Below are 72,089 nucleotides of genomic sequence, written 5' to 3' on the forward strand. Positions count from 1 at the left end.
TATTTTAAAATTTTTATTTTATCTTATCTTAGTTTTAAAATTTCAAAATTCAAATCTTTTTCAAAAAATCATATCTTTTTCAAAATCTTATCTTATCTTATTTCAAATTTCAAATTTCAACTTCCAAAATTCAAAATTCAAATTTCAAAATTCAAATTTTAAAATTTAAAATTTAAAATTTAATTTTCAAATTTCAATTTTCAAATTTCAAATTTCAAATTTCAAATTTCAAATTTCAAAATTAATTTTCAAATTTAAAATTTAAATTTCAACACTTTTTAATTTAAATTCCTTATCTTATCTTCTTTTTGCCTGCATGCCAATAAACCTCTTGCATTTAATTATCCTCATATGCACTTGCTATATTTCCATTGATGACCTTTTCACATGTAGTCATGACCATGTGTTAACGACATCCTCTTTACCGTGCATTGATTATCACTCCTACAACCCTCTTCCTTGCTCTTTCTCTTTGAACTTAATTTCCTTCCTCTTCCCTTTTTCAGGATGGCCACCAAGAAAGGAAAGGAGAAGGCTACTCCCAAACAACCAGCAAGAAGAGGAACAAAGAGAGCATTAGTGGCAGAACCCTCTTCAACTGCAGTAAAGCCCTCAACAAAGAGACTTAAGAGGATTATAAAGGTTGATGATAAAGAAAAAGCCTTCCCAGCAAAGGACACTGCGCGATTTCCCAATCGCTACTGTGAGCAGATGTTCCCCATCCTGGCAAAAAGGAGCTACAACAACGAATACCTTCTTCTCCTCCCACACCATATTGCTACCTTTGTTGAGCCGCAAATTGCACAAAGACAATGGGGTTTTCTACAGAGACAGTCGAGGCAGGTCAATCTTTCTTGGGTAGTCGAGTTCTACTCTAACTTCCACCTGCCAACCCTGCAGTCTGTCTTTGTCCATCAGAAGCAAGTCCCTATTACAGAAGAGGCCATTCAAAGAGCTCTAGGTCTTCCCCCTGTTCCAGAAGGATTGGACGCCTTTCAAGAAGCCGCACTCAAGCACCAGATGTACCAATTTGACTGGGACGCCATTCTCAGAGTTATCGCACTACATGGCGGCCGTTGGATCTATGAATACCATCGTACCCGCCCTAAGGGAATATCAGCTTCAGCACTTACCTTGGAGGCTCGCGTATGGGCACAGATCATGTCCCATTACATCTTTCCGAGCACTCACGAGTCCTCCTTCACTGCGGACATTGCCGTTCTACTATGGTGCATCCTTACAAACCAACCTCTGAACCTACCAAGACACATCCGGAATGCCATGGGACACGTACAAATTGCGGGCAACTTACCTTTTCCCACCCTGGTCTCAGATCTTGTCTCAGAAGCTAGAGTCTCCTACAGAGCTGGGGACACCAAAGCCATGCTTCCACGAGATGATCAATACGTCCCTAACGGGAAATATATCAGACCTCCAGCAGCCACTACTAGCCATCCTACTGAACAGGTTAAAGATATTCCTTCTTCAACACCACAAGCACCTACAACAGACCAATTGCTCCATCAGATACTTGCAAAGTTCGATCGATAGGAACACAAAGCTAAGATGAGAGAGCGCCGTAACAAGCGCCGATTCACATACCTCAAGGAGCTAATTATGGGAAAATTCAAGGACTCAGACACCCCGGATTCCACTTCCTTTACCAGCACAGGAAGACATGATGGCCTAGACTGTGGAGATACTGCTACCAGCCCACCTTTGTTTCTGACAGATGGCACCGAGGACGGTGCAAAGCCTTAAGTGTGGGGAGGTCGGTCAGTACCTGACTTCCGGAGGTAATTTCTCTTCCCTAAACACCAATAAATTAGGATATTTAGTTAGTTTTTCTTTTGTAGAATAGGATAAATTGCATAGTAATAGATTAGTTGCATGCATGTTCTACTTGATTGAAAAGACAATAAGTTTCTTCTAAGACTTTATTTTTGGAACAAAATTTCACTAATTTTAATTAAAACTTTTATGTTAAATTTACTTGAAGTTGTATTTGGAACATAATTTTTGAGCTACAGAATACACAACCTGCGAGATTCGAGCCTTTATGCATGGTTACATTATTTAACCATAATTATTTTATTCTTGTGTGTTTACTTCTCTATAATTGTAATCTATATTTTGTTTCATCCAATATGTCCAATGTTTATTATATTTATATGTTTGCATATGATTGAGGCCATTAATTGTTTAGCTCACTTATCCAAATTAAGCCTACCCTTTCAATTACCTTTGTTAGCCACTTTGAGCCTTTAAATCCCATTTGTTCTATATTTTACCACATTACTAGTCTTAAGTGGAAAAACAATTATATATCCCAGACTGGATCTTTGGTTAGCTTAAGATAGAATTGTGTGTGCTAATTAAGTATGGGAAATTGTGGGAACAAAAGATAATAAGGGAATGTGTCATGATAATATAATAGGAATTTGGATACCTACTCATGTGGAACTATAAGAATTAAATATCTATGTGCATTGATAAGCTATGTTTATTTTTATGTTTATGTTGAAAAAAAAAACCCAAAAATATTCAATAAATAAATAAAGGGACAAAATTATCCCAATGTTAAGATAAGAATTCAAAGATCAATGCATGTATGATAAAATTAAAAATAAAAAGTTGATACATGAGTATGGAATGTGAAAGGAAAATTCTGGGTAGCTAGGTATGAATTCTAAAGTTATATAGAATATATATATAGGTTATGTTAAAGCTTGGGTTAATTAAAGATTCAGTTTATAAGCTTACTTAGCCATATATGTATCCTTACCATTACCTTAGCCCCATTACAACCTTGAAAAGACCTCATGATGTTTGCATTGATATATTAAATGTTGTTGATTGGTTAGGAGAAGAACAAAAATTAGAGAGCATGATTAGAGAAGAATAGAGTGATTGCCCTATACACTAGAGAGATTAGAGCGTACACACATCATCAGTGAGGGTTCAATGCTTAAATTTCTGTGTTCCCTGCTTTCATGAGCTACCTTCTTGCATTTTTATCTGTCATTACTGTACAAGAATTGAATTAGTGGAATTTGATTTGTAATCGTTTTGAAAAGCTTATTTACTATTGATCAAGTGGACAAGGACCATATAGTTGCATTCACATATATAGTTTGCATTGCATTGCATGAGTTTTACATGTTCCTACTCATTTATTTTATCTCCTTCAACTAAGCATGAGGACATGCTAATGTTTAAGTGTGGGGAGGTTGATAAACCACTATTTTATGGTTTATAATGTGTTTAATTGTGTGTTTTTATCATGATCTTTACCCACTTATTCATGTAATTAGCATGCATTTATATTTCCTTCCTAAAATTATTACATGATTGAAAACTTGCTTCCTAAAGACTTTTAATTATGTATTTTAATTCTCCTTTATTCCATTCAATGCCGTGTTCTGTGTGTTAAGTGTTTCAGGCTTTATAGGGCATGAATGAATTGGAGATTGGAAAGGAAGCTTGCAAAAATAGAAGGAACACAAGAAATTGAGGAGATGACCAGCGAGAAGTGACGCGGCCGCATGGCTCACGCGACCGCGCGAAAGAGAGGAAATCGTAGTGACGCGACCGCATGGCTCACGCAACCGCGCGGATTGGAATAGCACAAGTGACGCGGAGGCGTGGACGACGCGCCCGTGTGGCAAGAAAACGCGATCGCGTGACGTGCACGATCTGCATAATTTGCAGAATTCACTGGGGGTGATTTTGGGCACTACTTTGACCCAGTTCTCGGCCCGGAAAAGCAGACTAGAGCCAGAGAACATGTAGAAACCAAAGACAACATTCATTCTACACAATTTTGGTTTTTAGATCTAGTTTTACTCATCCTCTAGGTTTTCTCTCTACACATTCATAGTTCTTAGGATTTTATTTTCTATTGCTCTTTGCATTGGGATATTGAGAAAAGTTATTACCTCATCAAGACTTCGTCATTCTAGTTCGTTTTTCTTTACTTGTCTTTACTCTTCCATGTCCTTTAATTTACTCAATTTTATTATTGGATTATTTTAGAATTTATTAATACAAGAGTTACCTTTATTTTCAATTGATTCCTTTGAGTTTTATTTATCATGTCTTTCTTTAATTCCCTTTCCCATGTTATGAGTTCTACATTCACAATGAGCGAGTAGTTCCCTAACTTGATGGGGAGTTGATTGAAAGGAACCCTTGATTTGGGGTGCTTAAAGGAAAAATTATAATTGGGTTTATTGTTGGGATGCTCTTTAGTCACTGACACTAATCCTTTTTAATTGAGCGGATTGGAACTTGTGAATAGAAATAGCATTCTAACTTGTTTGACCTTCCCTTACCTAGTAAGGGATAACTAAACAGAATAACCTTCAATTATCAATTAATCCTGAGAGTACTGCAACAAGAATAGGGCTTCCAACTAATCTACTCCCAGTGAAGGCTTTTATTTAAATTACTTAATTTCTCCAATTTAATTTCCTGTTTATTCAACTCAAACTCTTTTTGAAAACATCTGATTAATAAAATAGCACACCTTTCTACAACTCGTTGGGAGACGACCTGGGATTCATACTCCCAGTATTTTGATTTTGATTTTTGTGACACCCTTCTAAATTGATAAGTGGATTTCTGGTTGGTTAAGAACTATACTTACAACGCATATTTTATAACAATTCTTGATTTGCCAATTTCTGCCACGTCAACGATCCCATGGTCATCACTATCATATTGGCCAATGCTAATCTCCACCGCACACTGATAGACTAGGGAAGCTCGGCTGACATCTTGTTCAAAACGGCCTTCGACATACTCGGCCTGGAAGAAAAAGAACTCAGAGCATATCCAAACAACCAATATCGGCACAATCCTAAAAGGAGACGTAAAAGAGTCACTCATACAGTTCTTAAGAAATAATATCAACCTCTTCACATGGAAGGCCGCAGACATGTCGGGTATAGACCCCAAGTTAATGTGCCACAAGTTGGCAGTTTACCCAGGATCTCGGCCAGTACAGCAGAGACGTAGAAAACTCGGACCAGAACGATCCCAAGCTGTGGAAGAGCAGGTACAAGCTCTACTGGAGGCAGGATTCATAAGACAAGTCAAGTACCCACTATGGCTAGCTAACGTCGTCTTGGTGAAAAAATCAAACAGAAAGTGGCAAATGTGCACCCAATACACTGATCTTAACAAAGCTTGCCCAAAAGATCCTTGTCCACTCCCAAGTATCGACGTTCTAGTGGATGCCTCCTCCAGATACAAGTACCTCTCATTTATGGACGCCAATTCAGGATACAACCAAATCCCGATCAAGAAAAAACCTCATTCTTAACCCCAAAGGCAAACTACTGCTACATCGTCATGCCATTCGGACTCAAAAACGCAGGAGCCACTTATCAAAGATTAATGAATAAGGTCTTCAAAGACCACATCAGAAAAGTCATGGAAGTTTACGTGGACGACATGTTAATAAAGACACAAAGTGAGGAGTCGTTACTATCCAACCTCACCCAAGTATTCAATACTATAAGAAGGCATGGCATGCGGCTTAACCCTGCGAAATGCACGTTCACAGTAGAAGCTGGCAAATTCTTGGGTTTTATGCTCACACAAAGGGAAATTGAAGCCAACCCGGACAAATGCAAGGCTATACTCGACATGAAGAGTCCGACCAGCGTTAACGAGGTACAACAACTCAATGGAAGATTGGCAGCCTTGTCCAGATTTCTAGCTGGATCGGTAATAAGATCTCTCCCCTTCTATGCCACTATAAGGAAGGGAAAGAGGTTTGAATGGACAACTGAGTGCGAGCAGGCCTTCTAGGATTTCAAAAGGTTCCTGGGATGACCACCCATTCTAACTCGGCGACGGGAAGGAGAACCACTTGTATTGTACCTCGCAGTAGGAAATCGGGCAATAGCCTTAGCACTGGTCCGAGAAGATGACAGTGGAAAACAACCTATATACTTCATCAGTAAAGCATTACAAGGGTCCGAATTGAACTATCAAAAGATAAAAAAATTCGCTTATGCTCTCATACTAACATCTCGATGACTCCACCCATATTTCCAAGCCCACGTCATCAGGGTTCGGACCAACCAGCCCATAAAAGCCAGTTTGCAGAAAACAAATTTAGCAGGAAGAATCTTGCAATGGGCAGTCGAGTTGTCTGAATTTGACCTTCAATACGAAGCTCAGACAGCCATCAAATCACAGTATTTGGTCGACTTCATCGTAGAGTTTACGGACACCCCAGAAATTCCTACAGAATGGAATCTCTATGTAGATGGTTCCTCAAACAAAACAGGAAGTGGCGCAGGCGTGATAATAGAAAGCGACCAGGGAACCCAAATCGAACTTTCCCTCAAATTTGGGTTCCCCGCCTCAAACAACCAAGCCGAATATGAGGCACTACTAGCTGGTTTGAAGCTGGCTAAGGAAGTTAGAGCTCAAAAGCTTATCATTTTCAGTGACTCACAGGTAGTCACCTCACAAATAGCAGGGAGCTACCAAGCCAAAGATCCCACCATGGAAAAATACTTGGACAAAACCAAGAAACAGCTCGGACAACTCGGGGAATATGAGGTCCACCACATCCCGTGGGAACAGAACGCTCAAGCTAATGCACTCTCAAAACTAGCCAGCACCAAACCAGGGGGCAACAATAGAAGCCTCATCCAAGAGATGCTGCAAAACCCGTCAATCTCGGAAAAAGAAAAGGTCCTAGCCATAACAAGTCTGGATCAAGGATGGATGACTCCCATAATTAATTACCTCAAAACAGAAACAATCCCTACAGATAAGAAGGAAGCAAAGAGCTTAAAACGGGAAGCGCAATACTACACCATCATAAACAATACTCTATAGAAGAGAGGAATTTCAACACCATTGTTAAAATGTGTGCCGACGTCCAACACAAGAGAAGTTTTAGAAGAAGTACAGAATGGCATCTGTGGCAACCATCTTGGAGCACAAGCCCTCACCAATAAAGTACTCCTGGCCGGATTCTATTGGCCAACTTTACAAAAAGAAGCAATGAAATTCGTAAAGACATGTTCACCATGTCAGAAGCATGCCAATTTTCATATCGCCCCACCAGAGGAGCTCATCAGCGTAACCTCACCCTAACCATTTGCAAAATGGGGACTCGATCTCCTTGGGCCGTTCCCTCAGGGATCAGGACAGGTCAAGTTCCTCATCGTCGGGGTAGATTATTTTACAAAATGTATTGAGGCAGAAAGGTAGTACAGCGAGGTTTTACCGAGAACGACCTCGTCCTAATCCAAAATGATATCGGAACAAGTCGACCTGGAGAAAGAAAGCTGGTAGCAAACTGGAAAAGACCTTACCGAGTCATAGGAGTACTCGAAAAAGGGTACTACAGGCTGACCGAACTCGAAGGGCGAGAGCTTCCAAGGTCATGGCACGCCTGCAACTTAAGAAGACGCATTAATCTGAAACGCAAAAAATTCATCGCTCGATTATAAAGCTACAGATCGGCAGAAAGTTAAAATCAAATTCACTGCTCGATCTCGATAAAGACCAACGAAGATAAAAACCAAATTCATCGAAAGGTCGACCAAACGAGGATCAAACCCAATTTCTACAAAATCGGCAAAGATAAAAAGGTGACAAAACAGAATAATGCAAGAAGTTATCGAAAATGATCCATAGAAAGGACCTGACGAGGTCTTAATAAAAATGGGTTGCTAAAAATAACTTAAAGACAGGCCGACATAAAGAAGTCGGACCAGTCGACCAAAATAACCAAAGTTATAAAAAGTAAATCCCTGGAAAGAGGTCTGGCCAGCCCTAGAAAAGAGGATTACTAGAAATAACTTAGAAGGGACCGACATGATGAAGTCAGTCCAAACCAAAAGTTATGAAAAAGTAATCCATAAAAGAGACCTGACCAAGGTCCAAGAAAAATGGATTACTAGAAATAACTTAGAAGGGACCGACATGATGAAGTCGGCCCAAACCAAAAGTTATGAAAAAGTAATCCATAAAAGAGACCTGACCAAGGTCCAAGAAAAAATGGATTACTAGAAAAAACTTAGAAGGGACCGACATAATGAAGTCGGCCCAAACTAAAAGTTATAATCCATAGGAAGAGACCTGCCAAGGTCCAAGCAAAAGGGATTACTAGGAATAGCTTCAAAACATGACCAAGTTTAAGAAGTCGGACAATAGAAGGCAGGCGCTATAAGGGACCCAAGTCGGACCCAGAAAGCCATGACTTCAAAAAAATTAAATTACAGGCACCATATCAAGAGAAGGCAAAAAAAAGACTAGTTGCACGAAGCTAGCCTCAACTAAAATAGAAAATAAAACACAAAAGGCAATCAAAAGAGATTGGACAACAAGGCTCCAATACTCCCAAGATTCGAGAAGGTGTCAGAAAGGTGCAGACAAGCATATCACAAAAGTAAACAAGGTTGTTATAATAATAAGACTCAAGAGGCCACCTGAACTCGAACCCAAGAGCCTGAAAAACTACATTGTTTTTTCTAAAAATAAAGTTGCTAACAGAAAAGCAACTAAAATATCCAGAAGTCAAGACTACAAATTACAAAAAGAGTTCAAAGCCCACAGGTCGGGCTATACACAAACGCACCAAAAAAAATTAGAGATGATCCAAGGACTTCCCAGTAGCTGCATCCCAAGGTGAAGGAGGACGAGTCTGAAGAGGTACCGCATCTACCGTCCCGTCATCCAGGTTCAGGATCTGGACATCAGAATCAGACTCAGGTTGACTGATAAACCACTATTTTATGGTTTATATTGTGTTTAATTGTGTGGTTTTATCATGATCCTTACCCACTTATTCATTAATTTAGCATGCATTTATATTTCCTTCCTGAAATTATTACATGATTGAAAACTACTTCCTAGAGACTTTTAATTATGCATTTTAATTCTCCTTTATTCCATTCGATGCTGTGATCTGTGTTTTAAGCATTTCAGGCTTTATAGGGCATGAATGAGTTGGAGATTAGAAAGGAAGCTAGTAAAATGGAAGGAACACAAGAAATTGAGGAGATAACCAGCGAGAAGTGACGCGGCCACATGGCTCACGCGACCGCGCGAAAGAGGAGAAACCGCAGTGACGCGGCCGCATGACTCATGCCACCACGCGGAATGGAAAAGCACAAGCGACGCGGATGCGTGGACGACGCGAACGCGTGGCAGGGAAAAACGCGAATGACGCGTCCGCATGGATTACGCAATCGCGTGACATGCGCGATCTACATAATCTGCAAAATTCGCTGGGGGCGATTTTGGACCCTATTTTGACCCAGTTTTCGACCCAGAACAGCAGACTAGAGCCAGAGAACATGCAGAAACCAAGGATATCATTCATTCTACACAGTTTTAGTTTTAGATCTAGTTTTTTTTACTCCTGATGAGCGGATATTTTATACGCTTTTTGGGGTTAATTTCATATAGTTTTTAGTATATTTTAGTTAGTTTTTAGTTTATTTCCATTAGTTTTTAGGAAAAATTCATATTTCTAGACTTTTCTATGAGTTGTGTGTTTTTCTGTAATTTCAGGTATTTTTCTGGCTGAAATTGAAGGAGCTGAGCAAAAATCTGATTCAGGCTGAAAAAGGACTGCTGATGCTGTTGGATTCTGACCTTCCTACACTCAAAGTGGATTTTCTGGAGTTACAGAACTCGAAATGGCATGCTTCCAATTGCGTTGGAAATTAGACATCCAGGGCTTTCCAGCAATATATAATAGTCCATACTTTGCACAAGGATAAACGACGTAAACTGGCGTTCAACGCCAGTTCTCTGCCCAATTCTGGCGTCCAGCGCTAGAAAAGGATCAAAAGCTGGAGTTGAACGCCCAAACTGGCACAAAAACTGGCGTTCAACTCCACAAATGGCCTCTGCACGTGGATTGCTTAATTCTCAGCCCCAGCACACACCAAGTGGGCCCCAGAAGTGGGCCTCTGCATCATCCATCATAGTTTACTCATTTGTTGTAAACCTAGGCTACTAGTTTAGTATTTAAACAACTTTTAGAGACTTATTTTGTATCTCATGACATTTTAGATCAAAACTTTATATTCTCTGACGGCATGAGTCTCTAAACCCCATTGTTGGGGGTGAGGAGCTCTGCTGTGTCTCGATGAATTAATGCAAGTATTTCTGTTTTCCATTCAAACACGCTTGTTCCTCTCTAAGATGTTCATTCGCGCTTAACTGTGATGAAGGTGATGATCTATGACATTCATCACCTTCCTCAAACCATGAACGTGTGCCTGACAACCACCTCCGTTCTATATCCGATTGAATGAGTATCTCTTAGATTCCTTAATCAGAATCTCCGTGGTATAAGCTAGAACTGATGGCGGCATTCATGAGAATCCGGAAAGTCTAAACCTTGTCTGTGGTATTCCGAGTAGGATTCAAGGATTGAATGACTGTGACGAGCTTCAAACTCCTGAAGGCTGGGCGTTAGTGACAGACGCAAAAGGATAGTAAATCCTATTCCAACTGGATCGAGAACCAACCGGTGATTAGCCGTGCTGTGACAGAGCGCGTGAGCGTAGTTTTCACTGGAAGGAAGGAAGGTAGCCATTGACAACGGTGATCCACCAACACACAGCTTGCCATAGGAGGACGTGCGTGCGTGAACAAGAAGACAGAGGAAAGCAGAGATTCAAAAGACAAAGCATCTCCAAAACTCCAACATATTCTCCATTACTGCATAACAAGTAACCTTTGATCCATGCTCTATTGTTTATTTGCAATTCAACTGATAAACATAATTGACTTTCTGACTAAGATTTACAAGATAACCATAGATTGCTTCAAACCAACAATCTCCGTGGGATTCGACCCTTACTCACGTGAGGTATTACTTGGACGACCCAGTGCACTTGCTGGTCAGTGGTACGAGTTGTGAAAAGTGTGATTCAACTCCTCCTCTAGGTTTTTCTCTCTACACATTCATAGTTCTTAGAATTTTAATTTTCTCTTGTTTTTCTTTGTGCATTGGGATATTGAGAAGAGCTATTACCTCATCAAGACTTCGTCATTCTAGTTCGTTTTCTTTACTTGGCTTTACTCTTCCATGTTCTTTGCTTTGTTTAATTTTACCATTGGAATATCTTTTTGGATTATTTAATATAAGGATTATCTTTATTTTTAATTAATTATTTTAAGTTTTATTTACAATGTCTTTCTTTAATTCCTTTTCATATGCTATGAATTTTACATTCACAATGAGCGAGTAGTTCCCTAACTTGATGGGGAGTTGATTGAAGGGAACCCTTGAGTTAGAAAACTTAAAAGAAAGATTGTAATTGGGTTTATAGTTGGATTGCCTTCTAGTCACTAACACCAATCTCTTTTAATTAAGTGGATTGCAACTTGTGAACAGACGTAGCATTCCAACTTGTTTGACTTTCCCTTACCTAGTAAAGGATAACTAAACAGGACAACTTTTAATTGTCAATTAATCTTGAGAGTATTCCAACAATAATAGGGATTCCAACTAATCAACTCCCAATCAAGGCTTTTATTTACATTATTCAAATTCTCCAATTTAATTTCCTGCTTACTCAATTCAAATCTTTTTGAAAACCTCTGATTAATAAAATAGCACACTTTTCTGCAACTCGTTGGGAGACGACCTGGGATTCATACTCCCAGTATTTTAATTTTAAATTTCTGTGACACCTTTCTAAATTGATAAGTTAATTTTTGGCGAGTTAAGAACTATACTTACAACGTATCTATTTTAACAATTTTAATTCGCCAATTTCTGCCTGCATCAATTTTTGGCGCCGTTGCCGGGGAGTTGCAATAGAGTGCTAAAGTTATTAATTAGAATTTATTTATTTGCATTTTATTTTATTTTGCTACTATGAGCTGCATGTTTCCTTCGTCAAATGACACGTTCACTTCCTGATCCAAGCTTGCCAATATTCGATCCTGAAATTGAAAGGACTATTTCACGAATAAGGCGAGCTCAGCGTCGGTTAGTCCTCTCTGAGGGCGGATTTGAAACGCCATTTGAGGAAGAAACCAGCTCCCGTTCTACTGATTCGGTTGATTTACGTACAGGTAACATGGCGGCAGCCAGAAGAGTTACTATCCAGGAGGAAGGAGCCCCTGATTTTACAATGCAACCGTTTCAAGCGCATCACCTAGCAGTGGCTACAGATTTTGAAATAAAGACCGCACTGCTTAATTTGATGCCCAAGTTTCATGGCTTACCTGCTCAAGAGCCTATCAAGCACCTGAGAGATTTCCAAGTAGCCTATTCTACTGTCAGGCGTGATGGTGCAGATGAAACTTCAATTTTGCTGAAAGCTTTCCCGTTTTCTCTTGAGGAAAAAGCAAGAGAGTGGTACTACACTCAACCCCTAGCAAATGTATCCAACTGGGATACACTCAAAAAAAAATTTTTGGAAAAATTCTTCCTATCTGAAGTTACTGATAAACTGAGGAAAGACATTTCCACGATTGTTCAAGATGACAACGAAACTCTCTTTGAATTCTGGGAGCGCTTCAATAATTTTCTGGAAGCATGCCCCACCACAGGATTGACAAGATAGTGTTACTCAGCTATATCACACAGGGCATGAGGCCCCAAGATAAGACCACATTGGAAAGTGCTAGCAATGGGTCTATGAAGAAGTACAAGACCACTGATGAGGCATGGCAATTGATCAGCGACTTAGCTGAATCTACTAGGAACCACAGGTAGAAACAAGGCCGTTCAAAAGCCGTTGCAGAAGTATCCTCTAGCAGAGAGACTGCTGCTCTAGCTCAGAGCATCTGTGAAATGACCAACTTGCTGAAGCAGATGCAATTGAATCAACAACAAGTTCAGCAAGCTCAACCTTCTCCAGCATAGCATAGCCAACAGTTAGTCCCACAGAGAGTCTGCGGAATTTGTGCTGATTATAGCCATTATACTGATGAATGCCCGCAGCTCCAGCAAGAAGACAACATGGTGGCATCCACTCATAACTTCTATGACCGCACCAACTAAGGGTACAATCAAGGTGGAAATCATAACCATGGATGGCAGGATAATTCTAACCAGAATTGGAGGGACAACAGTAACAGAGGAGGCAGAGATAATCAGGGAAATCAGAGGTGGAATAATAACAACAACAGGTAGCAGAATCAACCTTACAGAGCACCTCACTTGAGGCAATCCCAAGGACCATAGAATACCCAACAGTAGACCTCTCAATTTACTCATCTTTCTTCATCTCCTAATGAAGAGTTACTACAATCTTTTGAGCGAAGACAACAGACCATGGAAAATAACATTATGAATAACATTAATGCCAGTCTGAATGGTCTGGCCTCTACTTTGCAAGCTCTTGTCTCACAGATTGGATCAATGCGAAATTCCAGTAACCAACCTTCGAGCTCCACTAGAATCCCCTCTCAACCATTACCCAATCCAAAGGGAGGCATTAATGCCATCACCCTAAGGTCCGGAACCACACTGCAGGAGAGGAATCAGGAGGAGCCAAGCTCACCAGAACACGCCTCAACTGAAGAGGTAGTAGAGATAGAAGATGTTGAAGAGGAAGAGGACATACAGGACATAGCTGAAAAAGAAGAAGCTCAACCACAGGAGGAAGCACCAAAAGGTGCAGACACTGCAAAAAACACCACTCCCATTCCATTTTCACAACTTGCAAGGAAACCCAGGAAGCAGCTGGAACCCGATTCCAAGATGGTAGAAATATTCAAAAAGGTTGAGGTAACTGTTCCTCTTTTTGATGTTATTCAACAGGTACCTAAATATGCAAAGTTTCTAAAAGATTTATGTATACATAAAGACAAAATTAATGAATTAAAAACTATTCCTTTAGGTAGTTCCATATCTGCTTTAATGGGAGGACTACCTGAAAAGTGTAGTGATCCAGGTCCTTGTATAGTTAGTTGTACTATTGGTGGTGTAGTAATTTATGACTGCATGTGTGATTTAGGAGCATGTGTTAGTATAATGCCTTTGTCTATATATGATATTTTGAGGCTCCCTCCCTTAAAAAGGTCGGCAGCTCGTTTTGTGTAGCAGATAAAAGCATTATTACAGTGGCTGGAGTTGTTGAAGATGTTTTAGTGAACATTAAAGGGCTTACACTCCCCATTGATTTTTATATCTTGGAGATGCCCCATAATGACTCGGATAAGCCATCAGCAATCCTACTTGGAAGACCATTCCTGAAGACATCAAAATTCAAATTGGATGCTTTTTCAGGAACATACTCTTTTGAAATAGATGGCCGAATAGTAATCTTCAATCTGAATGGAGTCATAAACAACCCTCCAAAAGATCATTCTATCTTCCAGTGTGATGTCATAGATGAAACTGTAGCTGAAGTTCACAAGGAAGAGTTAGAAGAGAGGCACACTGGACAAGGTCCAAGTGTGGGGACCCTCTTGACTGACAATGAGGGCACTTTGGCATTTCCACAAGCTCTAGACAATCCAGAATCTGCCCATGATTAGAAGTTGGAATTGAAACCCCTCCCTCCACATCTCAAATATGCTTATCTTGAAGACGAGCAGAAGTTTCCAGTTATCATTGTAAGGAAACTCACTTCTCAACAAGAAGAGCAGTTACTTGATGTGCTGAGAAGGCACAAGAAGGCAATTGGGTGGAGTTTGGCAGACATAGTAGGCATCAACCATCAAGTATGTGAGCACAGAATATTTTTAGAAGAGGGAGCAAGACCAGTCCGTCAACCCCAAAGAAGATTGAATCCCACTATCTTGGAAGTTGTCAAAAAGGAAGTGACCAGACTGTTGGAAGCAGGTATCATCTATCCCATTTCAGACAGTGAATGGGTTAGCCCAGTACAAGTGGTGCCCAAGAAGTCTGGAGTCACTACAGTGAAGAATGAGCATGGAGAGCTCATAGCAACTAGAGTTCAGAACGCTTGGAGAGTCTGCATTGATTACAGGCGTCTCAACCAAGCCACCCGTAAGGATCACTACCCACTTCCATTCATTGATCAAATACTGGATCGCCTGTCAGGTAAATCACATTATTACTTTTTAGATGGTTATACAGGTTATTTCTAGATTCATATAGCTCCTGAGGATCAAGAAAAGACCACTTTTACATGTCCTTTTGGGACTTATGCTTACAAGAGAATGCCCTTTGGCTTGTGCAATACACCAGCTACTTTCCAACGGTGCATGATAAGTCTTTTCTCTGATCTTATTGAAGACTGTATGGAGGTTTTTATGCACGATTTTAGCGTTTATGGTGATTCTTTTAGCCTTTGCTTAGATGGATTATCTAGAGTATTAGATAGATGTGTTAATACAAATCTTGTATTAAATTTTGAAAAATGTCACTTTATGGTAAAATAAGGGATTGTACTAGGACATGTGGTATCTAATAATGGCATTTCTATAGACCCAGCAAAGGTGAATGTTATTTCTAGTTTACCTTACCCCTCCTCTGTGAGGGAGGTCTGTTCGTTCCTTGGCCATGCAGGATTTTACAGGGGATTCATAAAGGACTTCAGTAAGGTAGCACTTCCCTTGTCCAGATTACTGCAAAAAGATATTGAGTTCGAGTTCAGTGAGGATTGCAAACAAGCGTTTGATAAGCTGAAGACCACACTAACTCAAGCTCCAATTGTGAGAGGACCAGACTGGAGCCAGCCGTTTGAAATCATGTGCGATGCTTCCAATCACGCCGTAGGAGCAGCGCTGGCTCAGCGTAAAGGTAAGGATCCTTTTGTTATCGCTTATGCGTCTAAGACTTTAGACGCTGCCCAGTCCAATTATACTACTACTGAGAAAGAGCTTCTTGCTATTGTTTTTGCTCTGGATAAATTTCGAGCTTATTTACTTGGTACTAGAGTAGTAGTATATTCGGACCATGCAGCTTTAAATTATCTATTAGCTAAAAAGGAGTCCAAACCAAGGCTTATACGTTGGATACTGCTATTACAAGAATTTGATTTAGAAATAAAGGATAGGAGTGTTAACCAGAATTTAGTGGCAGACCACTTGAGTTGCCTTGAGCACATTAAGGATGATTCTACTCCTATAGATGATAATTTTCCATTTGATAACCTGCAAGCAGTATCTAAGGTAGTCCCTTGGTATGCACCTGTAGCTAATTATCTAGTTAGCCGCACATTTCCTCCAAACTTTTCTAAGCATCAAAGAGACAAGCTGAAAAGCGAGTCTAAATATTATATATGGGATGACCCGTATTTATAGAGATGTGGCGCTGATTAGGTAATTAGACGGTGTGTGCCTCAATCAGAATTCTAGTCTATTTTAGAGGCCTGTCACTCATCTGAGAGTGGAGGACATTTTGGCCCTCAAAGAACAGCTAGAAAGATCTTAGACTGTGGATTCTGGTGGCCTACTCTTTTTAGAGATGCTGCTGAGTTTTGTAAATCTTGTCTCCCATGCCAAAATATTGGTCATATATCCAGGAGGGATGAAATGCCGCAACAAATTATGATTTTCTATGAAATTTTTTATGTTTGGGCATTGACTTCATGGGTCCATTTCCAAATTCTAATGGTTATTTTTATATATTGTTAGTAGTGGATTACCTTTCCAAATGGGTGGAAGCAATTCCTACCCACACTGATGATACTAACACTGTTGTTTCCTTTGTGAGAAACCATATTATTTGTCGCTTTGGATCACCACGGGCAATCGTGAGCGATCAAGGCACCCATTTTTGTAACAGGAGACTAACAGGATTAATGAAGAAGCATGGGATAATTCATAAGGTTGCGACAGCATACCATCCTCAGACCAATGGGCAAGCCGAGGTGTCAAACAGAGAGATAAAGTGTATCTTGCAGAAGATAGTCAAACCTCATAGAAAAGACTGGAGCACTAGGCTACAAGATGTACTCTAGGCATATAGAACAGCATACAAAACACCCATTGGGATGAGTCCTTTCTGTTTAGTTTATGGGAAAGCTTGCCATCTCCCAGTTGAAGTAGAGCACAGAGCCTTTTGGGCAGTCAAGGAGTGCAACATGGGAATTGAGAAAGCCGGAGCTGAAAGGAAGTTGCAACTGCAAGAACTGGAGAGCCTTCGCCTAGAAGCTTATGAGAACTCAAGACTATACAAGGAAAAGATGAAGGCTGTACATGATCAGCACATCAAGAAAAAAGAGTTCCAACCTGGGGATTTAGTCCTCCTTCACAAATCTCGACTGAGGCTCATGCCAGGTAAGTTGCGATCAAGATGGGAAGGTCCATACAGAGTAGAGAATGCCGAACCGTACGGAGTTTATCACCTAAGTCATCCTTCAAGTTCTGAACTTATCAAAGTTAATGGACAACGCCTGAAGCTATACCATGGCGAGAAGATGCAGAAAAATAAGGAGCTTGAGATCTTCCTCTTAGAAGATCCCCACATAGCAGAAGATTGAGCTAGTGGAGCGTCCAACTTACGGACGTTAAAGTAAAGTGCTAGGTGGGAGACAACCCACCATGGTATGATCGTTCTTTTCTTTATTTTTAGTTTTTCTATTCTATACTCTTCTCTTTATCAGTACATTTCGTGCATCTGCATTTACATATTCTTATTAATTAAAAAAAAAAGTGCCACGCGACGCGACCGCACCAGCGACGCGTCGGGGTCGCAAGGAGAGGGGAGAAAATAAAAACGAACAGAGAGTCACGTTGGAGCGTGGCTGGAGGCGTGCCAGTGGCACAAATCGTCGCACGCGACCATGTCGCCGACGCATCCGCGTCACATGGGAATAATGGCATCCCTCGCGACCGCGTGCCCTGATTTTTTACGTAAAAAGGGTGCACAACGAATTATTGTGCGCGAGTGGTGCTGCATTGGTGCTGAACGCACAAATTCTATCCACGCAGACGCATGGCTCACGCGTCTGCGTCGTTCCCTTCTGAAGCCCACTCACCTAATCGCATGCCCCACGCGATCGCGTCACCCCAAATTTGGCAAATATATCAATTCGAATAGAGAGTTGTGCAGGCGCGAAGCTGCACTCGCGCCAGAAGCACAACATGGGTCACGGGACCGCGTGACCGACGCGACCGCGTCACCTTACTTGAAATGCAATCGCGCGAACGCGTGCCCCACGCGGCCGCGTCGCTTGCGCCGCACAGCTCAAACTTAATTGCCAAAATATCCTATCTTCCTCTTCTCCAAATCCTAATTTCTCTTTCCCCTCCTTATTTCTTCCTTCTCCCTTCTTCCTTCTATCTCCCCTTTCTCTCTCTCTCTTTCACCTCCATTAACAAGGTTTTATTTTCTTCTTCCCTCTTTCCTTTTCTATCATTCTTCTTATTTTATATGTTATTTTCTTTTCTTTCCTTTTTCTTTTCATTATCCATATTTTCTCTCTTCTTCTTTCCTTTTTACATGGTGTTAGAATTTTATTCGCGTCATTATTCCTCATTATATGCTTGTGGATTGTTGCACTTGTTTGACAATTATATATTAATTTTTAAAGGATTGCTTGCATGTTCACTTTAATACTTTCTATACCTTATCTACCATGCATGCTATGTGTTTGTGAAAAAGCCCATATGGCATTATACACTTCTCTATGTTATTCTACTATTCAATGCTGCTTTTCATAAGCTCCCTTTACTATTGTATTAATTGAAAATAATTGTCAATACAAACGTGAGGGTTTGTTATGAGTGATGCTTGATCTATGCTACTCATGCCCTTTTTCCGGCATGCCAATAAACACCTTGCATTCACTTGTCATTATATGCACTAGCTATTTTCCATTGATGACTTTTCACATGTACACATGAGAATGTGTTAATGTCAGTTACCTCCTAATGTACATCCATCACCACCTTTTCCATTCTCTTCCTTGCTATATATCTCTTTGAATTTAATTTAATTTCTCTTCCCTTTTCAAGATGGCCACCAAGAAAGGAAAAGAGAAAGTTACTCCCAAACCACCAGCAAGCAGAGGAACTAAAAGAGCACTAGTGACAGAGCCTTCTTCAACTGCAGTCAAGCCCTCAACAAAAAGTGTTAAGAGGATCATAAAGGTTGATGAAAAGGAGAAAGCCTTCCAAGCAAAGGACACTGTGCGATTTCCCAATCGCTACTGTGAGCAGATGTTCCCCATCCTGGCTGAAAGGAGCTACAACAACGAACACCTTCTTATCCTCCCGCCCAATATTGCTACTTTTGTTGAGCCACAAATTGAACGAAGACAATGGGGTTTCCTATAGAGACAACCAAAAAGCTTTGTCCCCATTACAGTCTGTCTTTGTCCGTCAGAAGCAAGTCCCCATTACAGAAGAGGCCATTCAAAAAGCTTTAGGTCTTCCCCCTATTCCAGAAGGATTGGACGCCTTTAAAGAAGCTGCACTCAAGCGCCAGATGTTCCAATTTGACTGGGAAGCTGTTCTCAGAGTTATCGCACTACCTGGCAGCCGTTGGATCTACGGATACCATCGTACCTGCCCTAAGGGAATATCGGCTTCAGCACTTACCTTGGAGGCTCGCGTATGGGCACAGATCATGTCCCATTACGTCTTTTCTAGTACTCACGAGTCCTCCTTCACTGCGGACATGGCCATTCTACTATGGTGCATCCTTACAGACCAACCTCTAAATCTACCAAGACATATCTGGAATGCCATGGGACACGTACAAATTGCGGGCAACCTACCTTTTCCTGCTTTAGTCTCAGATCTTGTCTCAGCCACTGGAGTTTCCTGCAGAGCTGGAGACACCAAAGCCATGCTTCCACGGGATGATCAGTATGTCCCTAATGGGAAATACCTCAGACCTCCAGCAGCCACTACAAGCCTTCCTACTACACCGGTTGAAGATATTCCTTCTTCAACACCACAAGCACCTACAACAGACGAACTGCTCCAGCAGATAATCGAAAGGTTAGATCGGCAAGAACAGAAAGTGAAGTTAAGAGAGCGCCGTAACGAGCGCCGATTCAAACACCTCAAGGAGCTACTCAAGGGACACTTCAAGGACTCAGACACCCCGGACTCCACTTCCTTTACCAGCACAGGGAGCCATGATGGTCCCGACTGTGGAGATACTGCTACCAGCCCACCCCTGTTCCTAACAGATAACACCGCGGACGGTGCAAAGCCTTAAGTGTGGGGAGGTCGGTCAGTACCTGACTTCTGGAGGTAATTTCTCTTCCCTAGCACCAATAAATTAGGATATCTTAGTTAGATTTTCTTGCTCTTATAGAATAGGATAAATTGCATAGTAATAGGTTAGTTGCATATATGCTCTACTTGATTATAAAGACAATAAGTTTCTTCTAAGACTCTATCTTTGGAACAAAATTTCACTAATTTTTAAAATTTTTTTATGATAAATCTGCTTGAAGATGTATTTGGAACATGATTTTTGAGCTAAAAAACACACAACCTGTGAAGATTTGAGCCTTTATGCATGGTTACATTATTTAACCATAAATATTTTATTCTTGTGTGTTTACTTCTCTATGATTGTAATATATATTTTGTTTCATCCTATATGTCCAATATTTATTATATTTGTATGCTTGCATATGATTGAGGCCGTTATTTGTTTAAACTCACTTATCCAAATTAAGCCTACCCTTTTCAATTACCTTTGTTAACCACTTTGAGCCTTTAAATCCCGTTTGTTCTATATTTCACCACATTACTAGCCTTAAGCAGAAAAATAATTGTATATCCCAAATTGAATCTTTGGTTAGCTTAAGATAGAATTGTGTGTGCTAGTTAAGTATGGAAAATTGTGGGAACAAAAGTTATTAAGGGAATGTGTCATGATAATACAATGGGAATTTAGATACCTACTCATGTGAAACTATAAGAATTAAAAATCTATGTGCATTGATAAGCTATGTTTATTTTTATGTCTAAAAAAAATCAATAAATAAATAAGGGGACAAAATTACCCCAATGCTGAATTAAGAATTCAAAGATCAATGCACATATGATAAAATTAAAATAAAAAGTTGATACATGAGTATGGAATGTAAAAGGGAATTCTAGGTAGCTAGGTATGAATTCTAAGGTTACACTAAATATATATAGGTTGGGTTAAAGCTTGGGTTAATTAAAGATTCAATTTATAAGCTCACTTAACCATATATGTATCCCTACCCCTACCTTGGCCCCGTTACAACCTTGAAAAGACCTCATGATGTTTGCATTAGTATATTAACTGTTGTTGATTGGTTAGGAGAAGAACAAAAGTTAGAGAACATGATTAGAGAAGGATAGAGTGATTACCCTATACACTAGAGAGATTAGAGCCTACATACATTATCAGTGAGGGTTCAATGCTTGAATTTCCATGTTCCCTGCTTTCATGAGCTATCTTCTTACACTTTTATCTGTCTTACTATATAATGATAGAATTAGTGGAATTTGATTTGCAATTGTTTTGAAGAGCTTATTTACTTTTGATCAAGTGGGCAAGAATCATATAGTTGCATTCATGTATATAGGATTGCATTGCATTGCATGAGTTTCTACATGTTCATACTTATTTATTTTATCTCCTTTAATTAAGCATGAGGACATGCTAGTGTTTAAGTGTGGGGAGGTTGATAAACCACTATTTTATGGTTTATATTGTGTTTAATTGTGTGGTTTTATCATGATCCTTACCCACTTATTCATTAATTTAGCATGCATTTATATTTCCTTCTTGAAATTATTACATGATTGAAAACTGTTTCCTAGAGACTTTTAACTATGCATTTTAATTCTCCTTTATTCCATTCGATGCCGTGATCTGTGTGTTAAGCGTTTCAGGCTTTATAGGGCATGAATGAGTTGGAGATTAGAAAGGAAGCTAGTAAAATGGAAGGAACACAAGAAATTGAGGAGATAACCAGCGAGAAGTGACGCGGCCGCATGGCTCACGCGACCGCGTGAAAGAGGAGAAACCGCAGTGACGTGGCCGCATGACTCATACGACCGCGCAGAATGGAAAAGCACAAGTGGTAGCACGAATCACGAATCACACTTTTCACAACGCGTGCCACTGACCAGCAAGTGCACTGGGTCGTCCAAGTAATACCTTACGTGAGTAAGGGTCGAATCCCACGGAGATTGTTGGTATGAAGCAAGCTATGGTCACCTTGCAAATCTCAGTCAGGCGGATTTAAACATGATATTTTATTAGATTCAAATAAACAATAAAAGGGATAGAGATACTTATGTAAATCATTGGTGGGAATTTCAGATAAGCGAATGGAGATACTTTTCGTTCCTCTGAACCTCTGCTTTCCTGCTATCTTCATCCAATCAGTCTTACTCCTTTCCATGGCTGGCTTTATGTGATACATCACCACTGTCAATGGCTACTTTCGGTCATCTCACGGGAAAATGATCCAATGCCCTGTCACGGCACGGCTAATCGTCTGGAGGCATCACCCTTGTCAATGGCTTCATCTTATCCTTTCAGTGAATAATATGCTCACGCACCCTGTCACGGCACGGCTATTCATCTGTCGGTTCTCGATCATGCTGGAATAGGATTTACTATCCTTTTGCGTCTGTCACTAACGCCCTGCAATCGCGAGTTAGGAGCTCGTCACAGTCATTCAATCATTGAATCCTACTCGGAATACCACAGACAAGGTTTAGACCTTCCGGATTCTCTTGAATGCCGCCATCATTCTAGCTTACGCCACGAAGATTCTGGTTAGGAGATCTAAGAGATACTCATTCTAGCTTAATTCATGTAGAACAGAAGTGTTTGTCAGGCACGCGTTCATAAGGGAGAAGGATGATGAGCGTCACACATAATCATCACCTTCATCACGTTCTTGGGTGCGAATGGATATCTTAGAAGCGAAATAAGAAGAATTGAATAGAAAACAGTAGTACTTTGCATTAATCTTTGAGGAACAGCAGAGCTCCACACCTTAATCTATGGAGTGTAGAAACTCTACCGTTAAAAATACATAAGTGAAGGTCCAGGCATGGCCGAGATGGCCAGCCCCCTAAAACGTGATCAAAGGATCATAAGGTAATCCAAAGATGCCTAATACAATAGTAAGAGGTCCTATTTATAATAAACTAGTCACTAGGGTTTACATGAGTAAGTAATTGATGCATAAGTCCACTTCCTGGGCCCACTTGGTGTGTGTTTGGGCTGAGCCTGAGTGTAGCACATGCAGAGGCCATTTGTGGAGTTGAACGCCAGTTTCTGTGCCAGTTTGGGCGTTCAACTCTGGTTTTGGATCCTTTTCTGGCGCTGGACGCCAGATTTGGGCAGAAGGCTGGCGTTGAACGCCAGTTTACGTCATCAATTCTTGGCCAAAGTATGGACTATTATATATTTCTGGAAAGCCCTGGATGTCTACTTTCCAACGCAATTGGACGCGCGCCATTTCGAGTTCTGTAGCTCCAGAAAATCCACTTTGAGTGCAGGGAGGTCAGAATCCAACAGCATCAGCAGTCCTTTTTCAACCTCTGAATTTGATTTCTGCTCAAGTCCCTCAATTTCAGCCAGAAAATACCTGAAATTACAGAAAAACACACAAACTCATAGTAAAGTCCAGAAATGTGAATTTAACATAAAAACTAATGAAAACATCCCTAAAAGTAACTAGATTCTACTAAAAACATACTAAAAACAATGCCAAAAAGCGTATAAATTATCCGCTCATCACAACACCAAACTTAAATTGTTGCTTGTCCCCAAGCAACTGAAAATCAAATAGGATAAAAAGAAGAGAATATACTATAAATTCCAAACTATCAATGAAACATAGCTTCAATCAAATGAGCGGGACTTATAGCTTTTTGCCTTTTGAATAGTTTTGGCATCTCACTTTATCCATTGAGGTTTAGAATGATTGGCATCTATAGGAACTTCAGACTTCGAATAGTGTTATTGACTCTCCTAGTTCAGTATGATGATTCTTGAACACAGCTTCTTTATGAGTCTTGGCCGTGGCCCCAAGCACTTTGTTTTCCAGTATTACCACCGGATACATAAATGCCACAGACACATAATTGGGTGAACCTTTTCAGATTGTGACTCAGCTTTGCTAAAGTCCCCAATTAGAGGTGTCCAGGGTTCTTAAGCACACTCTTTGTTTTTGCTTTGGACCTTGACTTTAACCGCTCAGTCTCAAGTTTTCACTTGACACCTACATGCCACAAGCACATGGTTAGGGACAGCTTGGTTTAGCCGCTTAGACCGGGATTTTATTCCTTTAGGCCCTCCTATCCACTGATGCTCAAAGTCTTGGGATCCTTTTTAATTGCCCTTGCCTTTTGGTTTTAAGGGTTATTGGCTTTTTCTGCTTGCTTTTTCTTTTTCTTTCTATTTTTTTTCGCCTATTTTTTTTTCTATTTTTTTTTCTGCAAGCTTTGTTCTTTGCTGCTTTTTCTTGCTTCAAGAATCATTTTTATGATTTTTCAGATTATCAAATAACATGTCTCCTAGTCATCATTCTTTCAAGAGCCAACATATTTAACATTCTTAAACAACAACTTCAAAAGACATATGCACTGTTCAATCATACATTCAGAAAATAAGAAGCACTGTCACCACATCAATATAATTAAACTAAGTTCAAGGATAAATTCGAAACTCATGTACTTCTTGTTCTTTTAAATTAAAACAGTTTTTATTTAAGAGAGGTGATGGATTCATAGGACATTCATATCTTTAAGACATAGTTACTAACTACTAATGATCATGTAATGAAGACACAAACATATATAAGCACATAACATATAAAAACGAAAAACAGAGAAAGTAAGAACAAGGAATGAGTCCACCTTAGTGATGTCCTTGAGCTCTTCTATGTCTCTTCCTTGTCTTTGCTGCTCCTTCTTCATTGCTTTTAGATCTTCTCTGATTTCATGAAGGATGATGGAGTGCTCTTGATGTTCCACCCTTAGTTGCTTCCAATAATTGTGTGGAAGAAAATGTATCCCCTGAGGTATCTCAGGGATCTCTTGATTTGCAGTCAAATGTTCTACCACTGAGCTATAGACCCTTGATGGAAGCTTTTGTCTTCCCTTTCCTCTTTCTAGAGGCTTCTCTGGCCTTAGGTGCCATCAATGGTTATAGAAAAAACAAAAAAAGCTATGCTTTTACCACACCAAACTTAGAATGTTGCTCGCCCTCGAGCAAAAGAAGAAAGAATAGAAGAATAAGAAGAAGATATGGAGGAGATGGATGGGAGTGTGTATTCGGCCATATGGGTGGGATTGGGTGGGAGAGAGATGTTGCTGAATTTTGAAGGTAGTGGGTGTATGGATGTGAGTGGTAAATGGAAAACAGAAGGGATGATCATGAATGGAAAGGGAGATGATGAGGTAGGTGGGGATCCTGTGGGGTTCACAGATCCTGAGATGATCCTGTGGGGTCCACAGATCCTGAGGTGTCAAGGCATTTACATCCCTGCACCAATTTAGGCATGTAAAATGCCCTTGCACACAACTCTGGGCGTTCAGCGCCAGGTTGGTGCCTATTTTGGGCGTTCAACGCCCCTTTGCTGCCATTTCTGGCGTTGAACGCCAGAACCATGCTTGTTCTGGGCGTTCAGCGCCAGGATGCTCCCATTCTGGGCGTTCAGCGCCAGAACTATGCTCTGTTCTGGCGTTTGAACGCCAGACAGATGCTCCTCCAGGGTGTGATTTTTCTTCTGCTGTTTTTGATTCCGTTTTCAATTTTTCTATTTATTTTGTGACTCCACATGATCATGAACCTAAGAAAACATGAAAAATAAGAATTAGATAAACATTGGGTTGCCTCCCAACAAGCGCTTCTTTAATGTCAATAGCTTGACAGTGGGCTCTCATGGAGCCTCACAGATGTGCAGAGCTTTGTTGAAACTCTCCAACACCAAACTTAGAGTTTGACTGTGGGGGCTCTGGTTGACTCTGCTTTGAGAGAAGCTTTTCAAGCTTCCTCTCCATGGTTGCAGAGGGAGATCCTTGAGTTTTGAATACAAGGGAGTTCTTATTCCATTGAAGGAATATTTCACCTCTGTCAACATCAATCACAGCTCTTGCTGTGGCCAGGAAAGGTCTTCCTAGGATGATGGATTCATCCTCTTCCTTTCCAGTATCCAGGACTATGAAATCAGTAGGTATGTAAAGGCCCTCAACCTTTACTAATACATCTTCTACTTGTCCATAAGCCTGTCTTCTTGAGCTGTCTGCCATCTCTAGTGAGATTTTAGCAGCTTGCACCCCATAGATTCCCAGTTTCTCTATTACAGAGAGGGGCATGAGGTTTATACCTGAACCAAGGTCACACAGAGCCTTAAAGATCATGGTGCCTATGGTACAAGGTAATATGAACTTTCCAGGATCCTGTCTCTTCTGAGGCAATGTCAGTTGATCCAGATCACTTAGTTCATTGATGAACAAGGGAGGTTCAACTTCCCAAGCATCAATGCCAAACAATTTGGCATTCAGCTTCATGATTGCACCAAGAAACTTGGCAGTTTGCTCTTCAGTGACATCCTCATTCTCTTCAGAAGAGGAATACTCATCAGAGCTCATGAAGGGCATAAGGAGGTTCAATGGAATCTCTATGGTCTCTAGATGAGCCTCAGAGTCCTTTGATTCCCCAGAGGGAAGCTCCTTATTGATCACTGGACGTCCCAGGAGGTCTTCCTCCTTGGGATTCACGTCCTCTCCTTTCCTTACAGGTTCGGCCATGGCACTTATGTCAATGGCCTTGCACTCTCCTTTTGGGTTCTCTTCTGTATTGCTTGGGAGAGTACTAGGAGGGATTTCAGTGATCCTTTTACTCAGCTGGCCCACTTGTGCTTCCAGATTTCTAATGGAAGACCTTGTTTCATTCATGAAACTTACAGTGGCCTTAGATAGATCAGAGACTAGATTTGCTAAATTAGAAGCATTTTGTTCAGAGTTCTCTGTCTGTTGCTGAGTTGATGATGGAAAAGGTTTGCTATTGCTAAACCTGTTTCTTCCACCATTATTAAAGCCTTGTTGAGGCTTTTGATCCTTCCATGAGAAATTTGGATGATTTCTCCATGTTGAGTTATAGGTGTTTCCATAAGGTTCACCTAAGTAGTTTACCTATGCTATTGCAGGGTTCTCAGGATCATAGGCTTCTTCTTCAGAAGATGCCTCTTGAGTACTGTTGGATGCAGCTTGCATTCCATGCAGACTCTGAGAAATCATATTGACTTGCTGAGTCAATATTTTATTCTGAGCCAATATGGCATTCAGAGTATCAACCTCAAGAACTCCCTTCTTCATAGGCGTCCCATTGCTCACAGGATTCCTTTCAGAAGTGTACATGAACTGGTTATTAGCAACCATGTCAATGAGTTCTTGAGCTTCTGCAGGCGTTTTCTTTAGGTGAATGGATCCACCTGCAGAAGTGTCCAGTGACATCTTTGATAGCTCAGATAAACCATCATAGAATATATCCAGGATGGTCCATTCTGAAAGCATGTCAGAAGGACACTTTTTGGTCAACTGTTTGTATCTTTCCCAAGCTTCATAGAGAGATTCACCTTCTTTCTGTCTGAAGGTTTGAACATCAGCTCTAAGCTTGCTCAGCTTTTGAGGAGGAAAGTACTTGGCTAAGAAAGCCGTGACCAGCTTATCCCAAGAGTTCAGGCTGTCTTTGGGTTGAGAATCCAACCATAATCTAGCTCTGTCTCTTACAGCAAAAGGGAAAAGTATGAGCCTGTAGACTTCAGGATCTACTCCATTAGTCTTAACAGTATCACATATCTGCAAGAATTCAGTTAAGAACTGAAAAGGATCTTCAGATGGAAGTCCATGAAACTTGCAGTTCTACTGCATCAGAGAAACTAATTGAGGTTTCAGCTCAAAGTTGTTTGCTCCAATGGCAGGAATGGAGATGCTTCTTCCATGTAAATTGGAATTAGGTGCAGTAAAGTCACCAAGCATCCTCCTTTCATTATTATTATTTTCGCCTGCCATCTCCTCTGCCTGTTCGAAAATTTCTGAAAGGTTTTCTTTGGATTGTTGTATTTTAGCTTCTCTTTAATTTTCTCTTCAGAGTCCTTTCAGGTTCTGGATCTGCTTCCACAAGAATGTTCTTATCCTTGCTCCTGCTCATAATACAAGGAAGAATGGACAGAAAAATGATAATAATAATAATAGAGATCCTTTATACCACAGTATAGGGATCCCTTATGTGAGTAGAAGAAAAGAGGAAGAAATTCGAACACAGATAGAAGAGGGGGTTCGAATTTGGTGATGATGTGAGGAAGAGATGTTAGTTAATGAATGAATAAATAGAATAGGATGAGAGAGAAGGAGGGAATTTTCGAAAATCATTTTTGAAAAGGGGTTAGTGATTTTTGAAAATAGTTTTTGAAAAAGTATAGTATTTTTTTAAATTTTTTTTTTTTGAAATTAAAAATAAAAATAAGATTAATTAGTTAATAAAAAAGAAATTTTTGAAAAAGGGGAAGATATTTTCGAAAATTGAGAGGGAGAATTAGTTAGGTGGTTTTGAAAAAGTTAAGAAACAAACAAAAAGTTTGTTAGTTAGTTGAAACAAATTTTGAAAAGATAAGAAGTTAGGAGGTTAGAGAAAATATTTTGAAAAGATATTTTTGAAAAAGATAAGATAAGAAGATATTTTTGAAAAGATATGATAAAATTAGTTTTGAAAAAGATTTGATTTTTAAAATCACAATTAATGACTTGATTCATAAGAAATCACAAGATATGATTCTAGAACTTAAAGTTTGAATCTTTCTTAACAAGCAAGTAACAAACTTCAAATTTTTGAATCAAAACATTAATTGTTTATGTTATTTTCGAAAATTTGATGGAAAAATAAGAAAAAGATTTTTGAAAAATATTTTTGGAATTTTCGAAAATAACTAAGAATTTTGAAAAGGATTTGATTTTCAAATTGAAAATTTGATTTGACTCATTGGCAACAACTTGATTTTAAAATTTTTTTGAAAAAGTTAACTCAAATTTTCGAATTTGATGAGAGAAAAAGGGAAAAATATTTTTTTTTTGATTTTTGAATTTTTATGATGCAAGAGAAAAACATGAAAATTATGCAATGCATGAAATTTTTAGATCAAAACATGTGATGAATGCAAGAATGCTATGAATGTCAAGATGAACACCAAGAACACTTTGAATGTCATGATGAACATCAAGACACAATTTTGAAAAATCTTTAATGCAAAGAAAACATGCAAGACACCAAACTTAGAATTCTTTAATGCTTAGACACTAAGAATTCAAGAATGCATATGAAAAACATGATAAGACACAAAACAAAAAATCATCAAGATCAAACAAGAAGACTTACCAAGAACAACTTGAAGATCATGAAGAACACTATGAATGCATGATATTTTCGAAAAATGCAAGATGCATATGCAAGTGACACCAAACTTATAATGTGACTCAAGACTCAAACAAGAAACAGAAAATATTTTTTATTTTTATGATTTTCTAATTTTTTTGGATTTTTATTTATATTTTTCGAAAATTATATGAAAAAAGAAAAAATAAGGATTCCAAAATTTTTAATATGAATTCCAGGAATCTTATGCTCTAAAGCTCCAATCAAAGGGTCAGGCATGGCTTAATAGCCAGCCAAGCTTTAGTATGTAACTCAGACATGACACGCCTGACATTCCTTACATTCAACAGCCAATTGGCTAAGAAAGATAAAGAAGCTCTTCTCTTGGGTATAAGGATTGAGACATGGCTTTACAGCCAGCCAGGCTTCAACATGCTTCATGAAACGCTAGAATTCATTCTTAAAATTTTTGAAGAAAAATATATTTTTGAAAACATTTTTTTTTCGAAAACAGGTGAGAAGATTTTTTTGAAAAATTTTTGAAAATAAAACAAAAAGAAAATTACCTAATCTGAGCAACAAGATGAACCGTCAGTTGTCCATACACGAACAATCCCCGGCAACGGCGCCAAAAACTTGGTAGCACGAATCACGAATCACACTTTTCACAACGCGTGCCACTGACCAGCAAGTGCACTGGGTCGTCCAAGTAATACCTTACGTGAGTAAGGGTCGAATCCCACGGAGATTGTTGGTATGAAGCAAGCTATAGTCACCTTGCAAATCTCAGTCAGGCGGATTTAAACATGATATTTTATTAGATTCAAATAAACAATAAAAGGGATAGAGATACTTATGTAAATCATTGGTGGGAATTTCAGATAAGCGAATGGAGATACTTTTCGTTCCTCTGAACCTCTGCTTTCCTGCTATCTTCATCCAATCAGTCTTACTCCTTTCCATGGCTGGCTTTATGTGATACATCACCACTGTCAATGGCTACTTTCGGTCATCTCATGGGAAAATGATCCAATGCCCTGTCACGGCACGGCTAATCGTCTGGAGGCATCACCCTTGTCAATGGCTTCATCTTATCCTTTCAGTGAATAATATGCTCACGCACCCTATCACGGCACGGCTATTCATCTGTCGGTTCTCGATCATGCTGGAATAGGATTTACTATCCTTTTGCGTCTGTCACTAACGCCCTGCAATCGTGAGTTAGGAGCTCGTCACAGTCATTCAATCATTGAATCCTACTCAGAATACCACAGACAAGGTTTAGACCTTCCGGATTCCCTTGAATGCCGCCATCATTCTAGCTTACGCCACGAAGATTCTGGTTAGGAGATCTAAGAGATACTCATTCTAGCTTAATTCATGTAGAACAGAAGTGTTTGTCAGGCACGCGTTCATAAGGGAGAAGGATGATGAGCGTCACACATAATCATCACCTTCATCACGTTCTTGGGTGCGAATGGATATCTTAGAAGCGAAATAAGAAGAATTGAATAGAAAACAGTAGTACTTTGCATTAATCTTTGAGGAACAGCAGAGCTCCACACCTTAATCTATGGAGTGTAGAAACTCTACCGTTAAAAATACATAAGTGAAGGTCCAGGCATGGCCGAGATGGCCAGCCCCCTAAAACGTGATCAAAGGATCATAAGGTAATCCAAAGATGCCTAATACAATAGTAAGAGGTCCTATTTATAATAAACTAGTCACTAGGGTTTACATGAGTAAGTAATTGATGCATAAGTCCACTTCCTGGGCCCACTTGGTGTGTGTTTGGGCTGAGCCTGAGTGTAGCACGTGCAGAGGCCATTTGTGGAGTTGAACGCCAGTTTCTGTGCCAGTTTGGGCGTTCAACTCTGGTTTTGGATCCTTTTCTGGCGCTGGACGCCAGATTTGGGCAGAAGGCTGGCGTTGAACGCCAGTTTACGTCGTCAATTCTTGGCCAAAGTATGGAAAGCCCTGGATGTCTACTTTCCAACGCAATTGGAAGCGCGCCATTTCGAGTTCTGTAGCTCCAGAAAATCCACTTTGAGTGCAGGGAGGTCAGAATCCAACAGCATCAGCAGTCCTTTTTCAACCTCTGAATCTGATTTCTGCTCAAGTCCCTCAATTTCAGCCAGAAAATACCTGAAATTACAGAAAAACACACAAACTCATAGTAAAGTCCAGAAATGTGAATTTAACATAAAAACTAATGAAAACATCCCTAAAAGTAACTAGATTCTACTAAAAACATACTAAAAACAATGCCAAAAAGCGTATAAATTATCCGCTCATCAACAAGCGACGCGGAGGCGTGGACGACGCGAACGCGTGGCAGGGAAAAACGCGAATGACGCATCCACATGGATGACGCGATCGCGTGACATGCGCGATCTTCATAATCTGCAGAATTTGCTGGGGCAATTTTGGACCCTATTTTGACCTAGTTTTCGGCCCAGAACAGCAGACTAGAGCCAGAGAACATACAGAAACCAAGGATATCATTCATTCTACACAGTTTTAGTTTTAGATCTAGTTTTTTTTACTCCTCCTCTTGATTTTTCTCTCTACACATTCATAGTTCTTAGAAATTTAATTTTCTCTTATTTTTCTTTGTGCATTGGGATATTGAGAAGAGCTATTACCTCATCAAGACTTCATCATTCTAGTTCGTTTTCTTTACTTGGCTTTACTCTTCCATGTTCTTTGCTTTGTTTAATTTTACCATTGGAATATCTTTTTAGATCATTTAATATAAGGATTATCTTTATTTTTAATTAATTATTTTAATTTTTATTTATAATGTCTTTCTTTAATTCCTTTTCATATGCTATGAATTTTACATTCACAATGAGCGAGTAGTTCCCTAACTTGATGGGGAGTTGATTGAAGGGAACCCTTGAGTTGGAAAACTTAAAAGAAAGATTGTAATTGGGTTTATGGTTGGATTGCCTTCTAGTCACTAACACCAATCTCTTTTAATTAAGTGGATTGCAACTTGTGAACAGACGTAGCATTCCAACTTGTTTGACTTTCCCTTACCTAGTAAAGGATAACTAAACAGAACAACTTTTAATTGTCAATTAATCTTGAGAGTATTCCAACAATAATAGGGATTCCAACTAATCAACTCCCAATCAAGGCTTTTATTTACATTATTCAAATTCTCCCATTTAATTTCCTTCTTACTCAATTCAAACCTTTTTGAAAACGTCTGATTAATAAAATAGCACACTTTTCTGCAACTCGTTGGGAGACGACCTGTAGATTTCTGGCGAGTTAAGAACTATACTTACAACGTATATATTTTAACAATTTTAATTCGCCGATTTCTGCCTGCATCATTGACCGACTTCAGTTGCCAGAGTTGAAGAAGGCGGGGCAACGGAGACTTTGGCAGAAGGTAAAGGAGGAGGTTCGACATCATCATCATCAGGGTCATCAGGACAGTCTTACCATCCTTTACAACGTTATCCAAGCTAAAGAGAGTAAGCCCAAGCTCGGGCACAAGAACTCGAACTTGATCCTTCAAATTCTCATAAGCAGCATTTACACTGCCTACAAGATGACCCTGAAGCTCGGCATAGTCTGCTCGGGCAGACTCCAAATCCTCCCTAAGACCCATCATCTCCCTATAAGTTGTGACATAGCTCTCCTTATGCTTCATCGCCATCTCTTCAGAAAACTTAGCAGAAGCCGCCAAGGCAATAGCCCGAGTCTTCTCCCCCTCAAACTCTTTCTCCAACTTGGCCACTTTCACCTCGAGCACTTCCTTCAAACCCTTCATCCGGTCGAACTCCAACTTGGCTTCCTCCATAAAGGCCTTTGTTGCATGAATAGGAAGGTCCTGGGTAATCCGATATAAAGCTGCCCCCACATGTGCCATCTTGATGCTGCTCCGAGTAATAAAATCCAAATGACGAAGAAGAGAAATATCGTCAGTAAGAATAGTACCATAGGGACCAATTTGCTGATCAGCAAACTCGACAGCATCGAAATCGGGGGCATCCAGGTTGAAGGGCTCAGCTGTTTTCTGTCTTTTTGGAGGAGGAGCACCAGTAGGAGAAGAGGTAGCAACAGAAGTTTGGGGAGGATTGACCAAATGAACCCGAGGGGTAGGAATCATCCTCCTCGGTCCAGGAGAGCTTGGTACTGATGGCTTTGGCAGAACATGAGAGGATCCTTCCCTAGCCACCTTAGCCGAGATGTTCTGGGCAGCTGTATCCTTCCTCGCCTTTTTAAAGGCCCTCATGGAGTCATTATTTTTAACCATTTCTGAAAAATACAAACAAAACAAAGTTACAAAGCTAGAAGAAATAGAATACAAGAAACAAGTAAGCCAAAAGAAGTCGGCCACTACCCAGCTCGGCTCGGACAAGGGAAGGGTCTCCTAAAAATCTCTTTGTGTCAAGATGAGGAGGTTGTCCCCAAATCCCCTCCAACAAAGTCAGGAAAGCCTGCTCAACCTCATCAAGCATTTCCCACGTATATCTAGAAACTACAACTTTCTTTTGCCAACATAAGGGGAAGGCAGGTTCACCATTCGAATCTAAGAAAAATGGTCGAGCTCCCTCAACAGCTCGGACCTTGAAGAAGTAGTTCTTAAAATCCCTAAAAGACTCATCGTACATAGAAAACACTTTATGCTCTTGGGCAGACCTGAGAGAAACCCAAGAAGTTTTCTTTTTGGTAGTCCTAGGCTTGGTCAAAACGGAAAGATATAGAAAGAGAGTTTGAGAAGGTGTGACATCCAACTCTTGGCAAAGCAACTGAAAGATCTTGATGAAGCCCCAGGAGTTCGGATGGAGTTGAGATGGGGCCACATTACATGACCACAACAATTTGGTCTCAAAAGAAGTAAAAGAAAAAGTAATGTTCAGCTGGCTGAAAAAATAGTCGTAGGCATAGAAGAAGGAACGTTCCCCTTGGATCATAGATGGAAAACAAACCCTTTCATTGGAGTCTGGCGCTACCAATTCATAATCTTTCTCCTGGTCTCTACGACTACAGATACGGTGACATTTTCTAAGTTCCACAAGATACCCGAATTAACTACTGAGACACACATCAGAACAAGGGAGTCCAACCAATCGGACATACCCTCAGGAACCTTGGAAGATGTTTCAATAATATTTTTACGAGAAGACATGGCCAACTAGTCCTACAGCAAGAAAAAGAAAATGGATTACTAATCAAAACAGCTCGGGCGAAATCAAAACAGCTCGAACAACATGACTCAGAGCAATACAACAGTAAAAGGAAAACCCCAAGATGCACACCAAGGTCCAGGGGCATCCTTTGGAGGCAGGGACAGAGTAAGGATTCAGAAAAAGTCTACAAGGCTACACCCCAACAAAACTCTCAGCGAAGAAAAATAATCCCTTCCAAACAAGCAACAACATGAGAAAAAAATCAAAGCAAAGTCATTAGAAAATTGTCGTCTTCTACAAATCTATCAGCAAAGAAAGCTATCAACATGGCAAAAATCAAGGGGCAATCTTTTCAGAAGCAAACAGGTGCAGTTCATAAAACTCAAGCATCAAAGTACAACCAGAAGCAGTGACAACATGCGAAGCCCTAAAAGCGTCCATATAGGAGCATGCATAAAGTCAAAAGAAAACAAGAAAACATGCATGACAATGACAACCAAGTATGATAAAAAACAAAAAGGTCCAAGATTTCCAACAAAACTCAGGAAAAACCAAAAATAGAACAAGGTAAGCACAAGGAAAGAATGAAAAGAAGAACCAACCTGAAAGAAAGTGCTGAAGAAGTGGAAGAAATGAAATCCGGAATTGCCTTCGAGCAAGAAAAGCACTAACAACCACCAAATGGCGTCACAGAGAGAAGCGTGAAGACGCGAAAAACAAAAATCCCAAAAGAACAAGGAGGCACAAATGAAACAGAAGAATAAGAGAGAAAGGAGGAAGTTACAGTAAAGAGAAACAGAAAAGAGAAAGTTTTGATGTAATTCAAAAATAAAACAAGAAAGCGGGAGGCAAAAGAAATGGAATGTTAAAAGATTAATGGGGCATTAAAACCCTTGCACGTTTCCAAAGCAAGGAACACCTATTTTCGAAATCAAAGAAAAGAAACGCTCCGTATTCAGAAGGGGCCTCTACAAAAAAGAAATCGACAATGCTCGAGCTCGACTTCTACAGAGAAGGATTGAAGTCTTGAAACTAGGGACTCGACCTCAAAAGGAAGACCACGCTCAAGCAGGGGCACTGTTCATACCCTGGGTCGAGCTGTCCGACCCGGGATGTTTAACGACAAGTCGACCGACCTCTTCAGGTCAGGACTATCCGACCTCTTCTCAAAGAGCTCGTCCAAAACACCTGGAAAAGCCCAAATAGGGCCCAAACAAGGGAACACGACCCAAATCCAAAAGTAGCCCAAAGCCTACAGAGATAAGGGCGGTTCCCTTGAAGATAAGATGGCCTCACTCAAAGATAAGATAACATAACTATCTTATCTTCAGAAAGGTCACTCCTCATCATTATAAATACACTGGAGCACCCAGGTATAACTCGTACTCTGATTCTACTAAAAACCTGCTTAATACCCTTGCTAACTTAAGCATCGGAGTCTCTTGCAAGTACCACCACCCTCCGGTAACAAAGGATCAGCCGCACCCTTAGTCCAACAAGTCGGACGTAACCGCTCCGGCTACCACCCACAAGTCGGACACATCAATGTCGACCAGCACAGAAGATCTCGTCTAAGATCGACCTATAGTTTCAGGTAACCCTCGAAACAGTATCCATTCATCGTTATTTGGATTTCATCATTCGGAGTAGTATAAAGATGGCTCATATGGGAGCAGATTTATACCGAACTGCCTAGGATCTTCCTGTTCATTCAACAAAGGCTTTTATGGAGGAGGCCAAATCAAAGTTCCACCGGATCAAGGGTTTGAAGGAGGAGCTTGAAGTGAAGGTGGCGAGGCTAGAAAAAGAGTTGGAGGGTGAGAAGACTCGGGCTACTGCTGCTGTGGCTTCTGCAAAGTTGGCTGAGGATATGGCGCTGAAGCATAAGGAGAGCTATGTCACAACTTATGGGGAGATGATGGATCTTAGGGAGAGTTTGGAATCTGTTCGAGCTGACTATGGTGCTTGAGCTCGACCTCACCCTTTTCAGCTTGGACAACATTGTAAAAGATGGTAAGATTGTCCCTGACGACCCTGATGATGATGATGTAGATGTGGATCCCCCTCCTGTGCCATCTGCCAAAGCCTCTGTTGCCCCGCTTTCCTCAATTTTGGCAGCTGAGGTCGGTCAACCTGAGTCTGATCCTGACGTCCAGATCCTGAATCGGTATGATGGGATAGTAGATGCGGTACCCCTTCAGACTCAACCTCCTTCACCCCGAGATACTACTACTGGGTAGTCTTTGGATCTTCTATAAGTTTGTTCTCTGATGTATGGTATACAGCCCGGTCTGTGGGCTTTTAATCTTTTATTTCTGTAATTGGTGGTTTGCTTGATTTCGGATACTTTTAGTTGCTTTTCTTTTAGCAACCTTATTTTTTCAAAACAAAGTAGTTTTCAAGCCTCTTGGGGTCGATTTCAGGCGGCCTCTTGGGTCTTGTTATTATAGCAACTTTATCTTTTTTGTGACATGGTTGTCGGTTGCTTGCTTAGCGCTTTCCAGGGATCTTCAGGGTGTTGGAATCTTGTTTTTCGACTTCTTTTGGTTGCCTTTGTATTTTGATACTTGTAAATTGATTCTTTTAAGGTTATGGCTTTCTGGGTCCAATTTGGAGTCCCTTATGGCGCATACCTTCTGTCGATCGATGTCTTTGCGAATTATGTTATGTAATGCCTTGGGGTTTTCTTTTTATAATTCTGTAGCTTTTGGTCCGACTTCTGCATGTCGGTCCCTTCTAAGCCATTTTGGTAATCCATTTTATTTGGACCTTTGTCAGGTCTCTTTTAGGGATTACTTATTTGTCACTTTTGGTAGCTTGGTCGGGCCGACTTCATCATGTCGGTCTCTTCTAAGTTATTTCTAGTAATCCATTTTATTTAGACCTTTGTAAGGTCTCTTTTATGGATTACTTTTTATAACTTTTTTGATTTTGTTGGGCCGACTTCATCATGTTGGTCCTTCTAAGTTATTTCTAGTAATCCATTTTTTTGGACCTTTGTCAGGTCTCTTTTATGGATTACTTTTTATAACTTTTGTGATTTTGTTGGGCCGACTTCATCATGCCGGTCCTTCTAAGTTATTTCTAGTAATCCATTTTATTTGGACCTTTGTCAGGTCTTTTTTATGGATTACTTTTTATAACTTTTGTGATTTTTTTGGGCCGACTTCATCATGCCGGTCCTTCTAAGTTATTTCTAGTAATCCTCTTTTTTAGGGCTTGCCAGGCCTCTTTCTAGGGATTTAATTTTTATAACTTTTGTTGTTGTGGTCGACTGGTCCGACTTCTTTACGTCGGTCCGTCTTTAAGTTATTTTTAGCAACCCATTTTTATTAAGACCTCGTCAGGTCCTTTCCTATGGATCACTTTCGATAACTTCTTGCATTATTCTATTTTTGCTGCGTTTCATCTTTGCCGATTTTGTAGAAATTGAGTTTGATCCTTGTTTGGCCGACCTTTGATGAATTCGGTTTTCATCTTCGTTGGTCTTTATCGTGATCGAGCAGTGAATTTGATTTTCACTTTTTGCCGATCTGTAGCTTTATAATCGGGCGATGAATTTTGCGTTTCAGATTAATTCGTCTTGATAAAAGGATTTGTAGAAAATCTGAAAAACTTTATTCAAAATAGAAAATATGCAAATATATACATGTGGGAGTTTTACCCCTCTAAGTCAGGTATTTCATGGATCTTGGCTTGGTGCCTCGTTAAAAAACCTTTTTTTAAGGAAAAAGAGTGCACCTCATCCTAAGATCTTTATTACCTCCTAACTGTAATATCTTCTTAAGTTGCAGGTGTGCCATGACCTTGGAAGCTCTCGCCCTTCGAGTTCGGACAACCTGTAGTAGCCCTTTTCGAGTACTTCGATGACTCAGTAGGGTCCTTTCCAGTTTGCTGCCAGTTTTCCTTCTCCAGGTCGATTTATTCTGATATCATTTCAGATTAGGATGAGGTCGTTCTCGGCAGAACCTCACTGTACAACCTTTTGGTTGTATCTTGAGGCCATTCGACGTTTTAACGCCTCTTCCTTGATCCGAGCTCTTTCTCGGATTTCAGGAAGTAGGTCAAGTTCTTCCCTTTGAAGTTGGGAGTTGGCCAGTTCGCTGTAGTGGATCACTCTGGGTGATCCTTCTTCAACCTCCACTGGGATCATTGCCTCCATTCCGTAAGCTAATCGGAAAGGTGACTCCTTTGTGGTGGAGTGTGGAGTTGTCCGATATGCCCATAGGACTTGTGGGAGCTCTTCCGCCCAGGCTCCCTTTTCATCCTGTAATCTCCATTTTAGCCCGGCTAATATAATGTTATTGGTGGCTTCTGCCTGTCCATTGGCCTGGGGATGTTCTACGGATGTGAACTGGTGCTTTATTTTTAAGTCGGCCACCAATTTTCTGAAGCCTGCGTCTGTAAATTGAGTGCCATTATCTGTGGTGATGGAGTATGGAACCCCAAACCCTGTGACAATATTTCTATATAGGAATTTTCGACTTCTTTGAGCAGTGGCGTTGCCTAGTGGTTCTACCTCAATCCACTTTGTGAAATAATTTACCCCAACGATGAGAAACTTGACCTGTCCTGATCCTTGGGGGAAGGGCCCAAGGAGGTCGAGTCCCTATTTTGCAAATGGCCAGGGTGAGGTTACGCTGATGAGCTCCTCTGGTGGGGCAATGTGAAAATTAGCATGCTTTTGACATGGTGGACATGTCTTTACGAATTCCATTACTTCTTTCTGTAAAGTTGGCCAATAGAATCCGGCCCGGAGTACTTTTTTGGTGAGAGCTTGTGCTTTGAGATGGTTGCCACAGATGCCACTGTGTACTTCTTCTAAAACTTCCTTTGTGTTGGAAGTCGGCACACATTTTAACAGTGGTGTTGAAATCCCTCTCTTGTATAGAGTATTGTTTATGATGGTGTAGTATTGTGCCTCCCATTTTAACCTCTTTGCCTCCTTCGTATCTGTAGGGAGCATTTCTGTTTTGAGGTAATTAATTATGGGAGTCATCTATCCTTGATCCAGACCAGTTATGGCTAGGACTTTTTCCTCTTCCGAGATTGATGGGTTCTGCAGTATTTCCTGGATGAGGCTTCTGTTGTTGCCCCCTGTTTTGGTGCTGGCTAGTTCTGAGAGTGCATCAGCTCGAGCATTTTGTTCCCGAGGTATGTGGCGGGCTTTATATTCCCCGAGTTGTCCGAGCTGTTCCTTGGTTTTGTCCAATTACTTTTTCATAATCCTTGGCTTGGTAGCTCCCTGCTATTTGTGAGGTGACTACCTATGAGTCGCTGAAGATGATAAGCTTTTGAGCTCTAACTTCCTTAGCCAGCTTTAAACCAGCTAGTAGTGCCTCATATTCGGCTTGGTTGTTTGAAGCAGGGAACCCGAATTTGAGGGAAAGTTCGATTTGGGTTCCCTGGTCGCTTTCTATTATCACGCCTGCGCCACTTCCAGTTTTGTTTGAGGAACCGTCTACGTAGAGGTTCCATTCTGTAGGGATTTCCGGGGTGTCCGTTGGTGCACAAATTGTGAATCACACTTTTCACAACTCGTACCACTAACTAGCAAGTGCACTGGGTCGTCCAAGTAATACCTTACGTGAGTAAGGGTCGAATCCCACGGAGATTGTTGGCTTGAAGCAATCTATGGTTAGCTTGTAACTCTTAGTTAGGATATCAATTATAATTATCAGTTTGAATTGCGAGAAATAAAAGAGCAAGAAATAAATACTTGTTCTGCAGTAATGGAGAATATGTTGGAGTTTTGGAGATGCTTTGTCTTCTAAATCTCTGCTTTTCCCCTGTCTTCTTCTTCATGCACGCAAGATTCCTCCTATGGCAAGCTGTATGTTGGTGGATCACCGTTGTCAATGGCTACCATCCGTCCTCTCAGTGAAAATGGTCCAGGTGCGCTGTCACTGCACGGCTAATCATCTGTCGGTTCTCACTTATGCTGGAATAGGATCCATTGGTCCTTTTGCGTCTGTCACTACGCCCAACCCTTGTGAGTTTGAAGCTCATCACAGTCATTCAATCCCTGAATCCTACTCAAAATACCATAGACAAGGTTTAGACTTTCCAGATTCTCAAGAATGCTGCCAATGGATTCTAGCTTATACCACGAAGATTCTGATTAAGGAATCCAAGAGATATTCATTCAATCGAAGGTAGAACGGAGGTGGTTGTCAGGCACACGTTCATAGGTTGAGAATGGTGATGAGTGTCATGAATCATCACATCCATCATATTGAAGTGCGAATGAACATCTTAGATAGAAACAAGCGTGTTTGAATAGAAAACAGAAATAATTGCATTAATTCATTAAGACACAGCAGAGCTCCTCACCCCCAATAATGGAGTTTAGAGACTCATGCCATCAAAGAATACAAAGTTCAGATTTAAAATGTCATGAGATACAAAATAAATCTCTAAATGTTGTTTAAATACTAAACTAGTAACCTAGGTTTACAGAAAATGAGTAAACTAAGATAGATGGTGCAGAAATCCACTTCCGGGGCCCACTTGTTGTGTGCTGGGGCTGAGACTTAAGCTTTACACGTGCCTAGGCTGTTTCTGGAGTTAAACGCCAGGTTGTAACCTGTTTCTGGCGTTTAACTCCAATTTGTAACCTGTTTCTGGCGTTTAACGCCAGAAAGCAACATGGAACTGGCGTTGAACGCCAGTTTACATCGTCTATCCTTGAGCAAAGTATGGACTATTATATATTGCTGGAAAGCCCTGGATGTCTAATTTCCAACGCAATTGAGAGCGTGCCAATTGGACGCTTGTAGCTCCAGAAAATCCATTCCAAGTGCAGGAAGGTCAGAATCCAACAGCATCAGCAGTCCTTTTTCAGCCTGAATCAGATTTTTGCTCAGCTCCCTCAATTTCAGCCAGAAAATACCTGAAATTATAGAAAAACATACAAACTCATAGTAAAGTCTAGAAATATGAATTTTGCCTAGAAACTAATAAAAATATACTAAAAAGTAACTAAAACATACTAAAAACTACATGAAGTTAACCCCAAAAAGCGTATAAAATATCCGCTCATCACAACACCAAACTTAAACTGTTGCTTGTCCCCAAGCAACTAGAAAAATAAATTAGGGTAAAGAGAAATTAAGAAGCAATAATATCTCAGAGTTTTGAGTGAAGCTCAGATTCTAATTAGATGAGCGAGACTAGTAGCTTTTTGCTTCCGAACAGTTTTGGCATCTCACTTTATCCTTTGAAATTCAGAATGATTGGCATCCATAGGACCTCATAATTTAGATAGTGTTATTGATTCTCCTAGTTTAGTATGTTGATTCTTGAACACAGCTACTTTATAAGTCTTGGCCATGGCCCTAAGCACTTTGTTTTCCAGTATTACCACCGGATACATAAATGCCACAGACACATAGTTGGGTGAACCTTTTCAGATTGTGACTCAGCTTTGCTTAAAGTCCCCAATTAGAGGTGTCCAGGGTTCTTAAGCACACTCTGTTTTTGCTTTGGATCTTGACTTTAATCGCTCAGTCTCAAGTTTTCACTTGACACCTTCACGCCACAAGCACATGGTTAGGGACAGCTTGGTTTAGCCACTTAGGCCAGGATTTTATTCCTTTAGGCCCTCCTATCCACTGATGCTCAAAGCCTTGGATCTTTTTATTACCCTTGCCTTTTGGTTTTATGGGCCATTGGCTTTTTCTGCTTGCTTTTTTTTTTGTGCAAGCTTTTGTATTCACTGCTTTTTCTTGCTTTAAGAATCAATTTTATGATTTTTGTCAGATTATCAATAACATTTTTCTTATTCATCATTCTTTCAGGAGCCAAAAATTTTAACATTCATCAAATTCAACATCAAAAACATGCACTGTTCAGGCATTCATTCAGAAGACAAAAAGTATTGCCACCACATGTAAATAATTAGAATTTTCCTTATTAAAAACTCGAAAAAATATTGCCTCCTTATTCTAAAGAAAATCTGCTATTTTATTCATGTTTAATGATGATGAGAAAAATAAATTATAGCTTAATTGGAGATAAAATCAAAATAGAGATACTAATTACTACTACTCATATATAACTTCTAAGGTAAATTTCTAATAAGAACAATTATCACAGAGTTAAGGCTAAGATTAGAACTCAACAACCTTGAATTTGGGAGGTGGATGCCTCTTTAGTCTGTGGAGTGCTTGGTCCTTCAAGAGATAGTTTCTGACGCTTTAGTTCCTTCAGTTCACGCCCTTGCTCTTCTTGTTCTCTAAGAAGTTTGCAGAGCATGCTGTTTTGATTTTGCTGTTCTTCCTTCAGTTGATCCACAGCTTCTTTCAACTTGGTGACAGATGCTTCTAGGCACTCCCAGTATTCAATTTGAGGGATTTCTGGGAGGAACTCCTATGCTTTCCTCTTGATAGGGTCGTCCTGCACTTGTTGTCATTCCATAGACTTTTTGGTGATTGGTAGCTCCACTAGGATGTACTCATCTACTCCCATTTTTATCCCAGCATCTTTACATAATAGGGAGACCAAGCTTGGGTAAGCCAATCTGGCATCTTTGGAATTCTTGTTTCCAATTTTGTAGAGCTCACAAGCAATCAGCTGATGAACTTCCACTTCTTTTTCCAGCATAATGCAATGAATCATTACTGCTCTTCTGATGGTGACTTCAGAGCGGTTGCTAGTGGGCAGTATAGAGCACCCAATGAAGTCCAGCCAGCCTCTGGCAACTGGTTTGAGATCTCCTCTTTTGAGTTGGTTCGGCGCACCCTTTGTGTTGGTTGTTGATGAGCGGATAATTTATATGCTTTTTGGCATTGTTTTTAGTATGTTTTTAGAAGAATCTAGTTACTTTTAGGGATGTTTTCATTAGTTTTTATGTTAAATTCACATTTCTTGACTTTACTATGAGTTTGTGTGTTTTTCTGTGATTTCAGGTATTTTCTGGCTGAAATTGAGGGACTTGAGCAAAAATCAGATTCAGAGGTTGAAGAAGGACTGCTGATGCTGTTGGATTTTGACGTCCCTGCACTCAAAGTGGATTTTCTGGAGCTACAGAACTCAAAATGGCGCGCTTCCAATTGCGTTGGAAAGTAGACATCCAGGGCTTTCCAGCAATGTATAATAGTCCATACTTTGGCCGAGTTTAGACGATGTAAAAGGGCGTTGAACGCCAGTTCTACGCTGCTGTCTGGAGTTAAACGCCAGAAACAAGTCACAAACCAGAGTTGAACGCCAGAAATACGTTACAACCTGGCGTTCAACTCCAGAAAGAGCCTCTTCACGTGAAAACTTCAAGCTCAGCCCAAGCACACACCAAGTGGGCCCCGAAAGTGGATTTATGCATCAATTACTTACTTCTGTAAACCCTAGTAACTAGTTTAGTATAAATAGGACTTTTTACTATTGTATTTGACATCTTTTGATCATCTTTGGACGCCTAGTTCTTAGATCATGGGGGCTGGCCATTCGGCCATGCCTGGACCTTTAACTTATGTATTTTCAACGGTAGATTTTCTGCACTCCATAGATTAAGGTGTGGAGCTCTGCTGTTCCTCAAAGATTAATGCAAAGTACTACTGTTTTTCTATTCAATTCAACTTATTCCACTTCTAAGATATTCATTCGCACTTCAACCTGAATGTTATGAACGTGACAATCATCATCATTCCCTATGAACGCATGCCTGACAACCACTTCCGTTCTACCTTAGATTGAATGAGTATCTCTTGGATCTCTTAATCAGAATCTTCGTGGTATAAGCTAGATTGATGGCGGCATTCATGAGAGTCCAGAAAGTCTAAACCTTGTCTGTGGTATTCCGAGTAGGACTCTGGGATTGAATGACTGTGACGAACTTCAAACTCGCGAGTGCTGGGCGTAGTGACAGACGCAAAAGGAGGGTGAATCCTATTCCAGTATGATCGAGAACCTCAGATGATTAGCCATGCTGTGACAGAGCATTTGGACCATTTTCACAAGAGGATGGGATGTAGCCATTGATAACGGTGATGCCCTTACATAAATCCATCCATGGAAAGGAGTAAGATTGATTGAATGAAGACAACAGGAAAGTAGAGGTTCAGAGGAACGAATGCATCTCTACGCGCTTATCTGAAATTCTCACCAATGATTTACATAAGTATTTCTATCCTTATTTTATTATATAATTTCGAAAACTCCATAACTATTTTATATCCGCCTGACTGAGATTTACAAGGTGACCATAGCTTGCTTCATACCAACAATCTCCGTGGGATCGACCCTTACTCACGTAAGGTTTATTACTTGGACGACCCAGTGCACTTGCTGGTTAGTTGTATCGAAGTTGTGAATGAAAAACGATTTATTAAGACGTGCGTACAGAGTTTCTGGCACCGTTGCCTGAGATCACAATTTCGTGCACCAAGTTTTTGGCGCCGTTGCCGGGGATTGTTCGAGTTTGGACAACTGACGCTTCATCTTGTTGCTCAGATTAGGTAGTTTTCTTTTTGTTTCATTTTCAAAAATTTTTCAAAAAATTTCTCCCTTGTTTTCGAAAAAAAATGTTTTCAAAAATATGTTTGTCTTCAGAATTTTTAAGAATGAATTCTAGTGTTTCATGAAGCATGTTAAAGCCTGGCTGGCTGTAAAGCCATGTCTAATTCTTTTGGATAGGGTATGTCAGGCGTGTCATGTCTGAATTACATACTAAAGCATGGCTGGCTATTAAGCCATGCCTGACCCTTTGATTGGAGCTTTCGACTAAAAAGCATAAGATTCCTGGAATTCATATTAAAAATTTTGGAATCCTTATTTTTCTTTTTCAAAATGATTTTCGAAAAAAAAATTAAAAGAAAATACAAAAAAATCATAAAATCATAAAAATCAAAAATATTTCATGTTTCTTGTTTGAGTCTTGAGTCAAGTTGAAAGTTTGGTGTCAATTGCATATTCATCTTGCATTTTTCGAAAAATTCATGCATTCATAGTGTTCTTCATGATCTTCAAGTTGTTCTTGGTAAGTCTTCTTGTTTGATCTTGATGTTTTCATGTTTTGTGTCTTTTCTTGTTTTTCATATGCAGTCATGTTTTGTGTCTTTTCTTGTTTTGTGTCTATACATGAAAAATTTTTAAGTTTGGTGTCTTGCATGTTTTCTTTGCATTAAAAAAAAAGATTTTTCAAAAATAAGTTCTTGATGTTCATCTTGACATTCAAAGTGTTCTTGGTGTTCATCTTGACATTCATAACATTCTTGCATGCATTCATTGTTTTGATCTAAAAATTTCATGCATTGCATCATTTTTATGTTCTTCTCTCTCCTCATTAAAAATTCAAAAAAAAAATCAAAAAAATATCTTTCCCTTTTTCTCTCATAAAATTCGAAAATTTGAGTTGACTTTTTCAAAATTTTTAAAATCTAGTTGTTTTCTATGAGTCAAATCAAATTTTCAAATTTTATCTTTTTTCAAAAATCTTTTTCTTAATTTTATATCATAATTTTCGAAAATAACATCATCAATTAATGTTTTGATTCAAAAATTTCAAGTTTGTTACTTGCTTGTTAAGAAAGATTCAAACTTTGAGTTCTAGAATCATATCTTGTGATTTCTTGTGAATCAAGTCATTAATTGTGATTTTAAAAATCAAATCTTTTTCAAAACTAATTTCAATCATATCTTTTCAAAAATATCTTCTTATCTTATCTTTTTAAAAAATTTGATTTCAAAATATCTTTTCTAACTTCTTATCTTCTTATCTTTTCAAAATTGATTTTCAAAATTGTTTCAACTAACTAACTAACTTTTTGTTTGTTTCTTATCTTTTTCAAAACTACCTAACTAACTCTCTCTCTCTAATTTTCGAAAATATCCTCCTTCTTTTTCAAAATTTCTTTTTAATTAACTAATTATTTTAATTTTTGATTTTAATTTTCGAAAATTACTAACCTTTTTCAAAAACTATTTTTGAAAATCACTAACTCTTTTTCAAAAATAATTTTCAAAATTTCTCTTTCTCTCTCATCTCCTTCTTTTCTTCTACTCACACAGGGACCTCTATACTGTGGTAAAAAGGACCCCTATTATTATTATTTTTCTGTCCCTCTTTTTCATATGAGCAGGAGCAAAGACAAGAATATTCTTGTTGAAGCAGATCCAGAACCTGAAAGGACTCTGAAAAGGAAACTAAGAGAAGCTAAAATACAACAATCCAGAGATAACCTTACAGAAATTTTTGAACAAGAAGAGGAGATGGCAGCCGAAAATAATAATAATGCAAGGAGGATGCTTGGTGACTTTACTGCACCTAATTCCAATTTACATGGAAGAAGCATCTCCATTCTTGCCATTGGAGCAAACAATTTTGAGCTGAAACCTCAATTAGTTTCTCTGATGCAGCAGAACTGCAAGTTTCATGGACTTCCATCTGAAGATCCTTTTCAGTTCTTAACTGAATTCTTGCAGATATGTGATACTGTTAAGACTAATGGAGTAGATCCTAAAGTCTACAGGCTCATGCTTTTCCCTTTTGTTGTGAGAGACAGAGCTAGAGTATGGTTGGACTCTCAACCTAAGGATAGCCTGAACTCTTGGGATAAGATGTTAAAGGCTTTCTTATCCAAGTTCTTTCCTCCTCAAAAGCTGAGTAAGATTAGAGTGGATGTTCAAACCTTCAGACAGAAAGAAGGTGAATCCCTCTATGAAGCTTGGGAGAGATACAAAGGACTGACCAAAAAGTGTCCTTCTGACATGCTTTCAGAATGGACCATCCTGGATATATTCTATGATGGTCTGTCTGAATTAGCTAAGATGTCATTGGATACTTCTGCAAGTGGATCCATACACCTAAAGAAAACACCTGCAGAAGCTCAAGAACTCATTGACATGGTTGCTAATAACCAGTTCATGTACACTTCTGAGAGGAATCCTGTGAGTAATGGGACGCCTATGAAGAAGGGAGTTCTTGAAATTGATACTCTGAATACCGTATTGGTTCAGAATAAAATATTGACTCAGCAAGTCAATATGATTTCTCAGAGTCTGAATGGAATGCAAGCTGCATCTAACAGTACTCAAGAGGCATCTTTTGAAGAAGAAGCTTATGATCCTAAAAACCCTGCAATAGCAGAGGTGAATTACATGGGTGAACCTTATGGAAACACCTATAATCCCTCATGGAGAAATCACCCAAATCTCTCATGGAAGGATCAACAAAAGCCTCAACAAGGCTTTAATAATGGTGGAAGAAATAGGTTTAACAATAGTAGATCTTTTCCATCATCCACTCAGCAACAGACAGAGAACTCTGAACAAAATACCTCCAATTTAGCAAACTTAGTCTCTGATCTGTCCAAGGCCACTGTAAGTTTCATGAATGAAACAAGGTCTTCCATTAGAAATTTGGAAGCACAAGTGGGCCAGCTGAGTAAAAGGATCACTGAAATCCCTCCTAGTACTCTCCCAAGCAATACAGAAGAAAATCCAAAAGGAGAGTGCAAGGCCATTGACATAAGCACCATGGCCGAACCTGTAAGGGAAGGAGAGGACGTGAATCCCAAAGAGGAAGACCTCCTGGGACGTCCAGTGATCAATAAGGAGTTTCCCTCTGAGGAACCAAAGGAATCTGAGACTCATCTAGAGACCATAGAGATTCCATTGAACCTCCTTATGCCATTCATGAGCTCTGATGAGTATTCCTCTTCTGAAGAAAATGAGGATGTTACTGAAGAGCAAGCTGCCAAGTTTCTTGGTGCAATCATGAAGCTGAATGCCAAATTATTTGGTATTGAGACTTGGGAAGATGAACCTCCCTTGTTCACCAATGAACTAACTGATCTGGATCAACTGACATTGCCTCAAAAGAAACACGATCCTGGAAAGTTTGTAATACCTTGTACCATAGGCAACATGATCTTTCAAAAGGCTCTGTGTGACCTTGGTTCAGGGATAAACCTCATGCCCCTCTCTATAATAGAGAAACTGGGAATCTATGGGGTGCAAGCTGCTAAAATCTCATTAGAGATGGCAGACAATTCAAGAAAACAGGCTTATGGATAAGTAGAAGATGTGTTAGTAAAGGTTGAAGGCCTTTACATCCATGTTGATTTCATAGTCCTGGATACTGGGAAGAATGAGGATGAATTCATCATCCTTGGAAGACCCTTCCTAGCCACAGCAAAAGCTGTGATTGATGTTGACAGAGGTGAACTAGTCCTTCAATTAAATGAGGACTCCCTTGTGTTTAAAACTCAAGGATCTCTCTCTGTACCTATGGAGAGGAAGCATAAAAAGCTTCTCTCAAAACAGAGTCAACCAGAGCCCCCACAGTCAAACTCTAAGTTTGGTGTTGGGAGGCCGCAATCAAACTCTAAGTTTGGTGTTGAACTCCCATATCCAAACTCTAAGTTTGGTGTTGGGGAGTCTCAACAATGCTCTGAACATCTGTGAGGCTTCATAAGAGCCCACTGTCAAGCTATTGACATTAAAGAAGCGCTTGTTGGGAGGCAACCCAATTTTTATTTATCTAATTCTATTTTTCTTGTTCTTTCATGTTTTATTAGGTTCATGATCATGTGGAGTCACAAAATAAATATAAAAATTGAAAACGGAATAAAAAACAGCAGAAGAAAAATCACACCCTGGAGGAAGACCTTACTGGCGTTTAAACGCCAGTAAGAAGCACCTGGCTGGCGTTCAACGCCAGAACAGAGCATGGTTCTGGCGCTGAACGCCCAAAATGGGCAGCATCTAGGCGTTTGAACGCCAGAATTGCACCCTGGAGAAGAGCTGGCACTGAACGCCCAGAACAAGCATGGTTCTGGCGTTCAACGCCAGAAATGGGCAACAAATGGGCGTTCAACGCCCAGAACAAGCACCAATCTGGCGCTGAACACCCAGAGTTATGTGCAAGGGCATTTTGCATGCCTAATTTGGTGCAAGGTTGTAAATCCTTGAACACCTCAGGATCTGTGGACCCCACAGGATCCCCACCTACCTCCACTCACTTCTTCTTACCCCTCTTTCACACAATCCCATAAACACTCTTCCCCAAAACTCTTCACCAATCACCTCAATCTCTCTTCCCTATCACCACCTACCACCACTCACATCCATTCACTCTTCCCCATAAACCCACCTCATAAACACCACCTACCTTCAAAATTCAAAATCAATTTCCCACCCAAACCCACCCTATATGGCCGAAACCTTACCCCCCTCCCTTCCCTATATATAGCCCTCCATTCTTCCTCATTTTCACACAACACAACCCTCTCTTCCCCTCCTTGGCCGAAACACATCTCTCTCTCTCTCCTCCATTTCTTCTTCTTCTTCATCTATTCTTTCTTTTCTTGCTCGAGGGCGAGCAATATTCTAAGTTTGGTGTGGTAAAAGCATAAGCTTTTTGTTTTTCCATTACCATTGATGGCACCCAAGACCAGAGAATCCTCTAGAAAAGGGAAAGGGAAGACAAAAGCTTCCACCTCCGAGTCATGGGAGATGGAAAGATTCATCTCCAAAGCTCATCAAGACCACTTCTATGATGTTGTGGCCAAGAAGAAGGTGATCCCCGAGGTCCCTTTCAAGCTCAAGAAGAATGAGTATCCGGAGATCCGACATGAAATCCAAAGAAGAGGTTAGGAAGTTCTAACAAAACCCATCCAACAAGTCGGCATCCTAATGGTTCAAGAGTTCTATGCCAATGCATGGATCACTAGGAACCATGATCAAAGTAAGAACCCAAACCCAAAGAATTATATTACAATGGTTCGGGAAAATACTTAGATTTTAGTCCAAAAAATGTGAGGTTGGCGTTTAACTTGCCTATGATGCAAGGAGATGCACGCCCCTACACTAGAAGGGTCAACTTTAATCAAAGGTTGGACCAAGTACTCATGGACATATGTGTGGAAGGAGCTCAATGGAAGATTGACTCCAAAGGCAAGCCGGTTCAATTAAGAAGACTGGACCTTAAGCCTATAGCTAGAGGATGGTTGGGGTTCATTCAATGCTCAATCATTCCCACTAGCAACCGATCTGAAGTTACTGTAGACCGGGCCATCATGATCCATAGCATCATGATTGGAGAAGAGGTGGAGGTTCATGAGATTATACCTCAAGAATTCTATAAGGTGGTTGACAAGTCCTCCACTATGGCAAGGTTAGCCTTTCCTCACCTCATCTGCCATCTATGTTACTCAGTTGGAGCTTTCATAGAAGGAGACATTCCCATTGAGGAAGAGAAGCCCATCTCTAAGAAAAGGATGGAGCAAGCAAGAGAGCCCATTTATAGTTCTCAAGAGATGCATGAAGCTCATCACCATGAGATCCCGGAGATGCCTCAAATGCATTTTCCTCCACAAAACTATTGGGAGCAAATCAACACCTCCCTAGGAGAATTAAGTTCCAACATGGGACAATTAAGGGTGGAACATCAAGAGCACTCCATCATCCTTCATGAAATAAGAGAAGATCAAAAAGCAATGAGGGAAGAGCAACAAAGACAAGGAAGAGACATAGAAGAGCTCAAGAACATCATTGGATCCTCAAGAAGGAAACGCCACCATCACTAAGGTGGACTCATTCCTTGTTCTTACTTTCTCTGTTTTTTGTTTTCTCTGTTAAGTGCTTATCTATGTTTGTGTCTTATTACATGATCATTAGTAGTTAGTAACTATGTCTTAAAGTTATGAATATCCTATGAATGCATCACCTCTCTTAAATGAAAAATGTTTTAATTCAAAAAAACAAGAAGTACATGAGTTTTGAATTTATCCTTGAACTTAGTTTAATTATATTGATGTGGTGACAATGCTTCTTGTTTCTGAATGAATGCTTGAACAGTGCATATGTCTTTTGAAGTTGTTGTTTAAGAATGTTAAATATGTTGGCTCTTGAAAGAATGATGATAAGGAGACATGTTATTTGATAATCTGAAAAATCATAAAAATGATTCTTGAAGCAAGAAAAAGCAGCAAAGAACAAAGCTTGCAAAAAAAAAATAGCGAAAAAAATTAGAAAAAAAAAGAGAGAGCAAAAGTAAGCAGAAAAAGCCAAAAGCTCTTAAAAACAAAAGGCAAGAGCAAAAAGCCAATAGCCCTTAAAACCAAAAGGCAAGGGTAATAAAAAGGATCCCAAGGCTTTGAGCATCAGTGGATAGGAGGGCCTAAAGGAATAAAATCCTGGCCTAAGCGGCTAAACCAAGCTGTCCCTAACCATGTGCTTGTGGCGTGAAGGTGTCAAGTGAAAACTTGAGACTGAGCGGTTAAAGTCAAGGTCCAAAGCAAAAGAAGAGTGTGCTTAAGAACCCTGGACACCTCTAATTGGGGACTTTAGCAAAGTTGAGTCACAATCTGAAAAGGTTCACCCAATTATGTGTCTGTGGCATTTATGTATCCGGTGGTAATACTGGAAAACAAAGTGCTTAGGGCCACGGCCAAGACTCATAAAATAGATGTGTTCAAGAATCATCATACTGAACTAGGAGAATCAATAACACTATCTGAACTCTGAGTTCCTATAGATGCCAATCATTCTGAACTTCAATGGATAAAGTGAGATGCCAAAACTATTCAAGAGGCAAAAAGCTACAAGTCCCGCTCATTTAATTGGAGCTATGTTTCATTGATAGTTTGGAATTTATAGTATATTCTCTTCTTTTTATCCTATTTGATTTTCAGTTGCTTGGGGACAAGCAACAATTTAAGTTTGGTGTTGTGATGAGCGGATAATTTATACGCTTTTTGGCATTGTTTTTAGTATGTTTTTAGTAGAATCTAGTTACTTTTAGGGATGTTTTCATTAGTTTTTATGTTAAATTCATATTTCTGGACTTTACTATGAGTTTGTGTGTTTTTCTGTGATTTCAGGTATTTTCTGGCTGAAATTGAGGGACTTGAGCAAAAATCAGATTCAGAGGTTGAAGAAGGACTGCTGATGCTGTTGGATTCTGACCTCCCTGCACTCAAAGTGGATTTTCTGGAGCTACAGAACTCAAAATGACGCGCTTCCAATAGCGTTAGAAAGTAGACATCCAGGGCTTTTCAGCAATGTATAATAATCCATAATTTGGCCGAGTTTAGACGATGTAAAAGGGCGTTGAACGCCAGTTCTATGCTGTTGTCTGGAGTTAAACGCCAGAAACAAGTCACAAACCAGAGTTGAACGCCAGAAATACGTTACAACCTGGCGTTCAACTCCAGAAAGAGCCTCTGCACGTGGAAACTTCAAGCTCAGCCCAAGCACACACCAAGTAGGCCCCGGAAGTGGATTTATGCATCAATTACTTACTTCTGTAAACCCTAGTAACTAGTTTAGTATAAATAGGACTTTATACTATTGTATTTGACATCTTTTGATCATCTTTGGACGCCTAGTTCTTAGATCATGGGGGCTGGCCATTCAGCCATGCCTGGACCTTTCACTTATGTATTTTCAACGGTAGATTTTCTGCACTCCATAGATTAAGGTGTGGAGCTCTGCTGTTCCTCAAAGATTAATGCAAAGTACTACTGTTTTTCTATTCAATTCAACTTATTCCGCTTCTAAGATATTCATTCGCACTTCAACCTGAATGTTATGAACGTGACAATCATCATCATTCCCTATGAACGCGTGCCTGACAACCACTTCCGTTCTACCTTAGATTGAATGAGTATCTCTTGGATCTCTTAATCAGAATCTTCGTGGTATAAGCTAGATTGATGGCGGCATTCATGAGAGTTCGGAAAGTCTAAACCTTGTCTGTGGTATTCTGAGTAGGACTCTGGGATTGAATGACTGTGACGAACTTCAAACTCGTGAGTGCTGGGCGTAGTGACAGACGCAAAAGGAGGGTGAATCCTATTCCAGTATGATCGAGAACCTCAGATGATTAGCCGTGCTGTGACAGAGCATTTGGACCATTTTCACAAGAGGATGGGATGTAGCCATTGATAACGGTGATGCCCTTACATAAATCCATCCATGGAAAGGAGTAAGATTGATTGAATGAAGACAGCAGGAAAGCAGAGGTTCAGAGGAACGAATGCATCTCTACGCGCTTATCTAAAATTCTCACCAATGATTTACATAAGTATTTCTATCCTTATTTTATTATATAATTTCGAAAACTCCATAACTATTTTATATCCGCCTGACTGAGATTTACAAGGTAACCATAGCTTGTTTCATACCAACAATCTCCGTGGGATCGACCCTTACTCACGTAAGGTTTATTACTTGGACGACCCAGTGCACTTGCTGGTTAGTTGTATCGAAGTTGTGAATGAAAAATGATTTATTAAGACGTGCGTACAGAGTTTCTGGCGCCGTTGCCTGAGATCACAATTTCGTGCACCAGTTGTCCATTTAGCTCCTGGGAGACATATGTCCTCTAGGATTTTGTCCAAGCTCAGCTTTGATCTCATCATTCTCCTATTAAAGGAGTCTGGGTCATCTTGCAGTTGAGGCAACTTGAAGATCTCTGATAAACCACTATTTTATGGTTTATCTTGTGCTCAATTGAGTGATTTTTATCAACTCTTTACCCACTTATTCATACTATTAGCATGGTTTTATATTTTCCTTCCTGATTTTGTGCTATGATTGAAAACATGTTTCCTGGACCTTTAAATTGCTAATATTAATCCTCTCTTATTAACATTAGATGCCTTGATATGTGTGTTAAGTGATTTCAGAGTTTATAGGGCAGGAATGGCTTAGAGGATGGAAAGGAAGCATGCAAAAATGAAAGGAATACAAGAAGTTGGAGAAATTGCTAAGCTGTCCAGCCTGACCTCTTCACACTCAAACGGCTATAACTTTAGCTACAGATGTCCAAATCATGCGATTCTAGGTGCGTTGGAAAGATAACGTCCGGGGCTTCGATTTGATATATAATATGCCATAGTTGCCCTGACGATAGGCGACGCGAACGCGTGTTCCACGCGAACGCATCGCAGTGACGAAAAATCAGCGTGTTTGAATTCGCAACCAACGAATTCTGGGCTGTTTCTGAACCAGTTTGCGGCTCAGAAAACACAGATTGAAGGCTATAAAGTGGGGGAATGCATCCATTCATAAACACCAGCTCATAATTCATAATTTTTAGTTTTAGATGTAGTTCTTAGAGAGAGAGGTTCTCTCCTCTCTCTTAGGATTTAGGATTAGGATTTTTCTTACTTTCATGATTGTTTCTTTTTATCAGGTTCAATTTTCCTTTTATTTTCCCAATTTAATTTATGAACTTTTCTATGCTACATTTAATATATTTATTAGTATAAATTGAGGTATTTCAGTTTATGAATGTTTTATTCTATTTATGAATGCTTTTAATTTAATTTAGATATTTTCTTCCTTTCGGCTTTGGTTAAGTAATTGGTAACGCTTGAGCTGTCAAATAAAGCAGTGGTTGAAATTGGGAGTTGCTCTAATAACTCTAGTCTTTCCATAGGAATTGACTAGGACCTGAGGATTAAGCTAATTAATCCACTTGATTTACCTTCATAGTTAGAGGTTAACAAAGTGGGATTAAAATCCAATTCTCATCACAATTGATAAGGATAGGACTTCCAGTTCTAATACCTTGCCAAGAGTTTATTTTATTATTACTATTTTATTTTTCTTATCATTTAACATACTTCTTCCTTACTTTCAAAACCCCCAATTTACAAGACTCATAACCAATAATAAGAACATACTTCCCTGCAATTCCTTGAGAAGACGACCCGAGGTTTAAATACTTCGGTTATCAATTTATTTAGGGGTTTGTTACTTGTGACAACCAAAACGTTTGTAAGAAAGGTTGATTGCTTGGTTTAGTAACTATACTTGCAACGAGAGTTTACTATAACCTCTAAACCGTCAATCTTCAGTTCTTCAAAATGACATCGTTGCCGGGAAATTGCAAACGTATGCCTTATTATTGGTTAATGTAAATATTTTCTTTTGCTTGTTTATTTGTTTTTATTTTTGCTTTTTAGTAAATTAAGAGGTTTTTGATTTTTATTTAGTTATTAAATTTTTTTTTTCAAAAATATGTTCTTAGTGTTCATCTTGATCTTCAAGTTATTCTTCCTGTTCATCTTGACCTTCAAGTTGTTCTTAGTTGTTTTCTTCGTTTTGATCTAAAATTTTTTAAGTTTGGTGTCATTTTATTATTTTTTTCTTTCCTCATTAAATTCAAAATATTCAAAATTTAAAACTCAAATTTAAAAATTTAAAATTTCAATTTTCAAAATTTCAAAATTTAAATTTCGAAATTCAAACCTTTTTCAAAAATCATATCTTTTTCAAAATCTTATCTTATCTTATTTCAAAATTCAAATTTCAATAACCTTTTAATTTAAAATTTGTTTTTATTTTTGTTTTTAATTTTTATTTGCTATCATGAGTTCTCACCCCATCGCTATGAGTCTGGTTACGATTATGTTGCAGGAAGAAGAAATTACAATGAGAACAGGCATCAAGGTTGGAACAATCAAAGATGGGAGGAGCCACAAGGATTTGATCAACCCTCTTGGCGGCAACCACCTCCAATGGACTATCAACAACCACCACCATATGCCTATGAACCCTTTCCTCAACATGACTTTGGACCACCATACTCACAAGCCCCTTTCCACCAATCACCTCCATATGACCCTAAACCATATCCACCATACCAACCACATTATGAACCATATCTAGAACCACCCCAATTCCAACCCAATTACTCCCAAGAACCACCACCTCCATATGCACCATATCCATATCCATCAATCCAAGAGCCTTATGGTCCTACTTATGATACCCAAGTGGAACAAGAATCAACGGATCGTCTCAAGGAAACAGTGGATCGATTTCATGCAACTCTATATCAACTAAATCAAGCGATAAGTCAATTAGGTTCCCGACGCTCGAACACTCAAAGTGCTCCCATGGCTACATGTGAAGAATCAATAAAAGAGCGTGGCATAAGGGAGACACTAGAAACTCCAATGGACAATGAGAAACATACTTTTGTACTGGAAAAAGTGGAGGAAGCTGTAATTATCAAAGAAGAAGAATTAGTTGAAGACTTAGGAGATGCTGAACCTCCATGGGAAAGTCAAGACATAGCACCTCCTTCCAAGACGGTTGCATTTGATGTTGATGAGGGTGTACAACCTCCAAGGCATATCATAGTTGAAGACTTGGAAGAGGTTGGTCAAGAAATGGAGATTAAAGAAGAAGAAGCACAGTCTCCCATGCCCTTGGTGAGCAATGAAAAAGAGATCAAATTGGAAGAAAGCTACCAAGAAGAAGAGGTTAATATTGAAGAAACTTGCAAAGAGGTGGAAGTTGTCAGAGAAGAGCACAAGGGAGTGGAGCTTGCAAATTCATTAAAAATACCTTCCCCCAAGTTGCCATCATCCTTCACAACATTCAAGTGGGTAAAATTCATATCCCTTAGCTTTCTAATTCCACTTGAATATGGGCTACTGGAGACGGATGGTCAACTTAGAGCTCTTTGTGGCATTAAGAGTAAGAGGAAGATGGTCAGTGGTAAGAATTGTCCTACAAGGTTCATTATGGTTGGAAGCTTTAAGTTTAAACGCAAAGGTTGGTGTAGAGCTCAATTGAATGGGTCTAGGAAGTTGTTTGGCCGCTTTAGTGAGAATTCAGATTGCTTGCTACCCGGATGGAATCATAATGATCAACAAGAAGATGGGTGCAAAAGCAAGATTTGGCACCCCAGAATTCCTTCTGATAATCAACACTCTTGGGGCCTTGTCACTTGCTTTAACTTACTTGAAGGCTTTCTGCGCCTAGTTTGGGACCCCGGAGGTTACTGGAAGTACAAACATTGGTGGAGATTCCTGGATCAGTACAAGCACAAGCCACCATGACAAGAAGCCCACCAAATGTCCAACTTAAGGACTTTAACTAAAAGTGCTAGGTGGGAGACAACCCACCATGGTATGATCGTTCCTTTTTCTTCAATTTTGATTTTATTTCATTTTGTTTGTTTTTGAGTTTCATTTTATTCTATTTTCATTGAACCTGAAATTATTCATAACATTCATATTAGCATTGCATTATGTATACTGCATTATAAACAAAAAATGCACGCGACGCGGCAGCGTCGCTAACGCGTCTGCGTCACAAGTGCATTAGGAGAAAAGAAAAGTGAACAGAGAGTCATGCAAGAGTGTGGCTGGAGGCGTGCCTTTGGCACAAATTGATCCACGCGACCGCGTCACCGACGTGGCCGCATCATTTGAAAAATAGCCTCCCCACGCGTCCGCGTCACCCACGCGAACACGTGGCCCTGTAAAATCGACGTAAAAAAGGGTGCACGACCGAAAGTTGTGCAAGAGTGGTGCTGGACTGGTGCTGAATGCACAGTCCCTACCATGTGAACGCGTGCCCCACGCTTCCGCGTCATATCCCAATATTGGCCACTCACGCGGTCGCATGACCCACGCGATTGCATCACCCATATTTTGGCAAAGTAAGATTTCGAACAGAGACTTATGCGAGCGCGAGGCTGCCCTCGCGCCAGTAGCATAAAACGTGTCAAGCGATCGCGTGATCGACGCGACCGCGTCAACTCCTCTAAGCACCATCCGTGCGAACGCGTACACCACGCGTTCGCGTCGCTTGCGCCGCACAGCTTAACCTAATATGCCAAAAATCTTATCTTTTCTTCTCAAATCCTAATTTTTCCTCCCTCTTTTCTTACTTACTTCTTCTTCCCTCCTTTCCCTTCTCATTCTTCTTATCCTTCATTCTATTTTACTTAATTTATTTGCATATTTCATTCATTGCATTTTAATTTAGTGCATATTTTTCTTTTCTTTTCTAAATTCCTTATTTTTTCCTTTGGTGTTGATTTTCTTATTTAACTGTTGCATATTCTCTTGAATTATTTTGGGTGCTTAGTGACTTGTTTTATTCTGGTTAGGTAATATTATTTAAATCAATGCCAATCTTTTATACCTGTATTACTTTTACATTGACATGAATTTATATTATCTCTCATTACCCACACTCTCTTTCCTATTGTTGCAAATTTTTGCACTCTTGATTTGCCATGTACTTCTACTGTTTTCTCACTTACATGTTGAAGCTTCCATGTAAATGAGACCCTCATTTTTGGCATTAATCAACCCATGTTTTATTTGTTTTCTATCTTTGCTTTGGGTTACTTTCCTTCCCTTTTTCTTTCAGGATGGCCACCAGGAAGAGAACCAGAAGACGTTTGCATGGGAGAGACACACAAGTTCCTACGCACATTCCTTGATGAGAATAGTGTCAGTTGAAGTAACCCGTCCACTTGCACATCTTAGCATGCACCAAGGACGGTGCAATCTTTAAGTGTGGGGAGGTCGATACCGACTTCCGTGGGTTAGTATTTCCTTCTCAAACACCAATGGTTTATTTTTCTTGTTAGTTGTTGTATTTGTATGTTTGATTGCATGATTATTTGATTTTGTGCATATTTTACCACTTGGTTGAAGTAATATTTTCTTTTTCAAGAAACCTTTTAGAGTATTTCACTAATTTGAATAAAATTTAATGTTACACTTGTTTGAAGAAATATTATACTGGAACATGGTTTAGAGCTCGAACACACAAAACCTGTGAGATTTTTGAGCCTATTTGAATTGGTTGCATTTTACCAACCAATATTTTATTTTAGGTGTGTTTTCTCTCTAAAATTGTGATATTTGTCTTGCTTAATTCTATATTTTCATGGTTTGATGTATGCATACTGATGAGCGGATAATTTATACGCTTTTTGGCATTGTTTTTAGTATGTTTTTAGTAGGATCTAGTTACTTTTGGGGATGTTTTCATTAGTTTTTATGTTAAATTCACATTTCTGGACTTTACTATGAGTTTGTGTGTTTTTCTGTGATTTCAGGTATTTTCTGACTGAAATTGAGGGACTTGAGCAAAAATCAGATTCAGAGGTTGAAGAAGGAATGCTGATGTTGTTGGATTCTGACCTCCCTGCACTCAAGTAGATTTTTTGGAGCTACAGAACTCGAAATGGCGCGCTTCCAATTGCGTTGGAAAGTAGACATCCAGGGCTTTCCAGAAATATATAATAGTCCATACTTTGCCCAAGTTTAGACGACGCAAACTGGCGTTCAACGCCAGCTCTCTGCCCAATTCTGGCGTCCAGCGCCAGAAACAAGCTGCAAAGTGGAGTTCAACGCCCAAACTGGCACAAAAGCTGGCGTTCAACTCCAAGAATGACCTCTACACGTGCAACACTCAAGCTCAGCCCAAGCACACACCAGGTGGACCCCGAAAGTTGATTTATGCATCAATTACTTACTTCTGTAAACCCTAGTGACTAGTTTATTATAAATAGAACTTTTTATCATTGTATTCACAGTCTTGGTTACTCCGGTTCCCCTCTGGGGCCGAGACCAATGAACTCCATTATCACTTATGTATTTTCAACGGTGAAGTTTCTACACTCCATAGATTAAGGTGTGGAGCTCTGCTGTTCCTCAAAAATTAATGCAAAGTACTACTGTTTTCTATTAAATTCTTCTTATTTCGCTTCTAAGATATTCATTCGCACTTCAACCTGAATGTGATGAACGTGACAATCATCATCATTCCCTATGAACGCGTGCCTAAAAACCACTTCCGTTCTACATTAGATTGAATGAGTATCTCTTAGATCTCTTAATCGGAATCTTCGTGGTGTAAGCTAGAATGATGGCGGCATTCAAGAGAATCCGGAAGGTCTAAACCTTGTCTGTGGTATTCCGAGTAGGATTTAATGATAGAATGACTGTGACGAGCTTCAAACTCGCGATTGCCGGGCGTAGTGACAGACGCAAAAGGATAGTAAATCCTATTCCAGCATGATCGAGAACCGACAGATGAATAGCCGTGCCGTGACAGGGTGCGTTGACCATTTTCACTGAGAGGATAAGATGAAGCCATTGACAAGGGTGATGCCTCCAGATGATTAGCCGTGCCGTGACAGGGCATTTGGATCATTTTCCCGAGAGAAGACCGAAAGTAGCCATTGACAATGGTGATGTATCACATAAAGCTAGCCATGGAAAGGAGTAAGACTGATTGGATGAAGATAGCAGGAAAGCAGAGGTTCAGAGGAATGAAAGCATCTCTATTCGCTTATCTGAAATTCTCACCAATGAATTACATAAGTATTTCTATCCTTTATTATTTATCTTTTAATTATCTAATCCAATCACATTTAACCCAACCTGACTGAGATTTGAAAGGTGACCATAGCTTGCTTCATACCAACAATCTCCGTGGGATTCGACCCTTACTCACGTAAGGTATTACTTGGACGACCCAGTGCACTTGCTGGTTAGTTGTGCGAAGTTGTGAACCATGGTATTGGCATCATGTTTTTGGCGCCATTACCAGGGAAAGAAAGAGCGATGAATTTTACAAAATTAAAGTGTAATCACAATTTCTGCGCACCACATACACTTACATGATTGAGGCCTTTGTTTCACTGAGCTTACATACCATATGGCCTTACCCTTTCATTATTCTTTGCAAACCAATGTTGAGCCTATTATACCCCTTTGTTCTTTACTTTAGCACATCATTAACTCTAAGCGGAAAATAATAATGTCCTTAATTTGAATCCTTGGTTAGCTTAGACTAGTGAGAGTGCTCATGAATTAAGTGTGGGGAAGTGAATTTGGAAACATTTGGTTTGAGAATTGAGTATGTTAGAATTTTCTGAAAATGTGAAAAAAAAAATGTTTAACACATGATTCATGCATCCAATAATTTAATCATATGCATTGAGAAAAATAAAAGAAAAGAAAAAAAAAATATATATATATAAAGAAGTGAGAAAAAGAAAAGAAAAAAGAGCAATTAAGCAAAAAGGGGACAAAATGCCCCAAAGTAAATGGTAAAAGCAATGCATATGTACTGTACTTGAAATTAGAATGCATGAATATGTGGAAAAACATGGTTAATGGATAGTTAGATGTGGTATTATGATTACATGGATTGTCTAAAGTTAGGTGAAAAGTTTAAGTTAATTAAGGATTCATATTTTAGTCCACTTGGCCAAATACAATCCTACCTTGACCCTAACCCCATTACAACCCTTAAAAGACCTCTTGATACGTGTATCTTTGCATTAAATTTATGTTGATTGTTAGATGAAGAGCAAGCCTTAGAAAGCAAGGTTAGTAGAGAATTGAGAGAATCGAACCTAAAACACTTGAGTGATTAGAGTGCATACACTTCCAGTGAGGGTTCGATGCTCGATTCTTTGTTCCCGGCTTTCATGAGCTATTTTCTTCTACAAGTCTATTTGTACTTCATTTTTATGATTTGAATTAGTGAAATCCAGTTCATATTTATTCTTGGAGAATTTATTTAATTTTAAACCAAGTAGGAAAAAGCATTCTTCATGTAGTTGGATTCATATAGATAGGTTGCATTTCATACATTCTACCATTCCTCTTCACCCCTTTATAGTTTCTCTTGAGCTTAGCATGAGGACATGCTAATGTTTAAGTGTGGAAAGGATGATAAACCACTATTTTATGGTTTATTTTGTGCTCAATTGAGTGATTTTTATCAACTCTTTACCCACTTATTCATACTATTAGCATGGTTTTATATTTTCCTTCCTGATTTTGTACTATGATTGAAAACATGTTTCCTGGGCCTTTAAATTGCTAATATTAATCCTCTCTTATTATCATTAGATGCCTTGATATGTGTGTTAAGTGATTTCAGAGTTTATAGGGCAGGAATGGCTTAGAGGATGGAAAGGAAGCATGCAAAAATGGAAGGAATACAAGAAGTTGGAGAAATTGCTAAGCTGTCCAGCTTGACCTCTTCGCATTCAAACAACTATAACTTTAGCTACATAGGTCCAAATGACGCGATTCTAGTTGCGTTAGAAAGCTAACGTCCGGGGCTTTGATTTGATATATAATATGCCATAGTTTCCCTGATGATAGGCGACGCGAACGCGTGCTCCACGCGGACGCGTCGCAGTGACAAAAAATCAGCGTGTTTGAATTCGCAACCAGCGAATTCTGGGCTGTTTCTAACCCAGTTTGCGGCTCAGAAAACACAGATTGAAGGCTATAAAGTGGGAGAATGCATCCATTCAGAAACACCAGCTCATAATTCATAATTTTTAGTTTTAGATGTAGTTCTTTGAGAGAGGTTATCTCTTCTCTCTTAGGATTTAGGATTAGGATTTTTCTTACTTTCATGATTGTTTCTTTTTATCAGGTTCAATTTTCCTTTTATTTTCCCAATTTAATTTATGAACGTTTCCATGCTACATTTGATATCTTTATTAGTATAAATTGAGGTATTTTAGTTTATGAATGTTTTTTTCTATTTATGAATGCTTTTAATTTAATTTAGATATTTTCTTCCTTTTGGCTTTGGTTAAGTAATTGGTAACGCTTGAGCTGTCAAATAAAGCAGTGGTTGAAATTGGGAGTTGCTCCAATAACTCTAGTCTTTCCATAGGAATTGACTAGGACCTGTGGATTAAGCTAATTAATCACTTAATTTACCTTCACAGTTAGAGGTTAACAAAGTGGGATTAAAATCCAATTCTCATCACAATTGATAAGGATAGGACTTCCAGTTCTAATACCTTGCCAAGAGTTTATTTTATTATTACTATTTTATTTTTCTTATCATTTAACATACTTCTTCCTTACTTTCAAAACCCCCAATTTACAAGACTCATAACCAATAATAAGAACATACTTCCCTGCAATTCCTTGAGAAGACGACCCGAGGTTTAAATACTTCGGTTATCAATTTATTTAGGGGCTTGTTACTTGTGACAACCAAAACGTGTGTAAGAAAGGTTGATTGCTTGGTTTAGTAACTATACTTGCAATGAGAGTTTACTATAACCTCTAAATCGTCAATCTTCAGTTCTTCAATCTCCCTTATTTTGTCAGGGTGGGTGTGAACAATCTTCCCTCTGACCAGAGTTCTATAGTCATAGAATGAGGTTCCCGCTATTCTCTGCCTGTCCGTCTGCCATAGATTAGCATAGAATTCATGAACCATGTTTCTTCCCACCTTTGTTTCAGGATTAGCTAGGACTTCCCAGCTCCTATTTCAAATTTGCTCTTGGATTTTCTTATATTCGTCTTCTTTCAGATCAAATTTAACTTCTGGGATCACTGACCTTAGACCCATTATTCTGTAGTAATGGTCTGAATGTTCTTTGGTTAAGAACTTCCCTTGATTCTAAAGTGGTTTTGGAATATTCTCTTTCTTGCCTCTTGACTTGGTTTATTCTCCTTTAGGAGCCATGATCTTAGTGGGTGTTGGCTTACTGATCACGGATAGATACACCAAACTTAGAGGTTTGCTTGTCCTCAAGCAAAAGAAAAGAAAGGAGAGGGATAGGGGGAGAGCCAAGTTCGAATTGTGGAAGAGAAGGGGAGGCCGAACGAGGATTTAAAGGGAAGGGGGGTGGGTTTTCGAAAACTTTTGAAAAGATATGATAGAATATATGATTTGTAAAAGATAAGTATGATAGGAAAAGGATGTACTTTAAAATTTAAAAGATATGAATAATGTGAAAGATATTTGAAAAAGATAGCTTTGTTTTGAAAAAGATATTGTGAAGATTTGAAAAAGATATTGATAAGTTGAAAAAGATCAGAAAGGAGATAGATTTGTTTTGAAAAGGATTTGAATATAATTTGAAGAGGATTAAAAAAGGGTTTATGAATTAAGATACATTTGATATATTTTGAAAAGGGATTTGAAAATTTAGGATTTGTAAGAAATCATGAATTGAAATATGAAAATTGAAAAAAAATTTGAAGTGAAAACGAAATTGCCTACTCCCCACAATCCTGGCGTTAAACGCCCAACTGCTGCATGTTTTGGGCGTTTAACGCCCAATTGGTGCTTCGTCTGGGTGTTTAACGCCCAGCTGTTGCTTCTAGCTGGCGTTAAATGCCAGAAACTCCTTTGTCACTGGGCGTTTTTCTGAACGCCCAGGATGCTGTAAATCTAGCGTTAAACGCCCAGAAGCTGCTTCTTTCTGGCGTTTAATGCCCAGATGGCTATCTCTACTGGCGTTAAATGCCCAGTAGATGCTCCTTTTGGGCGTTTAACGCCCAAAACAGCTCTTACTGGCTTTTTTTCGCACCAGTGAGCTTCTTGTTGCTGTTTTGTGCTCTGAATCCTTCTGTAACCTTGTGAACTTATGCAATTGATTCTTTACCTTGAATATTATTAATATTGAACTTATATAATTTAAAAAATAAATAAAATTAAGAATAGAATAAAATAACAGAAAAAGTTTTGCTAATGGCTGGGTTGCCTCCCAGCAAGCGCTTCTTTATTGTCTTTAGCTGGACCTTGCTGAGCTTTTAATCTAGCCTCAGCCTTGAGCACTCCTGCTCAACATTGCCTTCAAGATAATGCTTGATTCTCTGTCCATTAACAATGAACTTCTTATTAGAATCAATGTCTTGAAGCTCCACATAGCCATATGGTGATACACTTGTAATCACATATGGTCCCCTCCACCGGGATTTCAGTTTCCCGGGGAATAGCCTGAGGCTAAAGTTGAACAACAGAACCTTTTGTCCTGGTTCAAAGACTCTAGATGATAGCTTTCTGTCATGCCACCTTTTTTATTTCTCTTTACAAAGCTTGGCATTTTCGAAAGCAGTGAGTCTGAATTCCTCTAGCTCATTCAGCTGGAGCAATCTTTTTTCTCCATCTAATTTGGCATCAAAGTTTAGGAATCTGGTTGCCCAGTAGGCCTTATGTTCCAGTTCCACGGGCAGATGACAGGCCTTACCATACACAAGCTGGTATGGAGAGGTCCCTATAGGAGTCTTGAATGCTGTTCTGTAAGCCCACAGAGCATCATCCAAGCTTCTTGCCTAATCCTTTCTACATGTACTTACAGTTCGTTCCAGGATTCTTTTTAGTTCTCTGTTAGAAAATTCAGCTTGCCCATTTGTCTGTGGATGATATGGAGTTGCCACCTTGTGGCTAATCCCATACCGAACCATGGCAGAGTAAAGCTGTTTGTTGCAGAAGTGAGTGCCCCCATCACTGATTAGTACTCTAGGGACACCAAACCTGCTGAAGATATATTTCTGGAGGAACTTCAGCACTGTTTTAGTATCATTAGTGGGTGTGGCAACGGCCTCTACCCATTTTGATACATAGTCGACTGCCACCAGAATATAAGTGTTTGAGTATGATGGTGGGAAAGGTCCCATGAAGTCAATTCCCCATACATCAAACAACTCAATCTCCAAGATTCCTTGTTGAGGCATGGCGTAACCATGAGACAGATTACCAGCTCTCTGGCAACTGTCACAGTTACGTACAAACTCTCGGGAATTCCTATAGAGTGTAGGCCAGTAGAAGCCACATTGGAGGACCTTGGTGGCTGTTCGCTCACCTCCGAAATGGCCTCCATATTGTGACCCATGGCAAAGCCATAAGATCTTCTGTGCTTCTTCTCTAGGTACACACCTATGGATTATTGCGTCTGCACATCTCTTAAAGAGATAGGGTTCATCTCACAAGTAGTACTTTGCATCAGTAATTAATTTTTTCTTTTGTTGCCTGCTGTACTCTTTGGGTATGAACATTGCAGCTTTATAGTTTGCAATGTCTGCAAACCATGGTGTTTCCTAAATGGCGAACAAATGCTCATCCGGGAAGGTTTCAGAGATCTCAATAGAGGGAAAGGATGCCCCTTCTACTGGTTCTATCCGGGACAGATGATCAGCCACTTAGTTTTCTGTCCCTTTTCTGTCTCTTATTTTTATATCAAACTCTTGCAGAAGCAACACCCATCTTATGAGCCTGGGTTTTGAATCCTGCTTTGTAAATAGATATTTAAGAGCAGCATGGTCAGTGTACATAATCACTTTTGATCCTACTAAGTATGATCTAAACTTGTCAATGGCATAAACCACTGTAAGTAATTCTTTTTTTGTGGTTGTGTAATTTTTCTGGGCATCATTTAAAACACGGCTAGCATAATAAATGACATGCAGAAGCTTGTCATGCCTCTACCCCAGTACTGCACCAATGGTATGGTCACTGGCATCACACATTAGTTCAAATGGTAATGTCCAGTCTGGTGCAGAAATAACTGGTGCTGTGACCAGCTTAGCTTTCAGAGTCTCAAACGCCTGCAGACACTCTGTGTCAAACACAAATGGCATGTCAGCAGCTAGCAGGTTACTCAGAGGTTTTGCAATTTTTGAAAAATCCTTTATAAACCTCCTATAGAATCCTGCATGCCCCAGAAAGCTTCTGGTTGCCTTAACATTGGCAGGTGGTGGTAATTTTTTAATTACCTCTACCTTAGCTTGATCCACCTCTATTCCCTTGTTCGAAATCTTGTGCCCAAGGACAATCCCTTCATCCATGAAGACTTCCAGAAAATTTCCCACCATATCAGAAAAAATAGAGAGCATGCATCTCTGAAAGGTTGCAGGTGCATTACACAGCCCAAATGGCATCCTTCTGTAAGCAAATACCCCAGACGGACATGTGAATGCTGTTTTCTCTTGATCCTGGGGATCTACTACAATTTGGTTGTAACCTGAATAGCCATCCAAAAAGCAGTAATAATTATGACCTGCTAGTCTTTCTAGCATCTGGTCTATGAATGGTAAAGGAAAGTGATCCTTTCTGGTGGCTGTATTGAGCCTTCTGTAGTCAATACACATGCGCCACCCTGTAACTGTTCTTGTAGGAACCAGTTCATTTTTTTTATTATGAACCACTGTCATGCCTCTTTTTTTGGGCACAACTTGGACAGAGCTCACCCAGGGGCTATCAGAAATAGGATAAATAATCCCAACCTCCAGTAACTTGGTGACCTCTTTCTGCACTACTTCCTTCATGGCTGGATTTAGCTGCCTCTGTGGTTGAACCACTGTCTTAGCATCATCCTCCAATAGGATCTTGTGCATGCATCTAGCTGGGCTTATGCCCTTAAGGTCACTTATGGACCACCCAAGAGCTGTCTTGTGTGTCCTTAGCACTTGAATTAGTGCTTCCTCTTCCTGTGAATTTAAAGCAGAGCTTATGATCACCAGAAAAGTGTCACCTTCTCCCAGAAATGCATATTTTAGGGATGGTGGTAATGGTTTAAGCTCGGGTTTAGGAGGTTTTTCCTCTTCCTGAGGAAGTGTCAAAGTCTCTTTCAATTCCTCTGAATTCTCCAGATCAGGCTAAACATCTTTAAAGATGTCTTCCAGCTCTGATTCGAGACTCTCAGCCATGTTGATCTCCTCTATCAAAGAGTCAATGAGATCAACTTTCATGTAGTCTTTTGGTGTGTCTGGATGCCGCATAGCTTTGACAGCATTCAACTTAAACTCATCCTCATTGACTCTCAGGGTTACTTCCCTCTTTTGGACATCAATGGGAGTTCGTCCAGTTGCTAGGAAAGGTCTTCCAAGAATGAGAGTAGCACTCTTGTGCTCCTCCATTTCTAGCACTACAAAGTCAGTGGGACAGGCGAATGGCCCAACCCTGACAATCATGTCTTCAATTATGCCTGATGGGTATTTAATGGAGCCATCAGCAAGTTGGAGACATATCCTGGTTGGTTTGACTTCTTCAGTTAAACCAAGCTTTCTGATAGTGGATGCAGGTATTAGGTTGATGCTTGCCCCAAGATCACATAAAGCTGTCTTGGTGCAATCACCCTCTAATATGCATGGTATCATAAAGCTCCCGGGATCTTTAAGCTTTTCTGGGAAGCTTTTCAGAATGACTGCACTGCATTCTTCAGTGAGGAGAACTTTTTCAGTTTCTCTCCAATCCTTCTTATGACTCATTATCTCTTTCATGAACTTGGCATAAGAGGGTATTTGCTCAAGTGCCTCTACAAACGGAACCTTTATTTCAAGAGTCCTGAGATAGTCTGCAAAGCGGGTAAATTGCTTATCCTGCTCCTCTTCGCGGAGTTTTTGAGGATAAGGCATCTTAGCTTTGTATTCCTCAACCTTAGTTGCTGCAGGTTTATTTCCTACAGAGGTGGTTGGAGAAGCCTTTTTAGAGGGGTTGTTATCAGCACTTGTGTATGTCTGATCCCTCACTGGCATTTGAATGCCAGGGTTAGAAGCTGGATTGGCGTTGGACGTCAACTCCTTACTTGTTCCTGGCATTTGAACGCCAGAACTGAGCTTCCATTGGGCGTTTGACGCTAACTCCTTGCTTGTTTCTGGCATTTGAACGCCAGAGTTATTCCTCTCTGGGCTCTTACTGTCCTCAGAGGGATTTTGGATAGCAGTTTGTTCATTTCTTGGCTTCCTGCTGCCTTGAAGTGAGGTATTTAACGTTTTTCCACTTCTTAATTGAATTGCTTGGCACTCTTCTGTTATTTTTTTTTATAACTGCTGTTCTATTTGCTTCAACTGTACTTCCATATTCATATTAGCCATTCTTGTGTCTTGTAGTATCTCCTTGAATTCGGCCAGCTATTTTGTTAGAAAATCTAATTGCTGATTGAATTCAGTAATTTGTTCTGCAGGATTGAGTTCAGCAGTTACTGTTTTAGCCTCTTCTTTCATGGAAGATTCACTATTTAGATACAGATGCTGATTTCTGGCAACTGTATTAATGAGCTCTTGAGGTTCTTCAATTGTCTTTCTCATGTGTATAGATCCACCAGCTGAGTGGTCTAGAGAAATCTGAGCTTTCTCTGTAAGCCCATAATAGAAGATGTCTAACTGCACCCATTATGAAAACATTTCAGAGGGGCATTTTTTTAGCATCTCTCTGTATCTCTCCCAGGCATCATAAAGAGATTCATTATCTCCTTGTTTAAAGCCTTGGATGTCCAGCCTTAGCTGTGTCATCCGTTTTGGAGGGAAGTATTGATTCAGGAATTTTTCTGACAGCTATTTCCATGTCCTAATGCTAGCCTTAGGTTGGTTATTTAACCACCTCTTAGCTTGATCTTTTACAGCAAATGGAAACAATAATAATCTGTAGACATCCCGATCTACTTCCTTATCATGTACTGTGTCAGCAATTTGTAAAAACTGTGCCAGAAACTCTGTAGGTTCTTCTTGTGGAAGACCGGAATACTGGCAACTTTACTGCACTATGATAATGAGCTGAGGATTCAACTCAAAGCTACTGACTCCGATGGAGGGTATACAGATACTACTCCCATATGAAGTAGTAGTGGGGTTAGCATATGACCCCAGAGTCCTTTTGGACTGTTCATTTCCACTTAGATCCATGATGGAGAAAAGGGAATTGATATGAATAGCAAATAGAATATATTTTTATTTTTATTTTGTAAAAAAGAGAACGAATAAATAAATAATAAAAGAAAAGAGAATAAATTAGTTTGAAAGTAAATATAGATTTCGAAAATTAAGAACAAAAAATTTAAGACTAGAATAATTACTTAATTAAGAAGATTTGAAAAACTTTGGGTATGATTGTTGAAAAAGAATTTAAATTTTGAAATAAAAATCTGAATTTTAAAAGTAATTTTCGAAAATTCACTTTAAAATAGAGAGAAAAGATATTTTTGAATTTAATGAGGAAAGAGAAAAATAATAAAATGGCACAAGATTTAAAATTTTTAGATCTAATGCTCCTTGTTATCGAAAATTTTGGAGGAAAAGCACCAAGTAACACCAAACTTAAAAATTTTAAAATCAATACAAAAGGAAGACTTAAGAACACCTTGAAGAATTATAAGAACACGAAGAACAAAAATTCAAAGACTCAAAGGACTCAAGAACATAAAAAAAAAAGAACACCAAACTTAAAATTTTTTGAAAACCAAAAATAAATTTTCGAAAATTAAATAGAGACTGACAAGAAAACACCAAACTTAAAACTTGACACAAGATTTAATCAAAGAAAAATTATTTTTTAAAAGATTTTAGAAAGAAAGACTCAAAGGAGCAATTATTCACAAGAACATAGACACAACGCTCTAGCCAATTGAGTTATAAATTTAAAGTGTTTTAATAAAGGTATTTAATGTATAAAATATCTTATTTATTTATTTTTTTTGGATACTAATAATTCGAAAATGCACAAGAGAAACAAGAAAAATCACAAAGCAAGAAAAGCTAAAGATCAAACAAGGAAAATAAACAAGAACAACTTGAAGATTAAGAAAGAACAATGAACACAAATTCGAAAATTTAAAAGAAAATAAAAACATGCAATTGACACCAAACTTAAAATATGAAACTAAACTCAAACAGAAAAACTCAATTATTAGTTTATAAAATTTTCAAAAAAAAATTAAAAAAAAGAAAATAAGGATCTAAAAAAATTTCAACCAAAAACAATAATAGAAGACTCTAAACCAAAAAGAAAAATTTTTCCTAATCTAAGCAACAAAATAAACCGTCAGTTGTCCAAACTCGAACAATCCCCGGCAACGGCGCCAAAAACTTGGTGCACAAATTGTGAATCACACTTTTCACAACTCGTACCACTAACCAATAAGTGCACTGGGTCGTCCAAGTAATACCTTACGTGAGTAAGGGTCGAATCCCACGGAGAATGTTGGCTTGAAGCAATCTATGGTTAGCTTGTAACTCTTAGTCAGGATGTCAATTATAATTATCAGTTTGAATTGCGAGAAATAAAAGAGCATGAAATAAATACTTGTTCTGCAGTAATGGAGAATATGTTGGAGTTTTGTAGATGCTTTGTCTTTTGAATCTCTGCTTTCCCCCTGTCTTCTTCTTCATACACGCAAGGTTCCTCCTATGGCAAGCTGTATGTTGGTGGATCACCGTTGTCAATGGCTACCATCCGTCCTCTCAGTGAAAATGGTCCAGGTGCGCTGTCACCGCACGGCTAATCATTTGTCGGTTCTCACTTATGCTGGAATAGGATCCATTGGTCCTTTTGCGTCTGTCACTACACCCAACCCTTGTGAGTTTGAAGCTCGTCACAGTCATTCAATCCATGAATCCTACTCAGAATACCACAGACAAGGTTTAGACTTTTCGGATTCTCAAGAATGCTGCCAATGGATTCTAGCTCATACCACGAAGATTCTGATTAAGGAATCCAAGAGATATTCATTCAATCGAAGGTAGAATGGAGGTGGTTGTCAGGCACGCGTTCATAGGTTGAGAATGGTGATGAGTGTCACAAATCATCACATCCATCATATTGAAGTGCGAATGAACATCTTAGATAGAAACAAGCGTATTTGAATAGAAAACAGAAATAATTACATTAATTCATTAAGACACAGCAGAGCTCCTCACCCCTAACAATGGAGTTTAGAGACTCATTCCATCAAAGAGTACAAAGTTCAGATCTAAAATGTCATGAGATACAAAATAAATCTCTAAAAGTTGTTTAAATACTAAACTAGTAACCTAGGTTTACAGAAAATGAGTAAACTAAGATAGATGGTGCAGAAATCCAGTTTCGGGGCCCACTTAGTGTGTGCTGGGGCTGAGAATTAAGCTTTACACGTGCCTAGGCTGTTTCTGGAGTTAAACGCCAGGTTGTAACTTGTTTCTGGCGTTTAACTCCAATTTGTAACCTGTTTCTGGCGTTTAACGCCAGAATGCAACATGGAACTGGCGTTGAATGCCAGTTTACGTCGTCTATCCTTGAGAAAAGTATGGACTATTATATATTGCTGGAAAGCCCTGGATGTCTAATTTCCAACGCAATTAAGAGCGCACCAATTGGACTCTTGTAGCTCTAGAAAATCCATTCCGAGTGCAGGGAGGTTAGAATCCAACAGCATCAGCAGT

At 39.4% G+C, this 72,089-nt stretch overlaps 2 non-coding genes across 2 annotated transcripts; one reads left to right on the top strand and one right to left on the bottom strand.

The window, feature by feature from the left end:
* Positions 1–27,402: 27,402 nt before the first annotated feature.
* LOC112774433 (small nucleolar RNA R71) lies at positions 27,403–27,510 on the top strand. Its single transcript, XR_003188925.1, has one exon. It is a non-coding gene; the product is annotated as a small nucleolar RNA R71 (small nucleolar RNA).
* Positions 27,511–47,013: 19,503 nt separating this feature from the next.
* Positions 47,014–47,120, bottom strand: LOC112774925 (small nucleolar RNA R71). The gene has a single exon (XR_003189379.1). It is a non-coding gene; the product is annotated as a small nucleolar RNA R71 (small nucleolar RNA).
* Positions 47,121–72,089: the final 24,969 nt, after the last annotated feature.

Source organism: Arachis hypogaea, chromosome 18 (genome assembly GCF_003086295.3).
Source record: "Arachis hypogaea cultivar Tifrunner chromosome 18, arahy.Tifrunner.gnm2.J5K5, whole genome shotgun sequence".
NCBI lineage: Eukaryota > Viridiplantae > Streptophyta > Magnoliopsida > Fabales > Fabaceae > Arachis > Arachis hypogaea.